The 72,089-nt window shown below is 41.4% G+C and overlaps 1 protein-coding gene across 1 annotated transcript; it reads left to right on the forward strand.

Moving 5' to 3' along the window:
* The first annotated feature begins 27,810 nt into the window (after positions 1–27,810).
* On the forward strand, positions 27,811–58,822 carry LOC310943664 (B-cadherin-like). Its single transcript, XM_083909300.1, has 18 exons — positions 27,811–27,990; positions 29,611–29,725; positions 35,242–35,330; positions 39,500–39,802; positions 42,235–42,375; positions 42,466–42,621; positions 44,968–45,112; positions 45,257–45,429; positions 47,121–47,249; positions 47,452–47,637; positions 47,740–47,984; positions 50,436–50,578; positions 50,938–51,029; positions 51,219–51,351; positions 51,903–52,121; positions 53,111–53,241; positions 55,569–55,712; positions 57,887–58,822. Exons 1-18 carry the CDS (start codon positions 27,940–27,942, stop codon positions 58,097–58,099), a joined length of 2,808 nt encoding a protein of 935 aa, XP_083765426.1. The 5' UTR covers positions 27,811–27,939; the 3' UTR covers positions 58,100–58,822.
* Positions 58,823–72,089: the final 13,267 nt, after the last annotated feature.

Consider the following 72,089-nt stretch of genomic DNA (forward strand, 5'->3'; position numbering starts at 1 on the left):
AAATTTGACAGTATGAAAAATGACAATATATTGCACTTAAAAAAAATGTACATTATGAAAAAATATATACAGTATATTACAGCAATGAAAAATGAACAGTGTATTGCACATGGAGAGTGGAGTGTGTGTGTGTGTGTGTGGGGTCTACTTAGAGCAGTACTTGTTGTACAGTCTAACAGCTGCAGGGAGGAACGACCTGCGATAACGCTCCTTCAGACATTTTGGATGTTTTAGTCTGTGACTGAAGGAGCTGCCCAGTGCTGCGATGGTGTTCTGCAGGGGGTGGGAGAGGTTGTCCATCAGAGATGATAGCTTGTTAGCCATTCTCCTCTCTCCCACCACCTCCACTGGTTCCAGGGGACATCCAAGGACAGAGCTGGCTTTTTTAATCAGCCTGTTTAATCAGCGGTTGTGATGCCACTGCCTCAGCAGACCACTGCGTAAAAAATGGCTGATGCCACTACCGAGTCGTAGAAGGTCTTCAGGAGTTCTCCCTGCACTCCAAAAGACCTTAGTCTCCTCAACAGGTAGAGTCTGCTCTGACCCTTCCTGTAGAGCGCAGCAGCATGATCAGACCAGTCCAGTTTATTGTTAAGGTGAACACCCAGGTATTTGTAAGATGTCACCATCTCTATGTCCTTTTCCTGGATGCTCAACGGTGATGGAGGAGAGTGTCGTCTTCTCCGGAAATCCACCACCAGCTCCTTAGTTTTACCCGCGTTGAGCTGGAGGCGGTTCCGCAGGGACCAGTCCACAAACTCCTGAACAAGTTCTCTGTACTCTCTGTCGTCATCGTCTGTGATGAGGCCGACAATGGCAGAGTCGTCAGAGAACTTCTGCAGGTGACAGGAGGGGGAGCTGTAGGAGAAGTCTGCAGTGTACAGGGTGAAGAGGAACGGAGCCAGAACTGTTCCCTGTGGGGCCCCTGTACTGCAGACAGCCATGTCCGACACACGGGTCGATCAGTCAAATAATCCACAATCCAGGATGTGAGGTGAGAATCAACTCCTGCATGCTCCAGCTTGTCCTTCAGAAATGCTGGCTGGATGGTGTTGAAAGCACTGGAGAAATCAAAAAACATGATCCTCACAGTGCTCCCCGACTTCTCCAGGTGAGAAAGAGCTCTGTCCTGCAGGTAGATGACAGCGTCATCCACCCCGATGCTGGGCTGGTAGGCGAACTGCAGTGGGGCCATCGCTGGTCTCACCACAGGGCGCAGATGAGACAGCACCAGACGCTCCAGAATCTTCATCAGGTGGGATGTTAGTGCCACCGGGCTGTAACTGTTAAAGTCTTTGGGGTGCGGTGTTTTTGGCACTGGTACCACACAGGACGTCTTCCATAGGTGTGGTACTCTCCCCAGTTTCAGGCTCATGTTGAAGATGTGCCCCATAATCCCACACAGCTGAACTGCACAGGATTTGAGAAGCCTGGAGCTGATGCCATCAGGACCTGCAGCCTTCTTCGCCTTGATCTTTTTGAGCTCTTTTCTCACCTGGTTAGGTGTGAAGGACAGATTGGAGCAGGGGGGTTGTGTGTTGTTGAAAGAGCTGGGAGATGAAGGGAGGGGTGTGGAGGTTGGGCAGTGTACTGGTGATCCAGATGAAAGAGGTTCCAGCAGGGCTGTCGGGGGAGACTGGGGGCCTGATCAAACCTATTGAAGAATAAGTTCAAGTCGTTAGCCCACCTCTGGTCCCTACAGTCTAGGAGTCCAGCTTCTTGTGGCCGGAGATGGTTTTCAGGCCTCTCCAGACTCCGCTGACATCTCTCTGCTGCAGCTGCTTCTCCATCTTCTTCCTGTAGCTGTCCTTCCCCTCCCTGATCTTTCTCCTCAGCTCCCTCTGAACAGTCTTCAGCTCCTCCTTGTTTCCTGACCTAAAAGCTCTCTTTTTCTCCTTAAGGAGAGCCTTTATGTCAGGGTTAATCCAGGGTTTGTTGTTAGAGAAACACCGTACTGTCCTGGTGGGTACAGTGCTCTCAACACAGATGTTTATGTAGTCCGTAATTGTGTTTGTGAGACTGTCAATGTCCTCCCCATGTCCCTCACAAAGTTCGTCCCACACAGTAGACTCAAAACAGTCCATCAGAGCCTCATCGGTCTCCTCAGACCATAAGTACTCTTCATCAGCTGTGTCGGTGTCCAAAGCTGATGGAACGCATTGTGCTCCATGCGCTTGTCTTCAATGAGCATGTTTAGCGCCTCCGTGGTGCCGCTGTGATGCTTCATTGTGTGTGGTTTGACATGCAAAGTCCAGCTATGCTCCTTAGCTCTGCACAGACACCTCATCACCTGTATACCTGTGATCATTGCAGTGCGGTGCACAGGTGCACAGATCGGGGTTTGTGTCTAATTTTTAATGTACATTTCATGTGCTGGGAAATCACCTGCGTTATGGATATTTCAAAAGCTGTGGGGAACCCACAATTTAGATGTCGGGGTGCTTTGGAGACTGTACTTTGAACTTTTGGTGCTTTGAAAGTTTGAAAAAAGATTTTTACATGAAAGGAGGGCATGGAAAAGGTGCCACCTGAAAGCGACCTGCGCTTTTACGCATTCTGTCACACTGTAAATGCACTGTGCACATTAAAGGCACATGCAAAATAGTGATTCGAATGGGTTTCAATGAGCACACTTTGGTGCAAATAATATTTGCACCAAAGTGTGCTCATTGAAACCCATTCAACTACGTTAACACATAATATGTGTTAACGTGAGTATTTTTGTCACAGTTGTTAAGAATGAACTAAAAAAATAAATCACATGAACATTTTTTAAAGCACCCAAAAATACACAACCTGGCAAATTTTGAACACTATGCATGAAAAAATTTAAAAGATATGCTAAAAAGAAAAAGTCAAAAACACAAAAACGTGTCTTGGTGTGTTAAAGGGTTAAATCACTTGCACAAAACTTTCGATCAGCACTCAGCATTTGTTTGTTGTTCATTTAAACCTGTGTGTGCAGAGAGCGCGAGGAGCGGGCGAGAGAGAGAGTGAGCAAGTGCGAGAGACATCTGCACTCTTGGTCATTAGTTGATTTACTTATATGTTGTGAAATATGTTTAAACTTAAATAAACTACATATACGGGTAGTTATGTCTACTTGTATTAGTTCGTCCTGTTATTGATGTCATGCTGTCATCACCTGACAGTCTGACTGATTGAAAGCCCCCAGCTGCAGCAGATGAAACGCACACCAGATGCGCTATGCAAATATTATGCAAATATATTTTAATATCTGTGTTTTTTTCTGTGTATTCATGACAATAAAATAGACCATAGTTAATTGACTGCAGTAATTCTGTTCTCAACCAGTAGAAAATGCTGTGAACACCTGATTATGCATGAAAAAAAAAAACAATGTCTAATTGTTCGAATGAATACGGAAAAAATCTTGAATATGATCTTGAAACGCCCTATAGACGCCCTATAGACGCCCTATTTTTCCTTCCCGTTTTCCCCCGGTAACCACCAAAACGATGTTGTGATGACGCACGCAAAAACTGCAGCCAGCAGCACCTATTAAATGCTGGAAAGTCTATTTGCGCAAAAGCGAAACTTGGCTGCAGCACAGAACAGATTATGAACTCCCTGCTACAGAACTCTCTTCTCTCTCTCTTTGAGCAGTTAACTAAAGAGATCAGCTCATCTGATGCATCCGTTATTCCTTAATTTCAGCGCTAAAGGTCTTCTAGATTGAGACCAGAGTGAAAACAATGAAAAGTGCGTTCTTGAGAATCTGTCAACATCCTCATCATAAAGATCATGTCATATATGGATGTGTGGATATAACTGTGCATAGAGAAATTATCCATTCTGCGTTGGATATGCAGAGCCCCCTTCTAGCTGCGCACAATGCAGGAGAGAGAGAAGAGCAGAGTCAGCAGGGGTGGTGTGGGAAAAAAAAAAGCCTGCACCAGATGAGGGGCACCTTCTATAATTGCAATGCCTTGACTTTGGTGATGTCAGTACACATAGTCCCAGCCATAACAACAAAATTAGATTAAAATACAATGTTACAGAATTGGCATAACAATTAATTTAGTTTTTTTCCATTTTGAGTTACTTTCCCTCACTTCATGAGTCATCACCATGATGGTCTTTCAAAAAGCCTCAGAATTCCTTTCCTCTCTCTTGCCTCATCGACTCAGGAGCAGGCGAGTGCTTCATCGACCAGCAAGTCGCAGAGAAAGCAGGAATCCCAACTACCCCTCTTCCCAAGGCCAAGACCATCTGTGACCTGGACGGCAACCCCCCTGGCAGAGGTTACTCACCGCACCATTCCTCTCACCATCATCCTGTCTAGCAACCACCAGGAGGAGCTACAACTGTTCCTGATCCCTTCCTCCTCGGCTCTGATCGTTCTGGGTCTCCCATGGTTGGCACGCCACAATCCCGTATTCGATTGGTCCAATGGTCAACTCGCCAGTTGGAGTACCAACTGCCACTCCCAGTGCCTTCGCTCTGCTCATCCTGCTCGCACAACTCCCTCTGAGACTGTTTCCGAGCCGCCAGACCTCTTGGCCGTTCCCGCTGCATACCATGACCTAGCCGAGGTTTTCTCTAAAGACTGGGATCTTTCCTGAACATCTCTTCGTCCCTACGATTGCTGCATAGACTTCCTTCCGGGGTCAACTCTACCTTCCCGTAGAATCTACAACTTCTCACGTACCGAACGCCAAAGCATGGAGGATTATGTTAACCAGTCCCTGGCCGCTGGTCTCATCCGCCCGTCTTCCTCCACCATCGTTGTTAGAGAAACACCGTACTGTCCTGGTGGGTACAGTGCTCTCAACACAGAAGTTTATGATGTCCAGATTGTCGATGAAAAACTAAAAAAACAAATGGCATTGGGTATGGCCAGTGGAAACTGGTGGTGAAGAAGCTACTGTAGCAAGAGAGAGGTTTCCTCTCTTGCTCTCTCTCTCTTACTTGGCTGAGGCACCTCCGCTTTCTGGTGGCCTTGCTTCAGGGCGATTGACTCGACCTGCTGCAGGTAAGTGAACGGTGGCTGCCTTGAAAAACAATAAGTGGCATGCGTTAAATATATTATTATTTATAGAAGATCGCTGCGCCGCTGGGTCCTCCTGGTTCTCAGATAATGGGATCGGTGAGACGAGCTCCGTGTTCCCCCCAGGTGTAACAAACACTGCCCGATGGTATGTAGGCTGCTGCCTCCTCTTTGCCACTCACTAACCATGAGTTTTTATTAATTTTGTTTTCTTTGTGACATAGGGGCTGTGATAAGTTGATCGCCCGCCCCTCTGCTGTTTTGCCTGGTGTTAAATTGTGCGTGTTCGCCTCCTTGGTGTGCGCCACGCCGTTCCTGCCGTTGTGCTGCGTAACGGCGCTGTTTCTGCCATGTTGTCCACCTGCACGCACGCTTGGGTTGGTTCGGGAGCGGGTCTGGGGCTTCATCGGCAGCCGACCAAGCTCGACTCATAACTCTGGGATTTGGACGGGGATTGATTCTGTTTAGTTTATTTGTTTATTCATCTGTTTATGGTGTATGAGTTATTTTCATTATTTGTTTTGATTGATTGATTTTGTTATTTTCTTTATTTTGTCTTGTGTAATGTATTTGTTGATTAATGCCAATGATATTATTTCTTTTGTTTAACTCCAAGCAAACAGTTTTCCTTTGTTTGAACCTTTTGATTATAGAAATGAGTTTCTTTCTTTATAATTTGTTTGTATATTTTGTTTCAGGCCACCTGCCTTATTAGTTTAGGGGATTATTATTATTTTGTGGCTGTTAATATTTGTTTGTTTATACATTTACATGGCTTAGTAATGTAAATGTTTATTTGAGTTTATTTAATATTACTTAGATTTTGTCGCTTACCTTTATTTTGGTTAATTTGTGTTTATTGTGGGTTTTGGGTGATTCGTGTTTAAAACCCAGCTAATTGTTTCTTTTGTTCCCATTCCTTTCAGTCGCTGAGAGTCGCAGTGGTGGTCCTGGTGTCCCCGGGTGGTGGTTTCCCTTCCCTTGTGTCCCCTCCTTTTTTTGATATTTCCCACATGTGATTGGGGTGGTTTTGTGTTGGACCGTTTCCACCCAAGTTTCAGCAGGTTCCTCCCACTGGTGAGGTCCAGCACCGGTTTAGGTCTTTTAATACTGTGTACTTTTTAAATCATATTCACAATCATGCATGTTATATTGTATAAAATAAATTGACTGACTCTGTTAAAAACTGGAACCACGCTCTTGTCTCTCTTAAATTAGAAGTGAAATTGAACCTATGTGCCAAGTAATAACTTCCTGGGGCGAAACTCCCCAGGTGGCGTTATCCGCTCTTTAACTGTTAGTGCCTCTCGCCACACTACTGTATATGTTAGCAGCGGAAAAAGTGCATCCTCGGTATGAGTCATCAATTACTGACCACTTGTGTGCGTTTATCGCACAGCATGATTAATCATGCAAATTTGGCTCAGCCGCTTGTCAGGCTTTGTCAACTTTAGGGGAAGATAAAAATGCCCTGACAAAAGTGTGCATTTCCAATCAGCATGCCAATTATTAGCATAGCATAGCAATTTAAGACATGTTTGGCTCAGAATTAAATCCTTACTATCCATTAAGGATATTAAAGATAGAAAAATACTTTTGTGTTCTCAGCTTTTTGATGATGTATTTGTTTTAACGTAAAAAGGAGAATTTTATCACAAGTACAATGGTTTTAGAAATCCATGGTTTTGACTAAACATGAACAGTATAATAAAATTCATAATTTACCTCTGATATATTGTGCAAATTTACACACATATACCTATACCTATAATTACAAGTACAACAGATGTGTCTGTATCATATAATAATATATATTGAGCATATATACTTTCCATAACTTCCCTTCAGAGAATGCAAGTCACTGTGTTAAACTTTCCCAGTGTAATAGTAATCAGTGACATCCGTGGAAACACTGTTTCCTTTGTCCTGCTGTAGAAGAGTGGGTGTTGATGATGCAGTCTGAGCAAGGAAATGGGAGAGTGGTGCCAGACACCAAATCCTAATCAATCTGAGTTCACAAAATGACTCTGGTTTCATGTAAAATGAGAGTAAATGTTGTTATGTTTTCTGACACATTTTGATTATAACTATTTCCTGAAGTCACTGTCTAGACTTCTGGAGTGTTTAAAATATTCAGCATCCTTTTCTAAGTATTAAGAATGCTGTTTTTGATAGAGATGAGACATTTCTCAGTCTGAGTTGAAGGGAAGGGAAATGAATGCCTTCAGGACAAAGCTCTTCCCCTGAAGTTTGCCAAAGAAGTGAGTAATTTGTTTTGTTTTATAATTGAAATAATCTCAGAATCCTATTGTCAAAGCACTCAGGGAGCTCAGACCTCTGCCTTAAACTCTTAAATCACCTGTGTTTAACATACCAGCACCTAACATCTTAACATTTTGATCCACTGCATCCAGCAGCCTATCTATAATTGAACCTGCTTATAGTGACTGATCTGTTAAGATGTCACTGATGTCGTATTCACACCAGCCCCTCTAATTCAAATCCTAGTTCAGTTTCTCAGATATCCGGTTTGTTTGGGTAGGTGTGATTGCACAACTCTGATCCACACCAAAGAAGTGAACTTAACTACGTCTTGGTTCGATTCAACTGAACCAAATGCAGGAAGCAGACAACGCAGGGCACTGTAAGTAAACACAACCAGAACATACACGCATGTAGAACGATATTGTCCATTGTTGCAGTGTAAACTTTTTAAATGTAAATTTCTTCCGGCTATGCATGCGCGTATGTTTTGGTTGTTTAACCACAATGGCCTACTTTGTACCAACAATGCTCTGCATTGTAGTCCACTTCCTGCATTTGGTTCGCTTGAAGCAAACCAAGACCTACTGTATGTTTTAAGAGGACCAGAGTTCGATTCTTTGGTGCGGATCAGAGTTTGGTTGCACACTGACAAAAACCTAAATTACTTTCCGAGCAAACGAACTAGGATTTGAATTAGAAGGGCTGGTGTGATTATGACTTGAGTCTGATGGTAAAGTGTCTGATAATGCATACACACACCACATTTTAAATCTGATGAGTTCTGACAGATTTTTTACAGTTTTGCTCATAAGATAAGGGGATTTTCTTGAATGTTTTTGTGATGTCATTAGTGGGTAGATTCTTACTAAAATGTAATAAGGACATACTTATACATATACACTCATACATATAGGTGATCACCTACCCATCACAAAAAAAGATTGATTGTAGACAAGAAGTTGCTCACAGAAGGACAAACTAACAGATAAACCCACGCAACTCTGGATGCATCAGACTGTCTGATGCTCCCTAACCCTAACCCATATTGTCTCATCAGCTGTGAATACACATGTATAGTAAGGGGGTATTTTACAGGAACTGCTGATAAATGTTTCTATGAATAAGGAACTGGTGTTTCCAAGAAATGGGGAAGGATTTAGAAAGAACAGTTCCCAAGGATTTTTGAGTTTGTTGAATTAGAAACAATGATTGTCTCACTACAATATTTTCAAAAATCACTGATTTCACACTTATACTGTTCAAACATTTTCCTGAGACTGTTTGGCTGGGCTGCATGTGAATATGTGAGAATGCAAAATTGCTGTGGACATTTTCTCCTGTCAACTCCCACATTCGTAGATAATGCGAGGTCATGTTAGAATACAGCAAGAAAAGCTCCAGAGCAAGTGCAGTGCCTCTGTCAGGTACATGGCAGGCACTGGGCAGGGCTCTCTGGACAGAAGCTCTTCTGGTGTTGAGACATCAAATGGGAGATGGTGACACACACAGAATCATACATGCCAAAATAATGTAACACACCTTTTCAGATGTATACAGTTCTTCCACTCACTTCACAGTCATATGCCCTTCAGTTGCCTAATGTGCTTGTCAGTATTTAAACACTGAATTATTATAAACTGATGCAGAGCCTTTTCTGCGTCAGTCCAGTGTGGATTTTTAAATACTGTAGCTGGTCGTTGTGTTATTTGCATGGTGATATAGCCCATTATACTTAAAGCACTATTATTGCATTTCAGTTTTACATAATTATCACATTTCCCTGTTCTAGTTGTTCTTTTTCAGAATTTTGTACAAATAACCGGGCCTGAAATGAGCTTCCCCTGTTTCAAAGGCCAGCAACTGCCAGTGGTCTGCTCTCAAAATGAAATAGAACTTAATCTTACAGCATAGGATACATATTGTCTATAGTCTGTGATTAGTTAAGTCCAAGAAATGTACACAGCTTGACACTACCTCCAGTTCTGAAGATCAGTTCTCAGATGACACATATCATCTGTCGACTGACCTTTAACATATTTCATTAGAATCAGGAAGAGAAAAATGCTCTCTGAGATAATATGCTCCCAGCTCCATCATTATCAAATGTTTTGGTTTTCACCAGGCTCTGATTGGTTTCTTACTGGCAAGGAATGGACACAGTAGCTTTCTCTGGAATTCATCCTTGAAACCAGAGCATGTTAGTGGTACATTTTTCCCTAGATTTGACAGCATACTTTTAGATTCTACATTCTAAATGACCCTTCACACAATTTCTTTTCTAAATATAATCTAATGGTCAATGGTCTTAGCCCCACTTAGCTATCAGATTTGCTTTGCTCAGGGCTTCAGGGACCAGACTTTTAAGTATTCCCAAATAAGAAATAAAACATTCTTTGGAACAGCCTTCCCCAGGAACTGAGGACAGCAGAGAATGTTTGTTCGTTCATTCATTCATTCATTCATTCATTCATTCATCATCTAACACTTTATTCTCCACCTAAGGGTCAGTGGTGCCAAAGGTGGGGTACATGTCAGACATGTTGCCAGTCTATCACAGGGCAGAGAATGTTAACATTTTTAAAAGCAAACTTATAACCTACCCTGTTATCCTGGCTTTTACTTTTTTTTTTGACTTTGACTTATTTGACTACTTTTATGTACTGATTTACTGATCTATTACTTTTTTCTGTTACTATTTACATTTTTGCCTTTTTACCTGGGTTTTTTGTAGTATTTTATTCTTCAGTGTTTTCCCTCACAGCTGTTTAGTTTCTGTGATAGCGTTTCCTCACTTCACTTCCTTTCCTCACTTCTTTCTCATCTCTTTACTTCTTAATTTCTTCACTTCTCCACATCCCCAATAATGTTTTTCTTTACTTTTGTTTAACCTGTCCTGCTCAGTACTTAGGACGTGTAATATGGTTGACTACCGAGTCATTGTCTGTACCCAGCGGCCGCACAGGCCAGGAGAAGCCCGTGGCCACCGCCCCTAGGATAGCCACGCAGAAGACCAGCCGGAGGGGGCAGATGACGGCAAAGCCATGGACAGAGGCTAAGCCACCCCACACCCAGTCAGATCGAAGAGGCCCAGGCCTCCCGCACCCAGAGCCTGCTAGCTCCCCAGGGTGGGTCCAGCCCACCGGGGAAGCAGGCCAGAGCCCGCCATAACCACCCCCACCGCACACCAGACGACCACACGCCCCCCCATCCCCAGGGGGACAGGCGGGGACCCACGTAGGAGCCCAAGCCACAGGGCCCACAGAGATGGCAGATAGGCAGACCCCCAAGCCAGTCCTGGACAGATCCCAAGCATAGGCGGGGCCAGAGTTCCAAGGACCTGCCACACCCGTCCCCTCGGTGGCCCAGTCAGAGGCCGTATTAGATGATATTTGTAGCCAGAAATTTTCATCTGGCATGATAGATAGGTCTGCCTCTCATTTTGTGGTTGGCAAAGAAATTGTGCTATCGTTTTCTGTTAATAGTGTATGTATTTTAGACACCATTTTGGGAGACATAGGTTTTCAAAATTGTATGATCATTTGAGGTAATTCTGGGTCCAATTTACAAGTTTTAAACCACATCTGGATTAAAGATTTAATGTGTATATATTCAAAAGACGTGTTGCTGTTGATGCCATATTGTTCCACTAAATTCTCAAATGTTAAGAATTTGTTATCTTGGATAATTTGTTCTTGGTATCTTATTCCTTTTTTATTGCCATGATTTTCGTTTTAATGTTGTTTTATTCCGCAGGATGTCTGGATTATTCCAGATTGGCGTAAATTTACATGGGACATGTGAGGACCCAGTGAGTTTAATAAATTCCCATGGAGTTAAAAAAAAATGTGTTTATGTCTGTACTAGATGAGTTATTGTTTGGTGAATTTAAGTTTTTATAGAAATCTCTAAAAATGTTATTTATTTCTTCCAGTGCATGAAATCGTCTGAGTCTTTTATGGAATGGATAGTTGTTTTTTCTTTATTTAATTTAAGTTGGTTTGCTAGGTATCTGCTGGATTTATTGCTATGTTCAACATTTTCCAAGCGTAATCTCTCCAGTTGGAACTGTGTTTTTCTTTCTATTATTTTGTTTAATTCAAGTTTTAATTTTCTTATTGTTCAGAAGGTGCTCATATTTGGATGTAGCATCAGCAGTCTCTCGTGTTTTTATATTATGTTCTAGTTCTGATTCCAGTAAATTTTCTTTCTTCATTAGTAGTATTATTAGTACAGCCTTAGTCATTCATCCACTCCTCATCAACTGGTTACCCATTACAATCATGGCCTCCATTCCCTGCTGAATTCACTTGCTCCTGTTAAAACTCAGACTGTGTCATTCACCAACCATGCTCCCTGGTTCACACCGCATCTACGACAACTCAAAGCCAAGGGACGTCAACTAGAGTGGCTCTTCAAGAAAACCAGTCTCTCTGTTCACAAACAAATGTATCATACCCACATCCTTCTCTATAAAGACCCCCTCTCCTCAGTTAAATTACAATACTATGCAGGTTTAATCAGTGCTGGTAATGGGAATACTCGAGCCCTGTTCTCAGTCCTCAACAACACTGCCAACTTAGGGTGGCAGTGCTCTAAGTGGGCCAGTATGCATTGGTACGGAGTACCGCCCCCCTTCAAAATAAACCACAATACGCAGATCATATAGCCTATCACAAGTTGTTATACTAAGTATGTGAAGATCTTATTCATCAATAATATCAATGTTGTGGGTCCTCCTAAGTCAGTGTATTTGCCCATTTAAGTTACACTGCAATCAAATATATATTTAGGTGTAAAATAATAAACAGTCATTGTCTACTGTTTTGTTATGATAGAAACAAACACAGGAGTATGTCGTTTTACTTCCTAATCAATTTACTTGTCAACCACATGGCTTCTCCAAATTTCTCCATGTCTGTTCTCCATATCTTCTCCATGTCTGTCTTTGATGTGTGAATGGTAGGTGCCAGTTCTCCCTTGGGCCACATGCAAGTGAACAAACATAATTTGTCTGGAAAGTTGAACGTTTTCTTTTTAAAATCAGCAGTGTTCTAGTATTTGAATATATCACTTAATGATCTGCTGGAATCAACCGCCCACAACAGTTATATGAGGGGAGTACCAACACTTATTTTTCCACCTAAAGCACTGGGAAGTGGTCACTAATGCTGAAGTCCGTTCCTCGTAGCTCCCTGCCTCGGCTCTTAACCAGCTCCTTTTGTTTAAAGTGCTTGAATTTGACAACAATCGGACACGGGCGCTGGCCTTCCTGCCGTTTCCCTCCTAGGCGGTCTATCTTTGAATCAGCTAAGATAACGTACATGTAGCCTAATGTTAACTTAGTGTTGGGCCCAGCATGAGTGCACTGTGAGGCCTTACTGCAGCCTGGAAGCCTAAATGGTCAGAAAAGTGGGCGTCGTAAAAGCCTGAACTCAGCCCTGGTAAAAAGTTTGTTGTCATAGAAGCCTAAACCCCACATGTTGAAGACAAAGGAAAATCCTGACCCACCAGTGGGTCTAGTCTGTGATGGACTCATTCCCCACAACCCCATTGTGGCGTATGACATCAACGGCAGACAGCCGTTCACCCATTGTGGGAATCCTTGGGGGGTCGTACCCCCCAGGGCAAGCTTCATCATCTCATCCCTTCCAAACTGACTTATCTGTGTCAGCGGACGTCTGTGTTTTTAGGAGGAGACCAACACCCCTGAAGATCTACAGTCTTGCTGGCCGAGTTTTGAAGATTCTTCCTCTGTCTATTCTGTCCTATTTTTGTTTTTTCCCCTTTTTGTTTTTTCATTTTTTGTACATTCACTGCATATGATTATTATTATTATTATTATTGATATCTATATATGGGTCAATGACAAATAAAGCTTCTAAAAAGGTATTTTTAAAAAGTATTTTCAAAATAGATAATGGTAAAGGTAATGCATATTTTTGCGAGTCCAGAACAATGTGTTTGAACATTTCTCATATACTGAATAACTATTCTAACTGAGACTTCTTCTCTCGAGTCTCTTATAGACCTCTCTATCCGCCTGGATAACAGGCTCCGTGAGAGGAAATGAACCACTGATAAACCACGTCTTCAGGCTCCACGGGTTCCCCTCCGCCATTGTGTCTGACCGAGGCCCTCAGTACGTTCCCAGGTCTGGAAGGCTTTCTTCTCCGCCTTGGAGCCTCCGCCAGCCTGTCTTCAGGATACCACCCTCAATCAGGCAAATCAAAGCCTGGAGAGTTCCCTGAGATGTGTCGCCGCCCGCCACCCCACCAATTGGAGTTCTTTCCTCCCGTGGGTGGAGTACGCCCATAACTCCCTGACGTCTGCTTCCACCGGAGTTTCACCATTCATGGCTTCCCTCGGCTATCAACCTCCCCTGTTCGAGTTTCAAGACGATGAAGTAGCCATCCCGTCCATCCAAGCTAATCTGCGCCGCTGTCAAGAGGTCTGGCTGCAGGTTCGAGCCTCCCTTCAGCGTGCCTCACTCTCCTCCCAGAAGCAAGCAAACCGATCGCATCTCTGCTCCTGACTACCAGCCTGGACAAAAAGTGTGGCTTTCCTCCAAAGACCTCCCTCTCCACGTGGAGTCTGGCAAACTGGCCCCCCGCTTCATCGGTCCCTTTGTCATCGACCGGATCATCAACCCCACCTCTGTCCGCCTCAAACTACCCAGGTCCCTGAAGAGCCATTCTAACTTCCACGTGTCACTCCTCAAATCTGTCATCGAGTCTGAGTCTCCAGCGGCGTCCCTCTTCTCCTGGGTTCCTCTGCTCGACTTCGCTGGCGTCTCCTCTTCACCACTCGACAAACGGCACTAACCTTCTCCAGCGCCATCATCCAATCCCTCCACGATACCAACTCAGAGTGAGTCCGTTCCCACGCGGAACCAACGAACGAACTCTGGTCCTCACTCAGCTGCAACTGTCCTCACCTGGCTCAGATGCGGTCGCCCAAATCATCCCTATACACCGTCCTCCCCTGATTTCTAGTACTGCGTGGTGATGTACAGCCTCTCTGGTTACAATGAGACTCTCTTGTGGAGGGGGAGAACATAACCAAGCAACAACATGCAGCGTAACACTCTCGCCGAGGCTTTCCAACATAACAACAACATGGTACACACACTTCTTGTTTCACTCACTGTTGTTATCAAAATAAAATCAAAATTATTCAAATGCAATGTTTTGAGTCTGAAATATTGTTTTGCATTCAAACTCTTTTTTTCTTTGATTGAAAAGGTTTTTTTTTATTGAAAATATATATTTTGATTGAAGAAAACATTTTTTAATTGAATATTAAAGACACAAATCCACCTCCATAGTTGGCGCAGAAATTCTTTATGCAGCACTTCTACCAAGGAAAGACGAGCATCAACACTGTCTAGTTTAGTATGGAGGTAAGGAGCTCCATAAATTCGCTGTCTGGGGGTGAAGTTGCACTACTCGCTGAAAATGCTCATCGATGTAATCCTCCAGATCCTCCAGTCTCCCTCGTTTGTCCTCTTCCCAAGTAGAAGGAAAATACGATTGAGAAGTGTTCTTTTCCCTTAATTATAGATTTGTTGGCGATGTTTAGTTGTTTGGGTTAGATGCGCGCCGCCTAACTGGTGGATGTTTAGTTTCCACAAGTGACTTTCAATTTTGTTTTCAGCCATGAATCAACAAGCTCGTCCATATTCAATCTACTGTTCTATGTCAACAGCTTTGTGTGGAGTTTGTTTAGTTTTGTTTAGTGGTTATAAAGAAACAAGAATGTTAAAGCAAGAATGCTAAAACAATTACTCAGGAGTAGGAAGAGGCTTCCACTCCGACCTCACCCCTTCACCCCCAACAACTCATCCATCCAACCACTGCATTAGTGTAGTATTTCAGGTGAAACCACAGCACAACCAAAGCACATTCCAAGAACAAACATGACTGGGCCTGTCCAATACAGATACACACACACAGATATCCTACATTGACTTTTGACACTTTTGACATTTGGACAGATTAACCAAAGTGTTATACCTAACCTTAACCATATTCAATTAAATTCAGTTTTAAAGCACTAGCCATCAGTGGAGAGAAAAATCTCAATTTTAACAGTTAGAAATATCCAACAGAATCACACTGTTAGCCCAGATAAGTTAACTTTACAACTGGAGCTCTTTGTCTTTGTGTTGAGTTCAATGACAGAAACACTCATCCCTTCTACATCAGTTTCTACTTACCATCACTTATTTGTAAACGTTATACATGTATTTATTAAATGTTTACACCATATTTAACACCAGTTCCTCAGAAATAGGTTCTGACTACTGTTCAGAAAAGGTCAGAAATATGAAATACAAGTACAAACACACACAGTCGGAATCTTGCCTTTGGTGCTTTATTTCAAAACACTGAACTTGTTTGTATCTGTTATTGTGATCATGTGATGTTTCTGTGAACATATGCTGAGAAGCTCTCATTGGAATGTAAAAAGGCTTTGCTGCCATAAAGATGTGAGTGGAACTAAAAGCTTATGTATGGCCTGATGATGGGCTTTTAGCAGGAAGTCCAGTGTTACGGGATGATGGAAGTGCTTTTGTGCTGTTCTCAGCTGCAGATGCTCTGATAAACAACATACACACCCACACACACACTGAGCTCATATACTTTACACAGTTGTTCCTATGGAGCATTTACTGGAAACTCTCAGTCTTAATAATCACTGAGCAGGAACTGATAGCTGAGGACATCGGCTGACACTGACTGCTTTACACTGTAGCACTATCACTGTTCCCAAATGCTTTTCGGGTTTATAAAATGCGGTTTTCATTTTCTTATGAGTGAAAGTTATGATTAATTTCATATCACATTTTTTAAAGAGAAAAAAAACCATAATTGTGCAAAAGCCACAAAGAGACCTTTCCTCTATTTTTGTTCATAAAAACTTCCAAATTTCACAAATTCAAAAAACTTTTTGCTCAGGTGTATTTATATAGTCATGATTATAAGTTATCATAATAATCATATGATAAATATGAGATTTTGCAGATTTTTTTTTTAAGGCACTCCATAATGCTCTTATCGCTTCTGTATACTATGTACTATGTTACGTTTTAACAAAGTAATGGAAAAAGGCAGCCCAAATGCACAATTTTGCTCTTGTTGTGATTCATATTGTGATTTGGGTCACAATAGTTTGCCATCTTTAATCATTCATACAGCAGTGATTTTACTTGCTATATGAATATTATATACATATGAAACTTTGGACAGTTATGTGACATATGACGGCTCATACCAAGCCACTTTGGTAGTAGATGCACTGAAGTTCAGTTTACCCAAAAGTAATTTAATTGTCTGAATAGGCTTAATCTCTGCGATGCTTATAAAACGTCATTTGAAAGTGATTTTAGAGGAGGCTGCTATGAAGCTGTTGGCAATGCATTTTTTTTTTACATTTTTATGAATTCCCACTCTGCTGTAATTATCTTGACCAAGATACCAAAAGCAAAATTCTCACAGTGTGTGTCATGCTACTTTTGATCCACTTTTGCTAATTTTTCCTTCACAACAGATCAGATGTCATGTCTGATCAAAGATTCAGAACTCTTAAACTATTCCAGCACAACATTGATTTTTTTTTACTTTAACCCTAACCCTACTTTTTTGTGAAATCATGATGCGCCCTCCAGAGACTTGGTGATTGGTGTCTTTGTAGTTAATGGTTGTTCGTCTAATGTGCTCTTAAAGGTACACTGTAGTATTTATGGGTTTATATAACCCAAATTCCACTTTTGTATACATATTGTGCTCCTGCATTGTCTAGTCGCTGTATAATATTCTTGGTTTCATTTTCGTAGTGTTTCAAAAAGTCATGTAAAATAACATGGTCGCGGGCCGCTACTGCATTGCCACGACGCCATGTTTCTACGGGAGCCTGGATAGACAAACGCGTGTGAACAAATCAAGCGTCGCTTTACTTGTAGCGGAAGTCCCGTCTCCACCATCTCCGCTTCGTCTGCTACGGCCGTGGTAGCTCGCCCTCTCCCACGCCTCACAAACCTCATCTGCTGACACGGAGAAAGACTACGAGGACGACATTTGAACCGCTGAGGATACCGTAACGCTCAGGGAAGGGAGGGGGTGAGCAGAGGAGCAGTTCTTTGTTGTAAATTTCAGCCTCTCCTCTAGATGGCACTATAAACTACTTACTTCACCTTTAAGAGAAACTTGGAATAATGAGCTGTCCTGTCTGAGAATATATATAATATATGTTTAGTCTGAATTTGAACTGGTCTGACTGTGTAAAGCCTCTTTTACACTTGTCACAAACCCATTGACACCTGCAAATACCTGCTTTTTATCTGCAGTGGGAATAAATACAAATTCACTGCTAAGTTAAACGATTTCACAAATGGCCTTTTTTTTATCTCCGACATTTGTGTACATCAATTTAATTTAGCTTCATCAGTTTTAAGTAACACAATGTGGTAAAATATACTGTATGTTGCAGTAACCTGCATTTGTTGACACGCCAACAATATGTACTTAAACATGCCCAGAGAATCCTCTGTGACCCCTCCTGTTAGAACAAAAAGCGTAGCACTATGGCTAGATAAGAAAGAAACAACAAAAAGCGTAACACTATGGCTATATCTAGCCATAGTGTTACGCTTTTTAGATTTTTAAGCGTAGACGATATTGACAGACTTGACTTTGACGGGCGTTCGGTTGGCATTATATAGGGGAGAGGAATCAAGGGCAGGTGTGAGTGATTACTTAAGGATCACCAGGTGAAGTTCATGAGGGAATTAGGGTAGATTTGTCAAGGACGACGAGGTGACAACGTAACAGTAAGACATGAACATTACCAAAATAAAAGGGGAAGTGAAAATCAAACTCAACACCAAAAAGGTGACATGAACTTACCGTGACTCTAAACCAACTAACAAACAGACTACACAAACAAAAAACACTAACATAACCGACGCCTCGTGACACCTCCCATGTTTTGTCAGTATGAGCTGTTACCGCCAGGCAGAGAATACAGAGTTCAGAACTAAAAATCTAATCAGTTTATCATTTATTTTCCCTCTTTTCCCATCCATCCATCCATATACCAGTGAAGCAGGACTTCTGATGTACAAACAACCATGTCTTCAGAACCAGTACCGTAGCCTATGTTACACCGTTTTATACAACAAAAGAACAATGGTGCTTAATATATAGCAAACTTATACTTGTCCAACAGTAACAGAACCAGGTCACCCTCGGTCAAATATAAGCCCTTGTTGAGCGTCTTATTGTCAGGATGCGCTTAGCGTGGACCCGGAAGCAGACGGAGACGGGAGTATATTTCAAAACAAAGATATTTATTATAAAATATAAACAAAAAGAGACTTCCAAAACGAGGGGAAGCGGTACGGGATAGATAGAGAGACAGGTGGAAAGAATGTCCTTGCAGCTACTGCGGGGGTGGCTCGGCAGGGTGGCAGAGTTCCAGCGTGGAACAAACTCACGGCTTTGGAACTGAAGATCCCAGGAGCGTAGGGAAACAGGAACAACCAGTGAGTTTGTGGAACGGCAGGAGACGTGGCAACCTGGAGCGAGGACAGGCAAGAATCTGGAGCAGGTAAGTTCAGCGAGCAAACGCGAAGCATGTCTTTACCCATGTACGTGAGAAAACGATCTGACGCCGGTGAAGAGGAATGGCTCCGCTTTTAAGCCCCGCTGATTACTCATCTGGAGCAGGTGAGGCGGAGCCGCGCAGGTGTAGTCAATCACCGGCGTCTTGGAGGAAGTGGGTCAGCCACGCCCCCTGCTGAGTCAGAGTGAGGGAGGAAAAGAGCAGCAGCAGCAAAACAAAAACACTAACAATAAAATTTAGAGGCAGGTGAGATCGTGACACTTATTCTCTCTTGGTTTCTTTCCTTTGTCTCCTCTGACAAAACCTTAAACTTCTCATTCCCAACACCTAATACAAAATTTCCCACTGTGAAAAACACCAAAAGATGCAGCTTTGTATTTACTCTGGCACTGATCAACAGAGATTTTGTCTTCTACTGTAATAATTTGTTTTTGAAGTCTGGTCCCTGAGCCCTGCACCTTGTCCATCATGACATTATGATGTGTGCCATTCAAACAATGATCTAAAGAGGGACTCTAGGGACAGAACATATTGTTACTTAAAAGTGTGTAAAATTGAGATGAAATAGCTTTCACCTGGAAGACATTGTAGGTAAATCAATTATACTCAATGTTAGAAGTGTTCAATCACTTGATTGAATCAATAGTTGTTTTTCATTAGCACAGAATGAGCTTTTTATATTTATATCAGCCAGGTCCACCATGTTTTTACAATAGCCCACAATGGACATAGTGAACATTGTTTGAGTTTTGATGCTAAATGAAGGCTACGTAGGTTCTCCAACGCACTTGGAAGAGAAGGGTGCGGTGAAGTATTTAGCCAAAACATGCAGCTTCATCAAAAGATGTTGCTAAATTTTACACTCTGTGCCTTTAAGTTGTAGATTTTATTAGGTGAGCCTTTTTCAGTGTTCAGTGTATTATGCAAACTCCGTTTTTCCCTGCTGGTTCCACACCATGAAGTGTGTACAGAGAAATTAGTGCTTCTTTGTCTTTACTTTACTAAACTCATCTTTAATATGTATTTAATGTTAAACAGGTACAACACTGAACATTGTAATTGTTGTTGGTTTCAGTCTGACTACCAACAGATACTAGGTTGTCTAAACATTGACCTGATAGTTAATAATCAACCCCATTGTACCTTTAGTGGCCAACAATATTGGCCTTGACTAAGGAGAACAATCTACTAGGCAGTGTAACTAAAGAGCTCAAGTGTTGACTTCTGACAAATGAAGAGTCTTGTGATTGGCCAATAACCAGAAGTGACAATTGTTAGGTTTTTCCGTAGGGAAAAACGACTAAGCATTAGATTGGAGGACTCGGAAGCAGACAGGACGAGACTGCTCTCAGATGAGTAGAGGCAGCTCCGCTGGGGACGAGGAGACGAGACGGCGGAAAGCGGAAGTGATCCCAAGAGCGGCGGAATCCACTGAAGCTTCCGTGCTTCTTGAGCAGCAGGAGACGTGGTGACCTGGAGGACAGAACGGTGAGTATTCTTCCAGGGAGTCAAGGTTTCTCGTAGCAAGGTACGTGAGTGTCTTTACCGGCTGAAGCAAAACAACAAACTGACGCTGGTGAGAGGGGCGACTCCGCCTTAAGAACCCTCCTGATCGCTGATCAGAAGCAGGTGGGGTGGAGCCGCGCAGGTGGAATCAATCACCAGCGTCATCTTGGAAAGTAGGTCAACTACGCCCCCTGCAGATAGAGAGAAGACACGGAGCAGCAGGGAAAACACAGGAATATTGTAGGAATGTGAATGCGAGTGTGGATCGTGACAATAATCAGCACACCCGCTCTCAGAAGTGCTGCTCCCCCCTCTGGAACGGAGGATGCACTGCTACTCATTATCAAAACATTGTTTTAACAATGTTTAAAAATAGCTTCGTCACGACTCCCCGCCGCAGTCCCTTTTATGACTTTGACCCGGAGTCAGACCCAGAGTCAGAAGACACTGTGGATCGTGAAACACCTCCACAACAGACGTTATTCTTCTTCTGCAGTTCAATGTACGCAACCGGGTGTGCCCGGACTAGTGCCCGGAGCAGGAGGATCTGGTTTTCCGGAGAAATGCTGTTTACGTAACTGGACTGGGTTTTTTCAGAGATCTCGCTGAGCCCGAGATTACAGTAAAAAACAGCGTTCACAGCAATGGCTGAACTGTTTGTTCAGAACCTTCAGCTTCAGGGCTTCAGGGCTTCATAAACAAGGTAAATAGCAGATACACACTAAAAAACGGCGTTAATTGGTCTAGGTCCTCTTTAAAGATGGGCTGGAGGTGGGGTACAAATTCTTGTAGCATTTGTACCGGAAAGTATAGAATAGTTAATACTATACTATACTAATAATAGTAACTAGTTACTTTGAACTAATTTGGTAATATGGTAACTAATTCGGGTTACTTTTTTGGAGAAGTAACTAGTAACCGTAATTACTTTTTTAAAGTAACATTTCCAACACTGTTCATTTGAAATATAGGGTGTACATGAATAATACATCAATTCTACATTGGTGAAGACTTGATGATGACATGACAGTCCCAACAGTCGAGATTGACATCGATGTGGACAATCTCTTCATGTAAACAAATGTCCAATGCTCATGACATGTTTAGTGTGAAAATAAAAAAAATATATATATATTTAGAGGAGTGATTACCTATAGCCACATATGAGGAACTTACTATGCATGTAATCTGACACTGATCACTGCCTCCTTCCAACTCGGCCTCCTCTGTCATAGCAACTGTAAACTGACCACTCTTTCCTCTGCTCCCACATCCCAACCCGCTGTCATTCTGTGGGATGGATGGACGATGAGTAATGGAGAGGCAACACAGAATATAACATCTTTCTATTGCTCTTAGAAAAGCCCCCATCTCTTTAATGGTTGTTTCCAAACTGTGAGACCTTAAAACTTTTAGAACACCCCTGTTTAAAGAGACACAGTCTGACAAAACCTGACTTGGAATCGTACTTGGTGTTCTGCATGCACCAAAGTTGCCAGAAATCATACGGCAGTGGCAGAGTCTTCCTTCTGACAACGCAGCAACCACAAGACCTATGCTCCATCTAATTTGTAACACGATTGGCATGTAGAGCAGGTATGAAAACATACAGAACCACAGCACGATCCATCTCTCCATTCGCTGTTTCAACCATCCTCTTACAAACTGATTCATTATGCACTAGTTTATAGAGCGATACAATGAGTCAGATGCACACAGCCAGTAAATGGATGTAAACATGCAGCGAGTGATTCGATTTTGCTGTGCAGGCAGGTCTGGCGAGGACGCCAATTTGGTCAACTTCAGAATCTCCTGAACAAAGGGAAACGATCACAAACCCCTGACATCGTAGAGGCGTGTTTAACGTGGTGAAGACAGGAGGCAAATGGCCAATATTATGATTGTCCTCTGGTCAACGGTCTCCTGAGAATGAAGTTCCCATACAACTACACTGCTTTTCTGAATTATGTTTCATTTGGTGGTAGCTTCATCTGGAACGGGGTCTCAAACTGGCGGCCCCCCAATCGATTACATGTGGCCCCCCACTTAATATCATGTTATAATGAAAACATGGCAACAATACTCTTGTTAGGGCCCTACCCACAAATGGCAGTGGCCGAAATGGCTCCTGGTGCAAATTTGAATTACAGTTGTCCACACAAATATTTATGTAATTTAAAATAAATATCAGTTTTTTTATATTAATACATTAATTTTGCATCATAAATAGTATTATTAAGTATTTGTGTGATAGTGTGATTGGTTGTTTTTCCCCCCACTTTTTGTTCTCTAGGCCGGCCCCCTCTTGACCACAATAGATGCGCTTTGGCCCCCAGGTCATTTGAGTTTGAAACCCCTGATCTGGAAGGTTGCTCCACTCGCCACATGCTTATGTGTCCTTGGGCAGTTGATCCTGATGGCTGTGCTGGCAGAGTGTGAATGGCAATGAAAGATGTGTGATCTTCAGATAGATGTGCATTGTGAATGTGTTAGTCAATGGATGTGAATGGAAGAAAAAAAAGCAGCTTTGAGTGGTCATATTGAGACTATAAAGTTCTATATATTTAAAGACCATTTGCTTTTTCTGATGTTAGCTAGATTGGTCATGCAAAACAGGGAAACACATTCTGTAGCCTTTGTTTTTGCCAACAGCAGCTCAAGGCTTAACAAAGAGCTTGTGCACTTATGTCAGTTGTCTGTAACGTACTTAGGGAAGCATGAAATCTCATTCTGTAAACTTATCTAAGTTGGTTACACACATTGTGTGTGTAATGTAACAGCGACCTTAACACTTTCAAGTGAGTGTCTGAATACACACTTAGGGCCTGATTTACAAAAGCTTTGCATGTGCAAAAACGTGTGCAAACTGGATTGCATGTGCACATTTTTGTTGATGCTGATCTACTAACACAGCACTATGAGGATTGCGTCGCTCAGACGGGCAAAATAGCACTCACAACCCATTTAGCGTTCTTGCCTTAATGTATATGCAATGTGGGGCGTTTACACGAAATTTTGCGTGTGCTGGGAGGAGAAAATGTAAATATGTTATTTTAGCATGCGAAAAGTGATTTATCAAACCTGAAACTGATTGTGGTGCTTATTTTTGCATCTATATTTAGCACGTTTGAAAGGCAGGTCTTAACTGGCACAGCAGTGCGCGCACATGTTCAACAACGTGTTCACAGATGACGCACATTCAATTCTTATTTGGTATATCTGAATAAATTAAACCTATGTTCCCCGGTTAAGACCGGAGGAACGGGGAACCCCGCTTTACCTTAACGGTCCAGCTCCAACCTGGTCTACTCTTGGTGCACGGCGAAGCGCAGGTGGCACAGGGGTAGTTTGGCTGAGCGGTGCGCAAACGTCACCAAAACCTCACAGACAGGTTTCCACAGTTCCAGGCACATTTAAATGCAATACATAATCACAACAATCACTATTTAATGTAACTATCTGAATCAGCTATAGATATATTATCTATATTGATTGTCCCGTCGCCTCTGACGTCAGATCAAAGGCTGTTGGCACGCGTAATGGAAACTCTGCCTTTAATGAACACAGATGAAACCAGGGACAGACTGGGACTAAAAAGCCGTTGTGATGATCCGCTTATTTTAATTTATTTACTTGTTGACAAAAAATTCACACATCTATTGAAAGAAGACCTATGTGTAATCTTGAGAGAAACAGCAGAGCGCCCCCTGGCAGCTGTCAGTGAGCTGCAGGTGAGTGAGGAGAGCGCAGCACCTTTTTTTTTTTTTACGGCAACATCCATAGTCCATAGTTTTCTTTGATTGATACGTCAGGAAATAATAATAATAATAATAATAAGGATAAACAAGGATGTCATATCCCTCGATCTCAGTTATCTGCTCAACGTCAGCTGTACTTTCTGTTCAGTGGCTTCAAATTTCATTCTGCGCTTCCGTTGAGTCTGCTCTTTCTCCATGTTGACAAGCCTTGACAAATACAAAATCCTCATTTAAATAGGGCGGTCTTAACCACTTCTGCGCCTGCAGTCAATTGCGGTCACAATCGTAGTAGTTCACCCGCAAAACGTAATCAAAAAGAGAAATTTCCCTGTATCATTAAAAAAAAAAACCTTGTTTCAGGAAACATCGTTATCCACATGAAACTCACCAAATGACTCTGAACACTGTACTACATATGCCTGCCCTGTATACGGCGCTGTCATGGTGCTACAGATGTATGCCAAAAGAGGTCGATCATGCAAATACAGCCAAAGTAAACAACAGTGAGTGCAAGAGCAAGAGAGAGGTGGGGTTATGGCATCATTGTGTTTCCAAAGTAGTTTTGATTTTTCCCCACTCTTGAAATCGTTTTTCAGTGCTGCCAATAGATAAAATCAGAGCCTTATTATGGACCAGCATGATGGGGTGGGGGCAGTACCATGGCATACCATGATGAAAACAGTATAAGGGACTGCTGCCTTATACTGTGTTTCATCATGGTATGGTTTGGTACAGTACATTATGTTTTGGAAGGGTAAACCCCTGAGTCAGGCTTGTGTTTTGACGAAGAACAGTACCTTTACTCTTTGGGCAGGGTATCTGCTCTGCCCGATGGCCACGTCAGAGAGATACATAGCGTGAAGTCATACTGGTGCAAGAACAATGAAAAACAACATGGAATGCGACATAACAGAAAACAGTGGAGCACATCCAGCAGCTCTCTTTTTTTATGAGGCTGTTTGTCTCAACAAGATGTCAGGCTTTATATGAGAATGGACTGTGGGTGTTTGCATTGACTTCCTTGGGATATTTACACTGATTGCAAAGTCGTGACTGTTTTCTGTCACCTACTCATCTCTGACTCTAGCATACCATTTTACTCTGGTACCCCAAGGGAAGGGTGCCAAAATAAATGGTTGGGTCTAGTTATTTTGATACTATTCCTACAGGTAACACAAAAAATACATACTGTACTAAACCATTTCACTTGGTAGAAACACAACTTTACTCACTCAGGCCATAGTCCAGGCTATTAACCCACTTTTCTTCCAGTCAGATGATATTCATAAAATGAAGGGATGAAAAATATGTAAGGATGAAGAAGTGCTTTGTACTTTGTGATTCATTATTGATACTTATCATCATAAATACTTCAATGCACTCTATGGAACTGGTTATGAAGTATTGATGTTGCCTGCCCAAAGGGTATAATGACAATTGAATAAAAAAAGAGAGTGTCATTGACACACCCTGACATCATTCACTATACTGACTCTGTAATAGTTGTTCTCTGTAAGAGCCTTCCTGGTAGTGCTGTGGTTTCCAGGACCTGATGTGTTCTGAGAAAATAATTCAGAATTAATTCTAACATCTATTTTGCCTTACAAAGGGCACCACACCGAGAGTTCCAGTAATTAGATATGGATCTCATTTAGATGTATGAAAATGCGGGACCTTCCGACTTACTTTTTCAGAATAATGCTGGTTTCACACTAATGACAGATTAATGATTTATGAAGCAGTCCAGACGTAATCTTAGATAAGATATATTTTTCATTATCTGTTCTCCAAGTCTTCAAGCTTGCAATGTTCCTGTCTTCTCCCACAGTCATAACAATTCTGATTTGCCACGGACATTGTGTAAATTAATAGTATCAGTGCTGGTTTCAAGCATTAACAGTTCACTGCTGACTTTAAATTTGCAGAGATCAAGCTAAAAAAAAGAAACCACAGAACAAAAACTGAATATATCTGATCCATTCAATACCCCCAAGTGCTTTTTTCTCAAGTATGGAAACAGCCAGAGTGGACATTACTCCAGACCTGCATTATTACATTTCCACCTTCTGATAAACATTCTACATTCTCTACTCCAGATAACACTCACACATCACAAGAAATGCATATAAAATGAACATAGAAGTCTGTAACTATGCTCTAGTTGAAAACGTCAAGGAAACAACACTTGTGCCTCTAACTTTGTCAAATAAAATAAAGGTTTTATTGATTCCACAGTGTGTTGGGTTAAAATTATATAATATTATATATATACAGTATATATGCACATATACACAGATGTACACACTCAAAGCTACATAGATTTTCACCCAACCAACACAATAACCTGCACACAAATATATTCTATTATTTTCCATTGGAAATAACAGATGTCCTCGTCTTTTATTTGTGAAAACACATTGATCGAGTATAAGTTCTGTCAAAGTAAGGTGTTGAGACATATTAACAGGCATTTGTATGTGGTTATACGGAAATCCTGGCCCTTTTGTAGTTTTATAATGGGTATACCTGCATATTACTTAGACTACACCAATGCTACTTCTCTTTCGTCACAAATTACCATCTTGTGCATCTCATTTGCGTTACCTGTTTGTTAGCGTACAGGAATATCTGGATGAGAGCCAATCAGAGGTGAAGTCACGAGCCTCTATCTGATGATGACCATTACATTTTTTTAACATTGTAACATTGGTAGCATGAACACTCCAGAGCCTCTGCATTTCACCTATCCATACACAAACTGGAGCATGGGTGCAGTGGGCAGCGCTTATCTGCACCAAGGGAACAATGGGTGATGGGTATCTTGCTCAGGAGCACCACAACCCTTGACCTGTATATAGTATTACATACATCTTAAGTTCTAGATGTAGTGTATTTGTTTGGTTTTATAATGAAGGATATTGATATAGTATGAAATTGACAATAACTATGGAAAAATCTAGTTGTAATAAAGTCATCCATGTATATATATATATATATTTTTTTTAATCAATATTTAATTATATATCATTCATATCATCATATTTGACTAAACTTCTCGGTATCAGTTGTGTTTTTTCTTTTTTTCTGTACAGTCTTTCCAAAATAATATGATTACAATCTGAAAATGCGAAAATCTGTTTTGTTTTTCTGGCAGTGTGTGAATAAAGACTAAAAGTGCTGTCAGTTTCGCGCGCATGCGTGTGTGTGTGTGTGTGTTTGTGTTTGTGTTTGTGTGTGTGTGTGTGTGAGAGAGAGAGAGAGAGAGAGAGAGAGAGAGAGAGAGAGAGAGAGAGAGAGAGAGAGAGAGAGAGAGAGAGAGTGTGTGTGTGTGTGTGTGTGTGAGAGAGAGAGAGAGAGACAGAAAGAGAGGTCTGTGATGAATGTCAGTAGAGAGGAAATGAAAGTCGTTGCTATGTGAATAACAGCACAGTGTTGACCACAACTACCTGGCCAAAACTCGTGTGTTGAGGCTGCTAGTGTACAGAAACTGCTGGTATCTGTCTCAATGGGCGTGTTTTGCCTCCATGACCATATCAGGAACACGGAGACCGCACCTGCGAGCTGACGTCATACGTTGGAAGTACCTGCAGCGACACGTTCAGCTGAAGTTATTCGGTTAGTGAAACTACTTCCAGGAAACAGGACAAAGGAGACACCACGAACACGACGACGACGACGACGACTGTTCGCTGAGGAAACCATTTCCATCTCTTTACACCGCACCTTTATTTTTGTACTTTATTTCGGTGGAATATTCAAACGAGGATTTAAAAACAGATGGGTACGACTCGGCTCGCCGCTGTCGCCATTTTATTCGTCATTTCCCAGGTGAGGTTTCCAGCTGTAGTTAAATTGCACCCGTTTCTGTCGTGTTCATTTAAAAAACAACAATTTCCCCCCTTACGTTTCACTTATTTACACATATTCTGACGCTATTTAATCGGCTTTTTATTTCTGTAACATTACTTTCAAATTAATTCATACCGGCCGCTGCTTTAAATTGAGGTAGATATCCGGCGATACAGTGATTCAACAAACGCAGTTTGTGTGTATATGTACAGATTTTTTTTTAAAGATAAGTCCCTGAACAACGATACGTTTTAAGTAAAGTGAGTTTTGATGTGTCACATCTGCGTGGGCCTCGCCCTTGTTCCGCGTGTGTCGTCATCTTACAGGTTAAACTACATTTAAACGGTTGACATTTTCAACTCCTCAATACACACACGTCTTTTAGCCTGGTAGAGTTTCTATATCACGTAACTTCCAGTGTGGAACATAAAAATCACCAAAACTGACATTTGAGAACATCATAATTCGGCGGACTAGAAAACACGATACACATTTCAAAGTTTTCTGGCGTTTTATAGACTTAACACTTAATTGAGAAAATAATCAACAGTCGATTATGAAAATAATCTCTAGTTGCAGCCCTCCATTTTATTTTGTCCATACAAATCAAATATATTCCGTTTAGTGTCTTAGAGGAGCAAGAGAACCAGAACATATTCACACTTAGGAAGCTGTGTGACTAGGCATCAATCAATCAGTAAAGTAGTCCAGTTTTACTTTGAGATTGTACATTTCCAGTTATGAGTCCTCTTTAATTTATATTCCTTATACTTAGTTTAAGTCACTTAGTGTGGTGTCACAGTGATGTATAACCATCGTGTTAGAAAAGCGAGAATAGAATAGAATGTTCTTTATCATCTTTGTCATCATACATATGTGCATGATGAAATCGCAGCACCCACTGGACAGTGCATAAAAAAAATAAGAATAATTAAAAATAGTACTTCCTAGGCTTTTTACTCTTTATTTTTTATAATCCTGAATTGTATGTTTGGGTAACATCTACTGCACGTCTGTCCGTCCAGGGAGTGGATCCCTCACCTGTGATTCTCCCTAAGATTTCTACCTATTTTTCCCTGGTAGTTTTTCCTTACCCTGGTCTAAGGACTGAGGATGTTACCAAACCTGTGAAGTTCTGTGAGAGAAACTGTGTTTCGTAAACTGTGGGCTATATAAATAAAATTTGATTGATCGATTGATTGGTGACATTCAATGTCTATTTTTACTTCACTTTTACTTCAGTGAAATATTGTTTTTGAAGCCTCTGTGTGTCTGTTTGTGCTTCCACACTTGCGCTTGCCAATATGACCAACAGATGCTTTTTTTTTTCTTTTTTTTTTTAAAGACCACACAGCCAGGCTGGTGGAAATTATTTCTCTGTATTTGACCTGTCCTCTAGGAACCCCAACTCCTAGGAACCTTCCTAGAATTAGGAGCAGTGGACAGCCACACTTAGCGGTGGCTGGGGAGCAATGGGGGTTGGGTACCTTGCCCAGCCCTGTTGACTTAGTGGGGACTCGAACTAACAACCCTCCTGTTACTAGCCCAGCAATATCTGGATTATGGTTAATTAAAATGTGTTTTTTTTTTGTCCTCCAGGTCTCAGCTTTAGTTACTGCTGAGAAGCCAGAATGTGTACCTGGATTAAAGTCCGACGAATTGATTTTCACTGTGACCAGTAATCACTTGAGGCCGGGCACAAAACTGGGCAGAGGTAAGTACAATCCAGTCCTGTCACTTATTGCTTAATAAGGCTGATGCAGATTGAAACTGAGAGGTGGTTTTTCATGGCTTTCCACAAGCGCCAGCTGCCGGCCATAGAGCTGGCTACACAATTAACTCCAGGCGGTTACTTTAATGACTATAAATATTGTTTTTGATTTTAATAAAATTAAACGTTTTTCTACAAGTTGTGATTCACTCTACTTGTACTGATAATAACCACACATAACTAGGGGTGCAACAGTACAGTTTTCCCACGGTTCAGTATGCATCACAGTTTTTGGGCCAGAGTAACGGTACGGTTCCGATATCTTAATATTTAACTGCTCAGACAAGCAAAGGCAATATTGCATTGTAAAAATAATTAAAAACACAGATATAATCATACTACAAACTTTATTTCAGATAACCTAAACCACACAAATTAAAAATAAATGAAGTTTAGTAATATCCAATAAAAATAAACAACCTACTCACAGAAACTACAACTACAAATACACCATGCTGCTCCAAGTGAAAGAGACGGGTGATGATGACGTAAATGAGAGGCTTGCTTGAAGTGGCGCTGTAGAGTGAGTGTCTTTCGAATATCCAACTTAAAATCAACTTCACTGCGCTGCATAACAGATGCTTGCACATCGTGGTTTGTTTGTTGACATTCATTAGGGTTCGAGCACGACTGTGTAAAATTTTTGAGGGCCTGAACATGCCTGAAGATTTTTGCAACTGCATCAGAACTGGTGAACATTTACATATATATATATATATATATATATATATATATATATATATATATGTATATGTATATGTATATGTATATGTATATATATATATATATATATATATATATATATATATATATATATATACATATACATATACATATACACACACACACACCTGCTCCTCTCTCACTGTGCACCGCTCGAGCCGCGGCGCACATGCAGTGCTTTGCGCCCGCACTGCATGTAAACATTTCATTAATGTTGACATGTTTGTTTCAATCACTGAAAGAAGCCCCGCCAGGCTTAGCGTTGCTTGTTTATTTATTTAAAATAGGTTTTTTTTATACACCACGGCTTTCTATACCTGGGAACAAGAGCGCATGCGCCCCCCATGTAATCCGCGCAGCGCACGCTTGTCCAGGTGCCGATTGAAACCCAAGTCACACTATCAAGTGCGTCATTATTACGGTAACATCGTTCTTGTCAATAAAGATGTTATATTTAGGGATGCACCGATAATTCGGCGGTCGAAACAGAGCGAGTTCACTGTGGAACAACACCTGTTAAATGCTGGAAAGTCTCTGCGCAAAAGCGAAACTTGGCTGCGTTTAATTTTTTTTTTTACAAAAACGCCGTGGGCCGCCGGTGGACCCGAGAGGTACCACCGGGCTTAGCAGGTTTTCTGGGGGAAACCCTGTAAATCAGTATGCTCAGAGAGAGAGAGCGAGAGTATGTGTATGTGTATGTATATGTATATGTATGTATGTGTATATATAAATAAAAAAAATATATATATATATATATATATATATATATATATATATATATATATATATATATATATATATATATATATGTATTATCTTCCGCACTCATGTCACCTTTCTTTTTGTTTTTGATTTATCCCACTGTATATTTTCCCACCCGCCCTCCTATGTTAGTCATTGGTTTGCTTCAGGTGTCGATCCACAGCAAGCATCAAATAAGGTTTGTGGTTGGCTGTCCGTAGTGGTGCGTTCAAGGGCAATCGTAAAAAAGATGTGTATTGTCACTGCCAGAGCTGTACATGCAGGGCGAGCGCGGGAGAAAATCTCTATCGTTTATATCGTTGCTTTTTCGATATTAATATCTTGAATGTTCATATTTCGATATCGATACGATAACGATATATCGTTCAGCCCTAATATACACACACGTGTGTATATATACACACATATACATACAGTATGTATATGTGTGTATATATACGTGTGTGTCTTAGCAGAAAGCCCTGGTTTTTCAGTATCCTTATACTTTATATCTTTTATCACTCCCACCTAGGATGAGCAATATAGCAAAGGAGACATTCCGACCTGATTTAGGCTTTAGTAGTTTTGTGAGGGAGCTTCTCTGGATCAGGCCGGTGACATTGTTTTCTCCTACTGCAAACAACCTCCCTTCTCAGCTTGCCTCAGACTGCATTTCTCTGTAATGCTCTTATCTGCAGCCAAAACAATGTCCCTGAGCCTGTTCTGCAGCCTTTGCTCTTAAGCTGGTGTCATGTATTCAGAGACGAGGAGCACTTGAAGCTGTTTATCCACATTTATGCCTCCATTTTCTGTAGCTTTCGTAACTGTTTGATTGTCAGATCATTAGGTTTGTCACTGTTCTCAACTTCTCTAAGCAGAACATTTTTCTACTTGATAAAACGATACATTTTTGTTATGCTTGTCTCACTGTCATGTCTATGCTTGCCTAGTTCACGAGGTAAAGCTCTTTTCCAGTTCAACCCGTTTTCCAGTCTGCTTTTAAGTTGTTTTTTGTTGTTGCAATTATTACTGATTAGGGCTCGAGCAAGGAAAACAAACCCCTCGTCTGAGGCGAACTCCAACCAATGCCTAATTTTGAAAATCTACAAAAAGTGGACAGAGTTCTCAGTGAGTGGGGGGGACAGCAGGGGGCATGACGATCGAGTGACGGCAAGGGATGAGGAGGAGGAGGAGGATGGTTGGTTATGAAGCACTGGGAAATAGGGATGTGATTCTTTGGGTGGCTCACGATTCGATGCCAATTCGTAGGTCCCAAAAATACCAAGACAGATTCCCTTAGTAACCCAAATCACATACTTGGGCATACAGATACACTCTTCGCTCCAGAAAATAGTGAAGAGCAATTATGAATTTTTTTTAAGAAAATTGAACGTGATCTTGCAATCTGCACCAGGCTGCCTGCCTCGCTGTGGACGTGTATATCTGTAATCAAAATTAATGCTTTGCCTCGCATTAACTTCCTAAGTATGATGATTCCGCTCTCTCCCCCTCAAGACTACTGGGTTAAAATTGATAAACTATTACGTAGGTATGTTTGGAATAAAGGCCATCCAAAACTTAAGTTCTTAATGCTTCGGAGATCTAAAGACCAGGGCGGGCTTGCTCTTCCAAATTTCAAAGTGTATCATCAGCCCTTCCAGCTACGCCCTGTTATGGCTTGGCTCGACGGCTGCTCATCTGTCTCATGGAAATCTTTAGAGAAGAATCTAGTTCATCCCATCTTATATTCTGGCATAAAAGACAATTATTGTTTGTTGCACTATGGCCCTATTATTGCCAGCACAATCAGGAATTTCAGGGTCATTGAGAAGAGCTGGAAGGGGAGCTTAAAGTGGCACAATGATAACCCCTTGTGGCACAATATGAACGTACGGATTATAAACGAGCCACTGGTCTTTAAACCATAGTCTTCGAAAGGTATTAATGTTATTGGGGACCTGTATGATGGCAAGGGCATGCTTAGTTATCAGGATTTGAAGGACCGCTTTGACTTACAGGACTCTTCCCTTTTTTTTTATTTGCAAATAAGATCAGCACTTCGTGTCCCAGTCGGGGATAAGCTTCCCATACACCCTCTAATAGACTGGATAAACTCCATTCCCTGCAGGGGCTTTGTATCGAAAGTCTACTCTAAACTATCCGCACAGCGAGAGACTCTATCGATGCTCAGAGCATGGCAGAGTGACTTTGAGCTGAAAGATAACACTTCCTGGAGTAATGTATGGGAGAACACCTTTCTTGCCTCCAAGAATCCAAATCACCATCTTATTCACTTTAAAGTGCGTCACAGACTTTATTATACACCTGTCACTAGATTTTGCATGAAACTGATACCAAACCCAAACTGGACTATGTGCCAACTTAACGCAATAGGAGGTTACAGACATGATGTGGGAGTGTCCCTCTGTTCAGGCCTTTTGGGGCCAGGTATCCTAAGTCTTGTCTGAATTACTAGGTACCACCATAACATGCAATACAATCTTACTTCTTCTTAATGATGATTCTCAACTGCATATAAATGAGAAACAGCGCAAACTGTTACTGAGTGGCCTCACAGCTGCCAAAAAACTCCTAGTGCAAAGATGGCTACCGCCTCATGACCTTAGTACTAGGAAGTGGCTGATTTACTTTCATGATATTGTGTTACTTGAGTAGTCAACTGCACGGATTAATAATGCCAAAGCCTCCACTCTGGAGGCGTGGTAGGGTGCGGCTGAGCAGATAAAGGATAGACTTCTTGGATTATGAACAGAGGTACACCACTCACTACAGTATACTGCCGACACCTGATGATGTTTGACTGGTCCAGGGGAGGGGAGGGAGGGATGCTGCCGGGAGGGGGGCTGGGGGGTGGGATTATGTTTATAAAAGGTTGTATGGCTGTTACTGTCACTTGCAGTGGTTCAATAAAAAGTTACATTTTGTTGATGTGTTTTTTCACACCCATACCACACGCTTTTAAGCGTTTCGTGACTAATGTTTCTTTAAAACTCTGTAATGAGCGTAATGAGTTTCAGTGCCTATCTATTAACATATTGTATGTTTTGTCCCAGCTACTTTTAAAACACTGTGTCAACAAAAGCGGTTGATACCAAGTTAAGTGCTGACCACTGATTCAAGGGTTCATGCCGACTCATTCACCATGTTGCCTCAAGTCATCCATTCATTTCAAGGTGTATGCTAATATTGGATAACAAAGTGAATGGGTATGAAATATGTGTTGTAGGGAGCACTGCACATAGATGTACTGTATAGATGTGAGTGAATGGGTGTGAATGACAAAACTGTAGTGTAAAGCAGCTTTGAGTGGTCATCAAGAATAGATAAGTGCTGAATAGACCATTTACCATAGGGGTAGGCGATACAGCAAAAATATTATACCACAATTTTATTTTTTTTATTTTATTTTTTACAATAAAATCAAAAATATTCCCATTTCTACCGTTTTATCCACATGAGGGTCGTGGGGTGTGCTGTGCCTATCTCAGCTGACAGGCAGGGTACACCCTGGAAAGATTTTCAGTGCATCTCAGGGCCACATGGAGACAAACAACCATCCTCACTCTTCCACACTAGAAGTAAATTTACTGAATGAGCTGATGATGTGCTAACTCTCAGCTAGTTGCTAAATCATTAGAATCACAGTCGATACTTCTACACAAAGCTGTGTCATTTACACATTATTCAATCGCATCAGGTTGGTTTGTTATTCATATTAATAATGCTCACATGCTCCTGTTGCATACATAATTTGCTCTTAGTTATCACAATAAAGACGTTTTACATTTGGTGATACAAAATCAGTTAATAAAATAATAATAAATGGTATTGTGGTGTTTTTTTTCTCGTTTCATATAATAAGTTATTTTTTTAATCAAGTGTACTGTACTTTGTCATATGCTATGGATTTATAAATAATTTCAGTTTTCTATGCAAGCACTAATGGACTCGTTTCTTCTTCTATCCCATTACAGTGAGCTTCACCAACTGCACAAGCATCATGGAATTTGTATACTTTACCACTGATGAGCGTTTCAATCTGCACAAAGATGGAGTGTTGTCTGTGAGTAAACTTTAACACACTTCCTCTCGTATAGTTCAATGTCCGTAAAAGTTAAAATAATTGGTATATTGGGGTGTTTCTTTTATCCATAGCTTATTATTAGATGTATTTTCTTTCTTGGTAAATATTGGGACATCAACACGATTATCTTCTTTTTGACTCTATACACTAGGGTACAGTTTCCCCACAGTTCTGTATGTATCGCGGTTTTTGGCCCACAGTATCGGTGCGGTTACGATATCTTAATATTAAACTGCTCAGACTAGCAAAGGCAATATTGCATTGTAAAAATAATTAAAAGCAAAGATCACAACACAAACTTTATTTAAACAATAGTGCACTATCAGATCAAATGAAACGGCAAACATGAAACCACACAAATTAAAAATAAATAAAGTTTAGTGCTATCGAATAAAGATAAACACAATTTTAAGCCACTCACAGAAACTACAAATACACCATGCTGCGCCAAGTGAAAGAGACGGGTGATGACGATGTAAATGAGAGGCTTGCTCTGGGTGGCGCTGTAGAGCGAGTGTCTGTCAAATATCCAACTTCAAACCAACTTCACTGCGCTGCATAACAGATGCTTGCACACCTTGGTTTGTTTGTTGACATAAATTTTCTCATCGTAGTCGCCACTGAATCCTAAATGATCTCACACAGTGGACTTATACCTAGGCGGTGCCGCTTCAAACTTCCTTTTTTCAGAGTCTTGTTCACTCGTGCTGATTGACACTGAAAGGCTGAGTGCGCAGCTGCGCTCATGTCTCTGCTCCTGAGTGGATCTAATCAGGCAGCGTTGTGTATTTTAAAGCTCACATAGAGTGGTCCTGTTGCACATATATGTTAGTTATGGAGGTCTACTTACATACATTAACTTGTTTTTATGGTCAAAAACCTCCAAGTTGCTGTAAACGAGCCGATAGAAATCCTCTTTTCTGACGGTGTTTCCCAGCCATGAGATTTGAGACTCAACTCTCTCACCCAGAAGACAGTCTTGTGATTGGCCAGTACCCAGAAGTACACCCGCTCTCAGAAGCGCAGCTCCCCCTCTGGAACGGTGGATGCACTGCTACTCATTATCAAAACATTGTTTTAACAATGTTTAAAAATAGCTTCTTGACTCCCAGCCACAGTCCCTTTTATGACTTTGACCCGGTGTCTGACCGAGTCAGAAGACAGTCGCTCGTGAAACACCTCCACAACGGACATTATTCTTCTTCTGCGGTTCAATGTACGCAAGCGGATGTGCCCAGACTAGTGCCCGGAGCAGGACGATCTGCTGTTCAGGAAATCCGTTGTTTACATAACCGGACCGGGGTTTTTTTGAGATCTCGCTGAGCCCGAGATTACAATAAAACACATCGTTCTCAGAAGTGGCTGAACTGTTTGTTTAGAACCTTCAGGGCTTCTTAAACAAGGTAAGGACGCAGATACACACTAAAAAACAGCGTTAATTGGAACTTCCGGTCTAGGTCCGCTTTAATACATTTTGATATACCGAAACATACCGAAATACCGTTGTTTGCCGTTGTGTATTGAACTCAACAGGGTGTACCGAACGGTTCGGTAAAATGCCGAATACCGTTGCATCCCTACTATTAGGGTTGCCACCCGTCCCGTAAAATACGGAATCGTCCTTTATTTGGCAATTAAATGTTGTCCCGTATTGGTTCAATACAGGACACGGTTTGTTCCGTATTTCCTTAAATATCAAATCCACATGTCTGTCACACACGCACATCAACACTAAAGATAAAGATGAAAATAAAACACAGGGAATAATAAGGCCAGCAAACTTGTCGTGACGGGATCTATGCAGGATCTCGGCCGCCCCGGCTCCGGTCCTCTGTGCGCGTGCTGCTGTCACGGTTGCCTAGCGACAGACACCACACATTTGTGCTGCTCACAGTTAACTAAAGACATCAGATCATCTGATTAATCTGTTATTCCCTTAATTACAACAAAACTAAAGCTCTTCTACAAGAAGATTGAGACCACGGAGTGAAAACAATGAAAAGTGCGCTGTTAAGAGTTGTAAACACTAAGATCTACTCGGATCCCCTGCACGTAATCGCGACTGTACTCGATCCTCGTCATAAAGATTATTATTGGATGTAAAGACAAAACTGCGTGTAGAGAAATAATCCAGGCTGTGCTGATACGGAAATATCTCTTGGAGGAAAAGCGTAGAGCGCAGCAGCGACGCACAAAGCAGCAGAGAGAGAGAGAAACCACAGTGCAGGTGCAGTGCACAGAAAAAAAGGCCCGTCTGCACCAGATGAGGGGGCGCGCTCTTTAATATAATATACTATAATTATAATGCCTTGACTTTAGTGAGATAAGCACACACAGTCCCTGCCATAACAAAATTAGAAAAGAAAAAAACAATGGTACAGAATTGGCACAATAACTTATTTCGGTTTTTCCGTTTCGGCCAACTGTTTCCTGATTTTCGGTGCATCCCTAGTTATAATGCTCTTGCCAATAAAGACATTTCATGTTCATGTGTTCCCCCGGCTGCTTCCCAAAGTAGATGTTTTCTGTAATACAGAGTTCTGTAATTTTTTGAGTTACTTGGCCTTACTCCATGAGTCATCATAATGGTCCTTCAAAAAGCCTCAGAATGCCCCATTTTTACCTCAAATTTTCAAATGCTTCACACCAACCCGCCTCCGCTCGGTCGCTCCGCTCCCTCACCATGTACTCTCCATAGTGAAATTTTAATAGAAAAACCCCCGACACCCTTGCAACACACGCGCCTAGATGTCCTACATTAGTCGGCTCCGTGGTGGTCATGGCCCAGAGGAACTGCGGTGGGGTGTCCCTTATTTTCATTTCTGAAAGGTGGCAACCCTACCTACTATACACTACAATGGATTTGAAATTAAACAAGATGTGCTTTAACTGCACACTTTCACCTTTAATTTGAAGGTATTTATGTCCAAATCAGATGAACGGTGGCGGAATTATGTGCCTCCCACTTTTTAGGGGACCAAAAGTAATGGCACAATTGACTGAAAATCTATTTCATGGACAGGTGTGGGCTATTCCCTCACACTGTCATCTCCAATTAAGTAGGTAAAAGTTCTGGAGTTGATTCCAGGAGTGACATTTGCATTTGTAATCTGTTGCGGTTGACTCTCAATGTGAGATCCAAGGAGCTGTCACTGTCAGTGACGCAAGCCATCATTAGGCTGAAAAATCAAAACAAACCATCAGAGAAATAGCAAAAACATTAGGTGAGGCCAAATCCATGTTCATTCAATTCAGAACTGAACATTCTTAAAGAAAGAAAGACCATGGAAAACCACTATGGGGGACGACAGAATAATTATTTTCCCCTTCAAAAACCCCATCACAACAGTTGGCCAGATCAAAAACTCTCCAGGAGGTAGGTGTATGTGTTTCAAAGCAGGATATTATCAGGGTCATCTAACAACAACTTTATATATGCACCTATTGAATGGGTCACCTTAATCATTACAGAACCCCCCCCCACACAGAAGAGTGTGGAGAAGGAAAGCAACTGCTCATGATCCAAAACATACCACCTCATCAGTGAAGCAGGGTGGTGGTAGTGTCATGGTGTGGGCATGGATGGCTACCAATGGAACTGGTTCCCTTGTATTAATTGATGATACAACTGCTGACAAAAGCAGCAATTCTGAAGTGTTTTGAGCAATATTATCTACTTATATTTGTTTCATTTCATATCCATTGTAGTGGTGCAGAGCCAAAAAGAGAATTCTGTTGATGTCCCAATAATGATGAACCTGACTGTGTGAAGTGTGAATTTAACTTTTCTTTTATGATTTTTTTCCCTTGACCTAATCTGTTTTGACCTCAGCACATCTGAAATATAGAAAAACATAATATGTAGAAAAGAGATTTAGTAAGACACCGGTGTTTGTAGGGCTGGGCAATAAACCCATTCATACCAAAAACCGGTATTTTTTTTATTGTATGGATTTTTCTTTAACTGCAAGACTGGGAATATGAAATACATACAACTGCACTGCTCAATAAAATGTATCGGTAGCTGTTATGGCTGTCAACCTACCCAAGACGGGAGATTAGGATATGCTGGAGATTAATATTGATTGAGACACATTTTTCTCATGTACAATGTTTTCAGCTTTTATTGATGAGCTTTTTCTTTCCAGGTAAATAAGCGGGTTAATCTTCATGAAGGACGCCATGAGTTTGTCATCCGTTCTTCCAGTGGTCACAAAATGACTCTCGTAAAGTTGGTACACGATGGGCATCATCACAAAGGGCACCGTGAGGAAAACCGCGGGCATCACCATGGGCATCACCATGGGCATAACGACGAAAGACCCCATGATAACAACCATGGGGAAATGCATGGCAGCAACCACAGGTCCCACAGTGGCAGTCACCATCAAATTGTTAAGCATCACTCTGGACAACCCCTGGCTCAAGTGGTTTTTACCAACAATACAGAGGTATGATTAGAAACATTGTTGGAAGAATGTGAAACTCAAACTTGTAAATAATACATGTAACAAGATTATGGTTTTTAGGTCTTGCATAAATGTGCTCTGAACAGAACAGGAATGTCCCTTTCAATTGCAGTGATACAGGGAGAATTATGTGCTTGTTTAGACCTTACCAAATGTTGCCCCTTTATGACTGTGTACAAGCAGGAACAACTTGGTCTTTGTCAGAGCCAAGTTATTTGCGTCGTCTTTCTGTGACCATAGCAGGCTTCACAAGCACTATTTTGAAGCTTGATTTACACACACTGTCCCACTGGAGCTCCATTGCACCCCCTCCACACACTTTGTAATTGTTTTGCAGTTTAAAAACTTGGTTGTGTCAAACAAAAGATGAACATTTCAGCTTTTACTTCTAGGTATTTACATCTGGATATGATACACAACATAGAAGATGGCACCTTTTGTTTGAACCCACCCATTTTTCATATGAGCGAAAGTATTGTAACGTGACTGACTTAAAATTGGTGCAAATGAATGAAGGATATTTATGGGTTAGGAAAAATTCAATTGCATATTAAAAACAGTCAAATTCTGCTATAATACAAATAATTAGGTGCCTGCGCCGCAAGGCGTTCTAGCCAGAACTCCAGTAACCTAGATTTCTCACTAGAATGCATTGCGGAGCATGCATCGCTTATAATGCAACATGTTTATTCCGCTTGATTGTTTTCCTCTTCCAAAATTTGCCACGTAACTCGTCCCGCAGCTTTGAGAAAACCCCCACACGAGTTATACCGATGCGGTTTGATTGGGAGTGGTGTGCAATGACTTTTCTAAGTGTTTCATGTAACCATGGCGACAAAAAACGCAAAAAACCTCTTAGCAAGTTTCACATAGACATGAATTAGACTTTAAACGAGTCACAAAACTTGGGACTTCAAGTCAAGGTTTTGACTTAAAGTACGGTATTTCCGCAATCGCAGTTTAAAGGGATAGTTCGGAATTTTGGACATAAGACCCATTTTCCAACTCAGCCATTGTGATGGAGACGTTTTCAAGAAATTTCATTCAGTTCTTCTAGTTGCAGAGTTTGCTGGTGCTATGGCTAGCACAAGTCAATAGTACCTGCTAGCATGGCATTAGAAACACTCATACCGACCCACAGTGCACCCGAGGCAAATCAATTGAAACGACAGACTATCGATGTACATATCTGTGTTGATAGAATTATATTTGAAACAAAACTAACCTCGCATCGCATGAATTTTTGAGGGACTACTTTCCGCTGCTGCCGGAAGTATGACCCACTGCTGCTGCTCTGTATGAGTGTTTCTAATGCCATGCTAGCAGGTACCATTGACTTGCGCTAGCCATAGCACCAGCGAACTTGGCAGCTAGAAGAACTGAATGAAATTTCTTGAAAACGTCTCCAGACATCCCCATCACACTGGCTGAGTTGGAAAATAGGTCTTATGACCAAAATTCCGAACTATCCCTTTAAGTTTTATACTTTTTGCAGTTTGTAAAATTTATAATAGGTGTGTATTGCGTGCGTGGGCGGTCGTTCTCCAAATTTCCAAACAAACTCCTCCTGCCAACAATTTTTTGCTGTTTTTCTTAAAATCACCTGAAAGTGCATAGAGTTCAGTCACAGCTTCCATTGACTCCCATGTTAAAATGATGATGATTTGGAGTTTTGGAAAAATCAAGATGAGGGTGATTTTAAGAATTTCACAGTCAATTAACACCTGTTCCTCAAAAAAGATGTTGACAGAGCTGAAAGCTTGTGGCACTCGCAAACAAAATGTTTAGCTCAATCATCTACCGTTCGTCAAATAAGACCCAACCCAATATTTTGCCGCGTAACTCCTCCCACAGTTTTGAGAAAACCCCCACATATCATAGATCAAAAACAAGCCCACTTCGGAGCCTCACTGTATCGTCATACTTTAACGTAGAGACCTGAAACTTGATATGTGGCATCAGAGACATGCCCTGAACATGTCTGCAAAAGATGACCGCCCAACAGGAAGTGCAACGCACGAAACAGGAAGTTAAATGTAACTTTGCTGTGTGTTGACCAATGTGCACGAAACCGGATCTAATATTTGGTCTATTTCACACAAGTATTCAGTATTATAATAATTATGATGATTATCAATGCAGCAGCCTTTAAGTTGTCATCCCAGATGTCTTATGACAATATCCAACATCTAAGATCATATCTTTCATGTCACAAAATGGTTAAATTATTGATATATTGCCCAACCCTAGCTCTGAGGGTTACTATCCCAACTCCAACTGGTAAAGAGACGAGCACAGGCTGATCATATCTTAAAGAGTCAAACTTGTGTTAATACCTATTGTATGGTTTCTTCGCAGCACATCCGTTTTTACTGTTCACTTGTTTACTGAGAGACGTGTGCTCGTTTTTCTAGAGTTCAACGACATCAGAGGTGCCTCTTCTAATTTTCCCAAAGTCAAGTGCTGGAATGAAGAGGAGGAAGAGAGACTGGGTCATTCCTGATCTCAGTGTTTCAGAGAATCACAGAGGAGAATATCCCCTTAAAGTGTCACAGGTAAAATGAGGAGGAAAATGAATTAAATGACTTAATTTCTACTGCGGTCTCTATGGAAACATCACACAAACACACTTTTTGTTCTTCCAGATCCGTTCAAATGAGGATAAAATTAAGAAGATTTTCTACAGTATCACTGGTCCAGGAGCTGACCATCCTCCTGTCGGCCTTTTCACTATGGACAGGCTGACGGGTATTTTGTATGTGACGCAGCCACTGGACAGAGAAAAGCAGGCAAAGTATGGGGTAAGCACCGTCTCCGATATTATTTTTTCCCTGTTCCCTCAAAACGTGTTATTGGACTGATGAAAATGTAAAAGTCTGTTTCTTTCATAAATGTATATTGTATACATTTGTCCCTTAAAACCTTTTGGTTTCAACAGGTAGATGTTGTCACCTGCTGGGCTCTAGGCCTGCCACACCTCCACCAGTGCCCATTATGCTAGCTGCAGGGTCATCAACTGGGGACCATCATACACAAATGTTTCGTTCCTTAACCCGTAACATCTCCTGGTGGCAGGGCAGTGAACAGGGATGTCTCCCAGTCAACACCCGCAGCTAGACTTTCTCAGGAGTTGCTCATTCTCCACGCCTTGTCCCGCCTCCTTAGCCAAAGCCAGAAACTTATTTTCTCTGCCTCCTCACCAGCTCCTTGGTGGCTTTGTGTAGCTCCTTACCCCTCAGCCCTAGCTCTTTAAGTAGGCGAGTTGTTGAGCTTCCCACAAATCCCCTGGTGCCCACTTCCACTCGGAAGAGCCGTGTGCTCCAACCATTCTCCCTGCGTTCTGCTACTAGGTTGGTGTACTTCGCCCTCTTCCTCTCATGGGCTCTCTCAATCCCCTCCTCCCAACGGCACAGTTCGCTCCACCAGTAGCGCAGACCTCTCCGCCTTGCTCCACAGCACCATATCGGGCCTTGGTGTGGTGCTGTAGATTTCTCCTGGGAAATGGAGCTGCCTGCCCAAGTTTTCCCCACTTCCCCTTCGCTAAGAAACTGGGTCCACTGAGTGTACCCGGATGGCTGCCATTGCTCGCCTCTTGTCTTCTCCTCTCCACCACCTCTGCCATTTTCCTCAACACCTGATCATGCCGTCATCTGTACCTGCCCTGAGAGAGTGCGGTCTTGCATCCTAACAGGATGCAAGACCGGGTGTGTTGTAGGGAAGCACTGATGGTCCCACAGAGGTCGCATGCCTGTTCAGTGCCCAGCCACTGCTGGAGGTTTAGGGGGAGGGCAGAGTATCACAGGTTACCCCTTAGGAGGAAACTGAGTCGGGCCTGTGGCAGTTTGCAAAAGTCCGCCCAGCTGTTTTCAAGAAACGACAAAAGCAGATTTGGGCACCCCTGTAAATGTTGATGCATGATTTTCCTTTATAAATCATTGGTTATTTGGATAAGAAATTTCATTGAAATATAACATGTAGGAGACATACACAGTGATATTTAAGAAGTGAAATAAAGTTTATATGATTTACAGAAAGTCTGCAATATCAGCAGATTCTGGAGAACAATGTCCAGGAATCAGTGACAAAGTTGATGTTGTGCCGGGGTAAACCATCAAACCTGACTGAACTGGAGATGTTTTGTAAAGAAGAATGGCCCAAAATACCTTCTGCCAGACTAATTGGAAGCTATAGTAAGCGTTTAGAGGCTGTTATGTCTGCAAAAGAAGGATGCACAAATGTTTTCTTTTGTCGTGCCTAAATATGCACATGCCTAATTCTGTTTAAATAATTCTTGCACACTTTCTATCTCTCAAGTATCACTGTTTGTCTCCTATATGATATATTTAACTGAAACGTCTTTTTCAAAAAAACAATAATTTATAAAAGAAAATCATGAAGATGTACAGGGGTGCCCAAACTTTTGCATACCACTGTATGACTACACAGGTGTAAGGAAAATAAATGATACCAGAATACGCCGCCCCTCTTCCTTTATTTTATTCATAATTCCCAAGTTATTTCATTTCAAATCTTAAGAGGATATTATGTCTATTTTTAATGTATTGTATATGTATTGTTCTCTATAGCAGTGTAGCTCACAACAATAGTATCTCTGCTCAGACGTGTGGGTGAGAGGTGTATCTGAGATGTGATTTCACTGACGGCTTAGACCAGGAGGCGGTTGTGCTATGTAAATGTGATGATTCTGTCTCTTGGCTCAGTGGTGTAAATCTTTGAGGCTAAAATTCTCCCTAAAGCAGTTTGAGGAGTGCCTACATTCAAATGGCCATATCTTCTTCAAATATTATCCAATTTGCATGTGTTGGACATTGTTGGAAAGCTTGGAAATCCACAATGGTAACCACATTTGTTGAGACAAAATCAATATTGTTTCCTTACTTGGAGTAGGGCATTGAATAGAATCGAATTGCTAATCCAAAAAAGATCTGATGCATGTCATTATGCTCCCCATTACGCTCCTATGCACCAACAATTTAATTCTATTTTTATATGTTTATTCTATTTTATTCTATGTATATTGTGTCTCTGCCTATGTTTGTAATTGTCTAATCAGTGATTTGGTGTAAAACTGCACTTCTCATGTTCTTTTGGAATGTCAATCTTTTTTATTATTTCTTTGTGCACAGTTCCAAGCACATGCTGTGGCAGATGGGGCAGGAAATGCTGAAGCACCCATGGATATTGTAGTTAATGTAATTGACCAGAATGACAACAACCCCTACTTCAATCAAACTACCCTCCTGGGACAGGTTCCCGAGGCCTCGCCAAAAGGTAGTGCCAGTGACAATTGGTTAAACCTGAAAAGTGGTGAACTGATTTCAAAGATTTCTGTAAAATTCAGGATCTGCTCTGCACAATGGATTTTTTGGCACACTTGTGTGCTTAAATATATACAATTGAAATTTCTCTCTGCAGGTTTTGAGATTATTAAAGCTACTGCCATAGACATTGATGAGCCAGGTAATGACAACTCGGATATCAGATACCGTATTTTGAGCCAGGAGCCACAGTTGCCCAGTACCCCACTGTTTGACATCAACCCAGTCACAGGAGCCATTCGAGTCAGTGCTGGTGGACTGGACAGAGAGGTGAGAATGTTGCATCATAGTGCCAGTATGTTTTCTGCCTTTTACTTATAACTTGAGATCATCCTGTCCTGGCCACGATACAATTGTCCTGAATTATAACTAGCAAACCACTATGGTCTTTATTTTTTTACTTGAATCATTCCAACCCACAATTTTTAATTTCCTTTAACTGTAATAAATGCTGGACAGTAAGACCCAAAATTAACATCATGGTCATCATAACATCATTTGTCAGTTTGTTCAAAAATCTACTTGAGGTCGAGCGAGAGAGAGTGAGCGAACGGTGCAATTTTGAGGGTGAGTGTATATTACTGGTACTCTTAATACACGCTTTCCAAATTGGTGGCGTTAATTGCTCATTGCTGCAGTTACTACCACAGTTACGAATTTCGCTAAGCCCTTGCCATGTATTTACTAATAATTTCCACATTGACATTTATTTAGACTCGCCTCACAAAAGTGGAGTCGATCTGGTATTGTCTGGGTTAGTTTGTCCTCTCTCAGGTCTGAACTGTGCTCTAGTTGAGCAGGCCATTGGATGTGTCTACAGGTACCAAAATTTGACACAGATTGATTAAACATGAATCCTTTTTCTACTTCTGATGTAATTCAGTCGATACCATTAACAGTACAGAGCACTGATATCAGGCCGAGTATATATTCGAGAATTTTTTATGCTCGGAGAAAATTTTAGCTTTCAGGGTTTCCCCCAGTGCAATATAAGCCTGGCAGGCCGCCAGTTTACTTACCCCACCGCCAGGCTAAGTGTTGCTTGTTTATTCATTTTAAAAGCTTTTTTTTTTTATACACCACAGGATTTTCTAAACCTTGCTGCCCCCTATGTAGTCGGCGAGCACCCCTTATCAAATGCTTCATTATTATGGTTATATTGTTCTTGTCAATAAGGGTTAGTTAGATGTTATATTTAGGGATGCACTGAGAATTTGGTGGCCGAGTGTACACTGTGGAATAGCACCTATTAAATGCTGGAAAGTCTCTTTGACCAAAAGCGAAACTTGCCTGCATACAGCGCAGATTATGAACTGCCTGCGACATTCACTTCACACCAGAGAACATTCTCTCTCTTTGAGCAGTGAACTGAAGAGATCAGCTCATCTGATGTATCTGTTATTCCTTTAATTGCAGCACTAAAGCGTCTTCTACACAAAGATTGAAACCACGGAGTTAAAACAATAAAAGTGCCCCCTGCTCTTAAGGGTCTGTCAACACACTTAAGATCATCGTCGTGATACAGATCATTATTTTGATGTGGGGATAAAGCTGCGTGTAGGGAAATGATCCAGTCTGCGTTGGTTACAGAGAGCCTGCTTGGAGACAGAGAAGTGCACGGCACAGGAGAGGGAGAAGAGAACAGTGCAGGGGCGGTGCACAGAAAAAAAGGGCCGTATGTGCACCATATGAGGGGTTACTGCCACTTGTTTATTTATGTTGATTTATTTTACTTTACATTGTGACCAGCATTGCATGGCTTGTTTTTAAGATTTACTGGCCGATTACTTAATTAGGATTTAACTTAAGTGAAAACAATTGATATTATTTATAAAGACTCTATAGTTGGTCTTATTGTTTTATAAGTATTGTTAATACATGTCTTACAATAACACATAATAGTCATAATTTCACATTTCCTGGCTTTCCATTTGATGAGATGCACTCATTGTCTTCAACAGAAATACCCAAAGTACACTCTGGAGATTGAAGCAGCAGACATGGTGGGACGAGGTTTGAGTGGAACGGCAAAAGTAATCCTCACTGTAACCGACAGCAACGACAATGCTCCAGCCTTTACAAAGTCCTCTGTAAGTACTACAGGATCCATTTTGTGGAAAATCTGTTCATATTAAATTATTGAAGAAAGGTCATCATATATCAAACACCAGCTCCACTGATTCCCATTAGCTCCACCACCATCAGTACTTAAGTTGATTTACTGGATTGCTGGTTTGTTTACCAGATTCTATTTTGCCCTCACACTTCTGAACAATATTTTAATTTTTTCAGTATGAGGCAACGGTAGCAGAGAATGAAGTGGACACTGTGGTCATTACAATGTCAGTAACTGATGGTGATGAGCCTCATTCCCCAGCCTGGAATGCCAAGTTCAAGATTGTTGATGGTGATCTTGGAGGTCTCTTCACTGTGTCGACAGGAAGTAGCAAACAGGACGGAATCCTTAAAACTGCCAAGGTAGGAGGTAGCAGGGAGAGACAACATTTTTGGATTTAGTTCTACAGCAAAAGTGTAAGACATTTGTGTAATGAATGGAAGTGTTTTCTTTGATCCAACCAGGGTCTTGACTTTGAAAAGGTGCGAAAGCACACTCTGCTGGTTACAGTGGAGAATGATGCTCCATTTGCCACTCCAATGCCCACTGCCACTGCCACGGTGGTGGTGAACGTGCAGGATGTCAACGAACCACCAGTCTTCAATCCAGTTGAGAAGTTGATATCAAAACCAGAGAATCTTGCTATTGACGCTGACATCGTGCAATTCACAGCATCTGACCCAGACACTGCACGCAAACAGACGGTTATGTAAGATGCAACTCTGATACTTCTAATTTTTAAACATGAGATTGTAGCAGATAATTAGATAAACAAAACTAACTGGACTGTGTTTGTAGAGAGAGATTGTAGAGAAATATGATCAAATTAGTCCCGGTCGAGGAACAGATTTGTCTTAAATGGTGGTTCCTAAACATTTTGGGCAAGGGACCCCTTATTGGATGGAAGATTTTCCTCCTAACAAATATTACAGTTAAAGAAAATTAGATAATCTATCACCTGAGTAATTTAAGTATGACGACTCAATAAATAATACATTAAATTATAAATAGATTAAATTGGCTCCAAGCAAAACACAAAACATTGTTGGTGGTTATCATGCTTTGGGTTTTTCATAACAAGATGAAACAAGATAATCAGAGATGGCAGACTTTGAACTTGGGGAACCCATTTGTGACTAATCTCGGAAGGCTGCCTTGAGCAGAGTTCATCAGTCTGTGCAAGACATGGGCTGCTACAATTTAAGACATTGCATCGCATCCATTGGACTAAACTCAAGACTCTCTAAATGGTTTTCTGAAGCAGACCGTTATGTAATCGATGTAAATGCAATCCAGCATCTCATACACATATGTTCTGGTCTTGCCCAAAGCTAGATCATTACTGGGCATCCATCTTTGACACATTGTCAGGTTTATTGGGACATCCAATTTCACCAGGCCCTTTAGTTGGGTTATTTGGGGTTGCACCTGTTCATTTGGGCCATAACTAGGGCATAATCAAATATTGTGGCATTCCTCACGCTCCTGGCCCGACTGTTGATTGTGATCAAATGTTACGGACTGTAAGCCCTTAACATTTACACACTGGGTCCAGGAAGTACTTTACTTTCTCAAACTTGAAAATATAAGATACTCTCTGAAAGGACCAACAAAAAACTGCAATAAGATATGGGGACCTTTTCGAGATTACGTGAAGGCAACAAGCCCCTGCTGCTCTCTACTGGCCATAGTAGCAAGTGCGTAAGCACAATGGCCGTTTGTCAATATCCATACTTGTGCGTACTTGTCCGTACTTGTGAAAACGTCATCAGCCTCAGTCCAAGTTCTGTTCCAATTCTCAAGAACGCGAGCAGCGAGTATGGTTCTCATACCCGAAAGTGTTCTTGCGCCGCCCATTTTTCCAAGTATGCATCGGGTGGTGACTTGAGCGTACTTGGGAAAGCCATATATCCCAGAATGCATTTCAGCGGGACTGAGCAGGATAAAATACAAATATAAACCTGAAATAAATATTTTTCTGTCTCCCGGAACGCAGTTTTAAAATCTTTTGAGGTAAGAAATTAGTAATTTAGAATCCAAACGTGGTTTGTAAGATACAACGTATTTATAGTATGACATCAGCTCCGCCTCTGCGGACGGTCGGTGCTCACAGTGCACAGAGCAGCGTTACCTCTGCCTGTCCTGATGAAATGATCCGCTGGCTCAGACGGCTCCGTCATTACATACTTGGTGTGATCGATAGATTTGTTGTTGACACATTTTGTTTTTAATGCAAACATTTTGACCTGACAGTGTGAACGTTTGTATATTATTGTTTTATTTATTTTAACTATGAATTTTAGATGTATATTAAAGTCGCACTGTCATTGGATATGTATTTTAATATAATGGACATGGACATTTATTAATAGTATTTTATATGTTCATTCATCAACACTGTAGGTGGCGGTAATGAGGCTTAAGTGCTTAGCGCCACCCGCCATTCAAACAGTAGAACAAGGAAGTACACCACTGTTCCAATTGAAGAGATCGTACTCGTGTACTCCTGTACTTGGCAAGTATGTGCTCCAGCCGTACTTCTCAAGTATGTACTTCCCAAGTATGCAAGTACGTACTGGCATACTTGGGTATTGAGAAAGGGCCAGGTACTCGATACTTGGCAAGTATGTACTCCAGTCGTACTTAAGTATGTACTTCCCAAGTATGCAAGTACGTACTGGAATACTTCAAAAATAATTCTTCACTCCCACTCTGTGGGAAGTAACAAATATACAAAATACCCCAGGTACTCGCTACCGCTGCCATTTGACCCACAGGGCAAAGTAGCAGATGTAAAAGACGAGGGTACAAAAAAGACAACCATGCAAATTTAAAACTGTAGAAAAAAGGAAAAGGATGTGTAATTGTCAGGTAGTATACAGGGTAATGGGATGTTTACTCAAGATTATAATAAGAAACACTTGACATGAGACAATGAACTGTCATGAAGACAAAAATGGCTTTTACATTGTCTTGAAATAGCAGTGTGAGTTATCTTTGTTATACTGAGTGTTCCAGGGTACAGTTTTTTGAGGAGGAGCATCATTATACATTTCTACTCCATGCCTTTGCTCCTAAGTGCTGCCCTCCAGTGTTTAGACACAACATTTGAACTTTATGTGATTAGCCTGTATCTAATTTATTTGTCTGATTTATCCAGGTACAAAGTCGTAAGTGACCCTGCTGGCTGGCTGAATGTGGGCAAAGAGACGGGCCTGATTAAAGTGAAAAACACCATGGACAGAGAGTCCCACTTTGTCAAAGACAACAGATATATAGCACTAATTGGTGCCTATGACAACGGTAGGTGTGAGGCCAGACTTGCACATTATTTTCTCTTTAGATGAGAACGGGAACAAGAGACATTGCTGTGTTCATGCTGAACAATGTGTTGGAACTTGTTCAACTGAACAATGGAACTTCTTTGCATGCTAATAATTTGATGTAGGGCTGGCGATACAGGAAAAAAATCTCACTATGATATACTTTTTTATATCATTCGGTATCGATACATTCCTATATAAATCAGATCAGTATTTCTGTAAGGCTGCGCAATATGGCTTGTAAATTATGTAATTTTTAAGCTCTATATGATATAAGGGGAATAAAGCTGCACACAGGTTGTTTCTCTGGGCTCATACAGCTCTTTTAAAATTCACCAGATGAAGTCCCAGCCACAGGAACTGGCACTCTGATCATTAAGCTGGAAGATGTCAATGACAACGCACCCATCATTGAAGAACGTACAATCACGGTGTGTCCCATTTATCATGTTTGATCCACTTCAAGTTTCATCTCTGTTTTTAGAAAAAGTGTAGCCAAATTTCTATTCTGTGACTTTTATATTTGTATATTTGTAATATAGTCTTCTTATGTAAGTAGACCACAGTAATATAATCAGCATGTTCAAATGACTGACTGTGACATTCTATTTTTATTTCAGGTTTGCAACAAAGACCCAGCTCCTCATCTTCTTTCTGTGATGGATAAAGACGGACCAGGTTTTGCTGCTCCGTACAGTGTCTCTTTACATGGCACATCAAAGACCAACTGGACCGCTCGGATGAATGAGTCCAGTGTGTACACTATTACTTACAGTAAAATGTCCTCCAATCATATCCAGTACTGGGGGTGGTGGGGGGAAATCAGCAGAAAAACCTACAATATGGGCCAATGTTTAAACCAATGTCGATCGGAATGGACATTATTCCGATTTAGTTTAAGTGATTAGAAAATTGGCATTGGGCGAAGTCTGTTAAGTTTTTTTTGTTTTTTTTTTAAATTGCAGCATAGTGACTGCAAAGTGTTCAAGATAAACATCATTTGTCATTGTTGAAGCTTCCACTACCCAATACGTAGGCTTTATACTGCACAAAGTAAGGTCCATCCAAAAATCAGTTTAGTGTTAGTTGCCATATATTGTTAGAAATAACGAATAGAGAGAGGATATGTTTAGGTCAGTATGCACTTGAAGGCAGATCATTTATATAGATGGACAATTGCGGAATTAAGTTAAAATCTCTCAGTAACTTTGAGTGTTACTGTGAAAATGATGCTGACAAATTCATACAGTGGCAAAAGTAGAGGATCTAAATGGCATAATCTTCTATTTCCCTTTTTGTTGAAGGAACCGGCATCATCCTACAACTAGCCATGGAGCTGGATAGTGGCGATTATAACGTGATCCTGAAGGTTGCAGACAACCAGGCCCTGGAGCAGGACAACACCATTCAGGCCAAAGTCTGTGACTGCACTGGAGAAGACGTGGTCTGCAACGAGAGAATTGCAGGCTCCCAAAGCCTGCCAATGATTCTGGGAATACTGGGAGGCATCCTGCTGTTGCTCAGTGAGTCTTATATTTTAGTAAACATGAATTGTGATTTGTTATTAGTGCATTCAATTTAGTGTCTATAACACAGGTAGCTGAATCTCCGAGTTCGTCTGTGATCTGGACGTTTCAGTCTGACCTCATCTGGTTAAGTTATCTGATAAAATCTGTTCTGACACTCATTTATGCCTGACAGCTCACAGATACGGGTTGTGTGACTGTTAATTTGAACATGCCCCATATCCACACAGTTTTCTTCTCTTTTCCGTGATTTGCGAACTTTGCCACACGTGAATAGAGATCTATATAGAGATTGAATACAGCCAAGTAGGGGATGTATTTTTTGTGAAATGTCAAAGGTAACAACAATGAGCTGCTGCTCAGTCATTTAATGACTTGATATCTCAGACTTCTTCAGTGTGGGCTGTACCCATGTACTTTTCTCTTTATTTCCAGATTTGATTGGATGAATTCATAAAAAATTGATAGCTGCAAAATTGCTCAGCAAAATTGTGTTGCTGACTGTATATCGATTGGAAATACATTAACATGCTTTAATGAATGAATCACTCCATAATGAATCATGTGCAAATGCCTCCAGAGTTGATAATGGATGGAGGTAAGATGTATGCAGTATGCCATAATGAACTCTCCCAGATGTCTGCTGTATGTAATAATGAACTCTCACAATTTCAATTTCTGTCTCCTGCGTGTTGAACATCAGCATTGGATTTCGGACAAAGTTCAGAGTTTTAGCAACTCATCACAGAATCCAGATTGTCATACGGATGAATACACTTTCAACAGACTGGCATACATAGTTATATGAGGAAATGAGGCATTTATCCACCTCTAAGGATTCTGTATTTATGTAGTGTATACGTTGATTATAATAGGTTTATTGAAAACTAACTAAACTTTTTGTAGGATTCAGGCAGTCTTTTCCAACTTTTTCATCTCAAATGCTAGTTACCCCTTTTGGATAAATGTCAGTTTTCTGTGTTTAGTGCTAGTGCTGCTGCTGCTGCTGTTTGCCAGACAGAGAGGAGGAGAAAAGAAGGAGCCTCTACTGCAGGACGACGATATCCGCGACAACATCTATTACTATGACGAGGAAGGAGGTGGAGAGGACGATCAGGTAAATAAATATGCAGGCGATGACTAAATTCTTCAGGATGAATCTGTCTTGACTAATCTGACTTGAATTAAATCAGTGACTATAAAAGTGTGACGCAGCCTCCTGGTGTGCTGTGAAGGTACAGCAGGTGGTAACTACATATGTAATTAGGGTTCGAACACAAGGTGTGTAGAACCCTATTGAAACTGAAGGAATACTTATTATTATTATTTAAGATGTTTTTGTTGAGGTTTGTTTTCTAATAAAAATATTTAAAGCGGACCTAGACCGGAAGTTTCAATTACCACTGTTTTTTTTGGTGTGTATCTGCAACATTACCTTGGTTATGAAGCCCTGAAGGTTCGAAACAAGCAGTTCCGCCACTGCTGAGAACGCTGTGGTGTTTTGTAATCTCGGGCTCAGCGAGATCTCTGAAAAAACCTGGTCCGGTTATGTAAACAGCATTTCTCCTGAACAGAGGATCCTCCTGATCCGGCCACTAGTCCGGGCAAATCTGGTTATGTACATTGTACCGCAGAAGAAGAAGAACGTCCGTTGTGGAGGTGTCTTACTTTTGACAGTGTTCTCCTGACTCTGGGTCAAAGGCGTAAAGGGACTGCGGCGAGGAGTCATGACAAAGCCATTTTTAAACATTGTTAAAACAATGTTTTGATAATGAGTAGCAGTGCATCCACCGTTCCAGAAGGGGGAGCTGCGCTTCTGAGAGCTTTTGTGCTGATTACTCAGTTCCAGGTATTGGCCGATCACAAGACAGTTGGGAAAGCTGTCGTTAGTTGGCCAATCACAACACAGTCTGTCTTCTCAGTCTGAAACACCGTGGCTGAGGAGAGCTACAGTGATGAGAGATATCTTTCAGCCGTTTCCAGCGACTAGGAGGTTTTTGACCATAAAAACAAGTTAATGTATGCAAGTAGACCTCCATAACTCGCATATATGTGCGATAGGACCACGCTAGGTCCGCTTTAACCCTAGAACACTATTGCTCAAATTCAAAACGCCATCACTAACGCTGGGTGATTTTTACCCGAGATAATAAATACACCCAATAATAAGTACTTGACAATACATGACAAATTTGAGTAGTGTTGAGTTTATTTTAAACTGTGTCATGTCTAACAAAATGAAAGAAAAGCATCATGAGGGGACCATATAAAAATGCTCCAAAATTACTGGAAAATTAGAAATTTTTGAGAGAATCACTTTTGCGCAAAGACTTTCAAGCATTTAATAGACAATGTTCCACAGTTTACTTGCCTTTTTTCGGCCACCGAATTATCGGTGCATTCCCAAATACAACATCTTTATTGATGATAACAATATAACCGTAATAATGCGTATTTGATAGTGTGACTTGAGTTTCAATCGGCACCTGGACAAGTGGACGCTCGCCGGTTACATGCGGGCGCAGCGCACTTGTTCCCAGTTTAGAAAAATCCGTGGTGTATAAAAAAAGTGGATATAAAGTAAATAAACAAGAACTGAGGGAAACCCTGGCCGGGTGAGTGTTTGTGAGGAGATGCACAGGTGGTGCCACGAATGAGCGGCCCCCGGAACATACCGTGGAAACGGTATTGGGTTCGATCTGCCCAAAATCCAAAGCTCTCGATCTACTGTTCAATCTTCATTGACCATTGCCTCACCAATGGTTTTGATCAAAAGAACAAGATTGTGGGTACAAGTAACTGAAATTTGTTTTCTCAGAAGAGATGTGGCGAAATTAAACTCTCACTAAAGTGATAACTAGTGCATGTTTGTAGCATCAGACATGCAACCGTATTTGGTGGTGGAGAACCCTTTATTTAAACATTTTGTGGTTATTGTGACATTCATATTGTTAAAATATTTACAATAAGGCCTTAGTGTGGTACATTGTAAACAAATGGACATTATATCAGTCATGACACCAAGTAGAAAGAAAAAGATTGACAATCAAACCATGACCTTGAAATCAAAAATCACATCAAATAAATGATTTGGAGAATCGTGGTGACACCCAGGAGTAGAACCACTGCTCCTTTGCATGGAAAGGAGTGAGTTGAGGTGGTTCCAGCAGATAACTTTTACGATTTAGAGAGGAGGTAAAGACCCGGTCGAGACATTTCTCCAAAGATGAACTAGACCAAGTGTCTTGTTGTTTGCAGTACTTGTTTTTTCCCTCTTATTACAAAAAGTTAATTAAAAACTCAAAATGTTGCAATGTTTTTCAAAGGACCAAATGTGTTGGATGATGAAATTATGAAGTATTAAAAAGTGTTCTCTTTACACCAGCAACATTACATGGGTCATTTTCAGTATTTTTGACCCCACTGTCTCCCTCCCTGTGTCAGGACTATGACCTGAGTGTTCTCCACCGTGGTCTGGACAACCGTCCCGATGTGTTCAGGAATGATGTGATGCCAAACTTTGCACCCGCACCGCAGTACCGACCCCGCCCTGCCAACCCAGAGGAAATCGGCAACTTCATTGATGACGTGAGTCAAACATTCATGAGATGTTCGAATTGAAGCTATGGGTCAGTGCATGTCATTCGTGCAGTATTTTGTGGTGAGCACAATATTGTTTTGTTATGTGTTTTTCAAGGGTTAGTTCATGTCTCTCTGCCTCATACATCCACACTTCAAAAACCTGATTAGGGCTGAATGTGCCCCCTGTGGTAAGAACCAGCATGTAACCTGCATCGACACCCCTGGCATGTGTTCTCTGTCATGTTTATTGTGGTCGAAGCAAACTCGTTTGGTTTGGATCGCTGTGAACATGGTATGACTAAAGCCCAATTTATACTCCTGCGTAAAGTGCTCTGCGTAGGTAACGCAGAGTCCTCTGTGTCGATGCAGAGCCTGTCGCAGAGCCTGTCGCAGAGCCTGTCGCAGAGCCTGTCGCAGAGCCTGTCGCAGAGCCTGTCGCAGAGCCTCTGCGTCGTCTCCGACTGCACAAATTATTTTTTAAGTGTCCGTCACTCCGTCAAGGGACAACGGAGACGGCAAGAGCTGCGATTGGTCCTCAGGACAGGCTGAGCTAACGCCGCTCTGCCACAGTGCGCACCGAGCGTCCACAGAGGCGGAGCTGATCACCGCCGACAATGTCGCTGCCAAACTATAAATATGTCGTATCTTAATACACAAACCACATGTTTAGACTCTAAATGGCCAATTTCTTGCCTCAAATTATCTTAAAACTGCGTTCCGTGACACAGAAAAGTGAGAAACGGCCACTGTTTCAACAACAGTCTTTCTCTCTCTTTCTCTCTCGGACGCCATTGCTCACTGGGTGTTCTCCGAAGCCACGCTGTTACCTGTGAAACACGGTGCTCTAAAACACCCCTATTTTCACTTGGTACTTATTTATCCTCCTAATGAAATTCAACAAAAAAAACAATAATAATAAAAAAAAATAGTCTACCAATTACAATTTTGGTCGAGCCAGAGCACGTCGACTAGTCGACTTTGACTTTACAGCCCTAGCATCAGCACAAATGTGTTAACAGCTTTGTGGTTTTAAATGTGTAAAGTGAATGATATCAGTATTGGTAGATACTCGAGGTTGGGATATCGGTATCGGTTTCATGAAGATATGTGGATATTAAAAAGTGATATGGAGTAATATATCTCTAGCCTTTAAAGCTACAGGCTCTGTTATCTACCACATGCCAGAGCGAACACACTTTTTAGTTAGCAAAACAAAAACATGGCATCATATGATGATAAAGGAGATGTAAGGACTTTTCCTGCTTTTAAAGCTGTTGCATTGATAATTGTCATATGTATTATATTGAATAAAGATATTATAATATAAATATTTAATATATTAATTAAAAAAACATGTAATCATAACAACACTTTCATTGTAAGCATAATTATAGGATATAATAATAATAATAAATAAATAATAATTATACGAAACGATGTAAAATTATTTTGTGATAAGCCCTACTTATAGCCCCACTGTCAGCAAGGAAACTTAACAAAAGGCTCACCTAAAGAAATCTGTAAACCACTCACTCAACTGCCCCAAGAGCTAAATAAACAAAGGGTTTTTTTAGCATAGACAAGAGAATAGCTGATCTACTGCTGCCTTATTTGGTATGTTTGTGTCATTTAGGTACTTGGTAATGAATGATTTCACATATAATAAAATAACATATTTGAACTTGCTGATGGAGGCAGCAGTGTAATATTATTATTATTATTATTATTATTATTATTATTATTATTATTGTTGTTTTTTTACTAAACTCCTGTGTGCTGAAATCCCAGATTTTCTCTATGAACTTTAGTGAGAGTGAGTGAGTGGAGTGCCACAGACGGTAAGATTAAGTACTGTGCATGTTTGTTGTGATGGATTTTAATGTTCCTACTGGCAGCCATGATTTCTCTGAGCAAGTGTCTGCCTGTGTTGGACTAGTTTTAGGCACAGGGACCATAGCATAGTCATGTGCATGTAAGACACTCACTCTGTGTCCATATTACATATAACCACATTGAACTATCTCTTTAACAATGTGTATATAACGTCATTTATCGTTTTTTGTTCCCTCGCCTTACCTGCTCTGATTTTGTACTTGGATGTGAACAGTAGCTGTCTTTACATAAGCTGATTACTTGTGTCCATGTAAACGTAGTTAATGGCAGTCTGGTTTTTTTCACAGAACCTGAAGGCAGCTGACAATGATCCGACAGCGCCCCCCTACGACTCTCTGCTGGTGTTTGATTATGAGGGTGGTGGCTCTGATGCAGGAAGCCTCTCCTCTCTGAACTCTTCGAGCAGTGGGGATCAGGACTACGATTGCCTCGGCGAGTGGGGACCGCGATTTAAGAAACTGGCTGACATGTACGGTGGAGGAGAGGATGACATGCTGTAAATGTAACCAAGGAACAAAGATGGGTACAGGTGGCGCAACATGTGAATGTTAGATTGTTGTAAGCATGGAGTCGCAAATGGAATCATGCCAGGGGGAAAAGTCTCTCAGAAAAACATCAGTGGCCTTTAATACAGTTATAATATACTTTGTTTATGTGTGGATTGTGGTTTAACCCGTCAGTGCAGTCCCATTAGCAGTAAATAGCCACTGCTCAAAAGCCACAGGATGTTATTATTTTTTTGTACAGGAGTTCCCATTTTGAATGGTCAAGCTCTCTCTGTGTTTTTCACCCATGTTTGTTTTTGAGGCTAATGATGAAAATCTGCTTTGTTTATTCTGTGTTCATTTTGAGTCTACATTTATGGATATATGGATTTTAGCCTGCCGTTATGCTGGGTGACACTGGGCACGCACACACGCTTGCAGTTGCATTGACATGTGTAGGTTTGGCGATGTATGGTACTTTTTCTTTCTTTTTTTCTACAGCTCCAGTTCCATGTCATTGTTTGGTACTTCTGTTTGAGAAGTGAAAAGACAAATCATCAAAGTGAAATGGAGGAAGCCAACCAACATGACATCAGTCTGAGGGCTTGCTCAATGACTTAACCAAAAAAAGTTTTGTTTTTTTTGTTTTTGTTTTTTTAAACGATTGCTTGATACATGGTCGGTACCCATCTGAATTACATTGCAGTGTCAAAACATATTTTGTAATTACTCCAAATGTACACCAATTTTGAATTTTTATAAAACATTAATACAACAATACCATTTTGAATGGTCTTTTATTTTGACAGAAATTTGTCTTTCACTGCAATAGTGACTAAAGTCTCAACTTACTGTGGTGGAGATGATTGTAGAGACGATGCTGCCAAATAGTCCTGTTTCTTGAAATGTTCGTGGTTCTCTAAGGAGAGTGACGATACAAATAAATGATCTAGTGTTTATGATCTGTATTACGATCCTCGCTAAAGAGATTAATAAAGCTCTGGATTGTGACATTGCAATTACCACTGACTTGTGGACTGACGATTACAACCAACTGGCATACACCGCATTTACCGGTCACTTCATCAGTGAAGACTGGAAATTGAAGATTCGCGTCATAACGACAGCTGAATGTGACTACTCTTTAGTAGTTACAACCTTCATGAGCAGGTGATCAAGGAGCTGCATGACTTTGGTATTGAACCTGATCGTTTACAAAAAGTCATGTTCGTGAGTGACCAGGCAGCCACAAGTGGATGCCATGCGCAGCCCATGTCATCATCATCGTCCTCAAACACATTTGATGCCAAAGAAAACACACCAGCATACATGTGATGTGAGTCATGTAATTCACAAACTGCGAGTGAAGAACTGGAAGGTGGCAAGTATCAAACTATTCAACTAGTGGTGCTTTGGTTTTATAAACTTAAGAAACACTGCGAGCCACAATATGGTGACCCGGTGTACATGGTTTATATCCAAGCACGGGCAATGCAGCTCTTAAACGAGAAACTGTCCATCGGCGTCGCCCACAAGCAGTGGGCGACCAGACCAGTCCAGACAACGTCAGGGAATTTGACATAGCACCAACACCTACTGGAGCAACCTACTTCGAACAGTGGCATCTGGCTCCCGCTGGGGGGCATAATAATAAATACTCTGTAGGCCCAATCTTATAACGGTTTATTTATCAACAATTTCCTACGGCGGAATAATGTAAATCAAAATAGTAAAACTCTTTTTCCATTTTAATTTTTTTGTTGAGGAACCTGAGAGAGCCAAAGAAAAAGGGATGAGTTCAGCGAGTGGGAGGATTATGGTAAAGAAGATGGCGAGAAAGACAAGGTTCAGCGCTACATTGACAGCCAGTTCTTGTGGGATGGGGATGATCTAAGTTTCTGGGAGTCGCAGTCAAAGGCCCTCCCTCTGCTTGTGAAAATAGATGCGGTTGTGCGTGCGGGATGGAGTGGGTCAAATGATTAAATAAATACGGGTCGGAAAGAACCCCAGCCCGTGCATCACTAGTGTACGCTGCTCTGCGCTCGCATCGCTTTTGTGTGTGTTAAATTTTTGTAGCACTCTATATAGGAACCCCAAGTTTGAATGCCTTTTCTGCGTTGAGACTCAGTAATACTGCTTTGGAGGTGTTGTTTGGCAAATTCTAATCTCATCTTCTTGTTTTTGAGGCTCACCAATGGTTTCCATCTTGTGGTGAACCCTCCGTATTTACTCTGGTGAAGTCTTTTGCTTGTTGACTTTAAAACACATACACCGACCTCCTGGAGAGTGTTTCTGATCTGGACAACTGTTGTGAAGAGCTTTTTCTTCACCAGGGAAATAATTCTTCTGTCGTCCACCACAGTGGTTTTCTGTGGTCTTCCAGGTCCTTTGGTGTTGCTGAGCTCACCAGCACATTCTTTCTTTTTAAGAATGTTCCAAACAGTTGATTTGGCCACACCTAATGTTTTTGCTATTTCTCTGATGTTTTTTATTTTATTTTTCAGCCTAATGATGGCTTGCTTCACTGACAGTGACAGCTCCTTGGATCTCATATAGAAAGTTAACAGCAATAGATTCCAAATGCAAATGTCACTCCTGGAATCAACTCCAGAACTTTTACCTGTGTCATTGAAGATGAAATAATGAGGGAATAGCCCACAATTGTCCATGAAATAGCTTTTCAGTCAATTGTCCTTCTCCTTGTACTTTTGGTCCCCTAAAAAGTGGGAGGCACATATAGAAAGTGTTCTAATTCCTACACCGTTCACTTGATTTTGATGTAAATACCCTCAAATTAAAGATGAAAGTGTACAATTAGAGCGTATCTTGTTCGTTTCATTTCAAACCCATTGTAGTGGTGTATACAGCCAACATAAAGAGAACTGTGACGATGTCCAAATACTTATGGACCTAACTGTTCAGTCGTGAAGCGTTTGATGGATGTTGTCCTGTTTGCCCCTGTTTGATAAAACCTGTCTGGTCTAGGCTTATTATCTGGGGTAGGATGTTTTCAAGTCTTTTCGACAAAATATTGGTAAAAATGTTATAGTCTTTGTTTATGTCTACTCACCTCTTGCTCCATAAGTAACACTGATCTTCTTCAGCGACTTCTCTCGTCTCCATGGTTCTCCAGCACTCAACTCCATCGTCGTCTCCTCACCTTCCTCTCCACAAGGCACGAGTCTTCGCCAGCGTCTCCCTCGATTCAGAACGTCTGCTACGAACTTTGACTCTCGCTTTGAGCAGCTGTCCTCACCCAGTGCAGCTGCATCTACATATTCACACTCACTACCACCAGTACTACTACTAGTACTACTAGTCACTACTACTAGAACTTGAAACTTATTATTGTTAAATAAACATTATTTTGAATTTTCACTCCTCATTGTCTGTCTGCATTACGGGTCCAAAAACCTTCTGTTGATTCTCTTTGGAGAATCATAACAATCGGCCTCTAATTTTTTTAATTAAATTTCCTTTTTAAATTGACGTTCAAACTCACGCTCCTCCTCCTCCACCTGGAGACGAGCCGAACGTAGCTTTAGCCGTGCATTTAGACGAAAACTGGGATTCGACTCAATGGAAAATGGCTCAAACTGTCACAGTGTGACCGGCTTTACCTCTGCTCTCCCCTGCTCAACAGGTGTACCACTTACTTGCCAGAGCTCATGCACCTCTTTTTCCGAAGGGTTCGGCAGACTACCCACTGAAGTCCCTGCCCCTTAGCCAGGCTCAACCACAGATGCCAGTAAGCTCAAAACCCCTTGTGTTAACAGGCTGTCCAAAATGACAGCTTTCAGTTGAGCCTTGGAAAGAGGACTCTGTACAGGTCCATAAATATTGGGACATCGACACAATTCTCTTCTTTTCTGAACTATGGACAGGTGTAGGCTATTCCCTCGTTATTTCATCTTCAATTAAAAAGGTAAAAGTTCTGGAGTTGATTCCAGGAGTGACATTTGTATTTGGAATCTGTTAAGCTGTTAACTTTCTATATGAGATCCAAGGAGCTGTCACTGTCTGGGAAGCAAGCCATCATTAGGCTGAAAAATCAAAACAAACCCATCAGAAAAATAGCAAAAACATTAGGTGTGGCCAAATCAACTGTTTGGAACATTCTTAAAAAGAAAGAACGTGCTGGTGAGCTCAGCAACACCAAAGGACCTGGAAGACCACAGAAAACCACTGTGGTGGACGACAGAATAATTCTTTCCCTGGTGAAGAAAAAGCCCTTCACAACAGTTGGCCAGATCAGAAACACTCTCCAGGAGGTAGGTGTATGTGTTTCAAAGTCAACAATCAAAAGAAGACTTCACCAGAGTGAATAAAGAGGGTTCACCACAATATGTAAACCATTGGTGAGCCTCAAAAACAGGAAGACAAGATTAGAATTTGCCAAACAACACCTAAAAAAGCCTTTACAATTCTGGAAGAACATCCGATTGACTTATGAGACCAAGATCAACTTGTACCACAGTGATGGGAAGAGAAGAGTGTGGAGAAGAAAAGGAACTGCTCATGATCCAAAACATACCACCTCATCAGTGAAGCATGGTGGTGCTAGTGTCATGGCGTGGGCATGTATGGCTGCCAATGGAACTGGTTCCCTTGTGTTTATTGATGATGTAACTGCTGACAAAAGCAGCAGGATGAATTCTGAAGTGTTTGGAGCAATATTATCTGCTCATATTCAGCCAAATGCTTCAGAACTCATTGGACGGCGCTTCACAGTGCAGATGGACAATGACCCAAAGCATACTGCAAAAGCAACCAAAGAGTTTTTTTAAGGCCAATAATCAATCAATCAATCAATCAATCTTTATTTGTATAGCCCACAGTTTACAAAACATAGTTTGTCTCACGAGACTTCACAGGGTTGGCAACATCCTCTGTCCTTAGACCTTCGACCAGGGTAAGGAAAAACTACCAGGGAAAAAACCCTTGTAACAGGGAAAAGGGTAGAAACCTTAGGGAGAACCACAGGTGAGGGATCCACTCCCTGGACAGACAGACGTGCAGTAGATGTTACCCAAAACATACAATACACAATGACAAGAATAAAAAGTAAAAAGTCTTTAAATGCCAGGATCATCTGGATCACTGGGTTTGTCACAGCCTGTAGTGAAGACTGTTGTGGTCAGAGACTTGAAGATGACGGAGGCCTCTTTCCTGTCCTGACCTCATGTCGTTCACTGGTGTCAGCAGAACTGTAAGAGATTAAAATCAGTTAGAGATGTGCTACATGTGGATTTATGTGCTACATCTCATGGGGGGACATAGGGTAAGTGGTGAGGGATGAAAAATCGAGGACGGGGTAGAGAAAGTGCGGCTCGTGCAAAGTCTGTGCTCATTCTAAGTGCATGATGGGAAATTCCCCCAGCAGTCTAAGCCTATGGCAGCATAAGATAGACTATTCTAATCAGGACATACCTGATCTAGCTTCGACTATAGGCTATGTTATAAAGGTAGGTTTTTCAGTCTCACCTTTAAGGTCCCCTATTGTGCAAATCAACTTTTTAATCTTTTAGTACTTATATTTGGGACTCAGTGGGCCATACCAGTCCCCAAAATGTGAAAAAACAAGACTCAGTTATGTTTTAGTGGTTCCACTTTGTGTAAGTATAGGCGATAAAACACGCAATGTTTACACCTCCCGACCAAGTGACGACAGTGCCGACATTTCACCGTGAATGTTGGCACCCCGCCAGGCAGAGTACTTCACAGCTCCACCGTAGCTCCCCCTTGTCCCTGTGAAATACGAGAGTGCAGGCGAGTGAGGAAGAGTGGCTGCACAGTGGAGCAAAGTGTTTTACACAAACTTCCAGCCTCAGAGGACTTGTGTGTCCAGTGGATATATTTTATTTATGAAAAAGATGTTCACAAGCTTCACACATCGTGTGTGTAAATTCCTATGCTGGAGGGACACCTTGAACGCACCAGTTACGTGCCTGCAGTTAGCGAGTGACGTGTGGATCGGTGATATGAGGAGCACGCGTTTGAAAGCACTGCAGAAAGATGTAGATGTTGTCCTACATTTCTTCTCGACCAAAGGCTTCTTTTCTGTCGTGTTTCCACGTTCTCTCCTCGTGTTGTTGATCCACACACGTCACTTTCAGCCGCAGTAACACTGGTGCGTTCAGGGTCTGTTTCTAGTATGGGAATTTACATACACGCCGCGTGGCGCATTAATCGTTTTTCTTCGATTTTAATGTTTTTGTGATCGCGAGAAGCCAAAATCGTGGTCACTCTATGCATTACGGTGAAACTCAGTAACAACGGGTAAGCGGACATTACTATGGGGTATACAGAGCGGGGGTTGTGACGACGGTGCATGACAATAGGTGATAAGTGGCGACAGTATGGCTGTGGATAGTAAGTTAGATCGACACTCCCCTGGAAGAAGTGGATGTGTGTTTATCTGGGTCCCATTCACATGTTAATGACCAGGCACAAAACCGAGCGTTATGAAAAAGGCTGTTTTGGCAGAGTTATTGAACTGCTATTGTGCTTCATCCTTATGATATTTTAACTAAAGCATGACACATACATGTTCATTAGGGCACCAGGACCTAGTTTAACTTGGGTTAATTGGGTATAATATGGGACCTTTAAAGGCGAAGACAGAGTCAGACTGTCTGACTGAAAGCGGAAGTTGGTTCCACAGAAGAGGAGCCTGGTAGCTAAATGTTCTAACACCGATTCTACTTCTAGTTATTTTAGGAATAACCAGTAGACCTGAGTTCAGGGAGCGCAGTGGTCTATTCGGTTGATATAAAGTGATTTAGTCACACATAAGAAGATGCCTGATTATTCAGGGCCTTGTATGTAAGTAGAAGTATTTTAAAATCTATTCTACTTTTCACTGGGAGCCAGTGAAGAGAAGCCAAGACAGGAGTTATATGATCACGTTGTCTGGTTCCAGTCAGTATCCGTGCTGCTGCATTCTGGACCAGTTGAAGACTTCTCAAGGACTTACTAGGACATCCAGACAGTAAGGAGTTACAGTAATCCAGCCTAGAGGTTACAAAGGCGTGGATAAGTTTCTCAGAGTCTTGTCGCGATATAATATTTCTAATTGTCCAGTGATAAATCCTGGTCAAACAGGACTCCTAGGTTCCTTACTGTAGTGCAAGGGACTGAAGTGTTACTGCCTAGGTTTAGAGCTCCACTTGAAAGTGCTGCTCTTATATCTTTTGGCCCAAGGACCATGACCTCAGTTTTTTCTGTGTTAAGCATCAGAAAGTTCCGAGTCATCCACGTCTGTATGTCTATGAGACAATCCTGGAGTTTAATAGATGTTTTTGGGTCGTCCGGCCGTACAGATACATATAGCTGGGTGTCGTCTGCATAACGATGAAAATCTATGTTGTGTTTCCTGACAATGTTGCCTAATGGCAGCATGTACATGGTAAAAAGAAAAGGTCCGAGCAGGGTCCGAGAACCCTGAGGAACTCCGTAGTTGACCTAGTCTATGTAGCAGGATCTCATGATCTATCGTATCAAATGCTGCACTGAGATCCAACAGGACCAGTATAGAAGCCAGTCCTTTTTCAGAGGCCATAAGAATATCATCCTTTACTCGAAGTAGTGCAGTCTCTGTACTATGGTGGGTTCTAAACCCAGACTGGAACTTTTCAAATACATTATTGCTACACAGGTAATCGCACAACTGGGTGGCTACAGCTTTTTCTAAAATCTTTGAAATAAAGGGGAGGTTTGAGATCGGTCTATAGTTACTCAGAATGCTGCTGTCGAGAGAAGGCTTTTTAAGTAATGGCTTAATTACTTCATCTACATCTTAAAGGCCTTTGGGACGCAGCCGCTCAGTAAAGACATATTTACTTGATCTAGTAAGATATTACCAACTTGTGGTAGAGCTTCTCTAAGGAGTCTAGCTGGTATAGGGTCCAACTGACATGTAGTTAGTTTAGAGGAGGAGACCAGTGAGGTCAGCTCCGGGAGGCTTATAGGAATAAAATTATTTATTACATGTAAAGCTGGAGCCGCGATTAAGTCTAGGCTCGCTGTACTAAACTGGTTGTTAATTCTATCTCTGATCGTTTCTATTTTAATGTTAAAAAATGTTATAAAGTCATTACTACTCAGCGATCGAGGGTTCGATGGATTTGTTGCATCGTGGTTCTCCGTCAGCCTGGCTACAGTGCTGAAGAGGAACCTGGGGCTGCTCTTATTTTTCTCTATTAACTCTGAGTAATAAGAGGTTCTTGCACGTCTGTGTGGAATGTTATACAATGGCCAAGTCAATCACCTGACCTGAATCCGATTGAGCATGCATTTCACTTGCTGAAGACAAAACTAAAGGGAAAATGCCCCAAGAACAGACAGGAACTGAAGACGGTTGCAGTAGAGGGTCAAAGCATCACCAGGTATGAAACACAGCATCTGTTGATGTCTCTGCCTTCCAGACTTCACGCTGTTATTCACTGGAAAGGATTTGCAACCAAGTATTAAACAAATTTATGATTGTTTAGTTTGTCCCATTACTTTTGGTCCCCTAAAAAGTGGGAGTCACATATAGAAAGTGTAATGCCTACACCGTTCACTTGATTTGGATGTAAATAGCCTCAAATTAAAGCTCAAAGTGTGCAGTTAAAGCACATCTGTTTGTTTCATTTTGTTGTGATTTAAGGTGATAATTAGTGAGAAAATATGAGTATGAATAATTAATTAATGTTATTAATTAATTATATTACTAATTTTCTTAAGAATATCAAAACGGGACACTACTCTCAAAGCGAGGAGAGTGACAGAAGAACTGTCACTTAACGACCTTTAAGTGTCTCTCGACTATCAGTTATCGCTAATTAACAATAAGCATATTAATATTAATTAGGATTAAATTTAAGAAGGAAGGTGTGAGGTTGTACACTGGCTTCTTTCAATTACCCTTGGCACAAACAAGCAAACACAAAAGACAGAAACAGTACTTTAAGATAAAGGTTAAAATGCATGAAAGCATTAACATTGAATAATAATAACAAAAACAGACATCAATCATCTAATCTAAGATAACTACTGATAAACTGTTTGAATATGCATAAAAAGGGACATGGATATGAGTACAGAAGTGTGTGTGTGTGTGTGTTTGTGTGAACCAGGAAGTAAACAAAAAAAGCCAAAAGGTAAACAAGAAGGAAAGGGAGAGAGAGGAAGTAGTGGAGGGGTCTCTGACATGATGGTTGTCACGGCGACCCTCCTCCCACTTCCGGGTTACTAAAATGACCGATATGTCACGTAAAATGGCGTCACTAGCTATTACCAAGAGGCAACGCGAGATGGCGCTTGTGCTCAGATTTCGTCACTCAGATCTTCGTCTCACCAGCAGGGGCACTGGGTAAAATTAAATTTGAATTGAATTGAATTGAATGACTCTATTCCTGCAGCTCAGTTAAGGCGACAAGAGGTGCAGAAAGGACATAATAATAAGTAAAAAGAAAGACAACGTAAAGATAAGAGTAAAAATAGGATCAAAATAAAATACAATATGGTAAAAAATCACACTCTAAATATAAGTAAGAACCTAATAATATAAAATACAATAAGGTTAAAGTAAAAGAGTAAGTAATGAAGTAGAGATAAGAATAACTATCCATGTGCGCCCACCTCCACACTTGCGCTTGTCTCTCGTTCATTCACTGTTGCTGTTGTAGTTATTATCAGCGGCGTCCATGCGGATGTTGGGCTGTGGAGGAAAAGTCATGTTTTACTTCCTGTTAAGTGCGTTACACTTTCTGTTGGGAGGACATTGTTTGCATGTTCAGGATAGGTCCCTGGCCTCACATGTGAAGTTCCGTGCAGAACGGTCAATGTACGGTAAAGTTAGAGGGCACTTCCTGTTTAAAATGGCTGACTTCCTGTTGGGTCAGAGCGTGTCCATTAACATGTTCAGGAAAGTTCCTTTGACTCACATATCATGTTGCGTGGAGATCTGGCAATGTATGGCAAAGTTACATTCTACTTCCTGTTTTGGCAGTTCTACTTCCTGTCAGGGGGTCGTCTTTTGCTGACATGGTCAGAGCGGTTTTGTGGTCCCACATATCACGTATTAGGAGGATACAACAATCCCTGTTATAGCAGCATAAAGAAGTGTGAAATGTAATTTTATATCTAGCAACCAGGGGGCGCTGCTTTTTAAATTGAATATTTTCATATAGACTTCTTCAGGGTCGGACTGTGATCAGTCCAAGGAAGTTTGGTTCAGATTGGAACAGGATTTGCAAAGTTATAACAGTTTGTCTTTTGTTGCACAGTAAATGGCATAGTCTGTCATCACCAGGGGGCGCTGTCATATGGACTTCTCCAGGGCATCAGTCTAGGGAAGGACATTGGATCCTCCATCGCAAAGTTATAATCGTTTTGTTGTCTGTTTTTACAAATCAGAATGTTTGCCAAATTTGGTGCCCCCTACCTCGTACGCCATGCGACATTTTATAAAACCTTCAATAACTTTTGATCCTCAACTGGTCGACAATGAGTTTGAAGGTGATAGCACAAAAGCTCTACGACAAGTTCGTTCAAATACCAAATGTAGTTCTGTCTGCTGTCACCAGGGGGCGCTGTTTTCTAAATTTAATATTTACATATAGACCTTTTCAGTGTCGGACTATCATCAATCCAAGGACGTTTGGTTCAAATCGGAACAGGATTCACAAAGTTACCATCATAAATGTGCTTTGTTTTGTTTATAATTCTCTCATCACCAGGAGGCGCTGTTTTCGAACTTGAACGTTTTTTCATAGTCGTCTTTAGGAACTATCAATCATGAACCACGGCAAGAGATTTGTTCAAAATCAGAATGATCACCAACTTTGGTGCCCCCTATCTCGTACGCCAAGTGACATTTGAAAAAACCTTCAATAGCTTTTGATCCTCAACTCGTCCACATTGACCTGACCAAGTTTGAAGGTGATGGCACAAAAGCTCTAGGACAAGTTCGTTCAAATATCAAATAAAATTCTGTCTATTGTCACCAGGGGGCGCTGTTTTCGAAATTGAATATTTTCATATAGATGTCTTCAGGGCTGGAGGAACATCAATCCAAGGAAGTTTGGTTCAGATTGGACCAGGACTCGCAAAGTTATAACTGTTTGTTTTTTTGTCGCAAAAATCCGACTTTGCACCGCACACGTGGCTACACCGTTAAAACAATGCGCTATCACATTCAACACGCATCATCTACCATGTGTTTTTAGTGTTTTCCACTCATTTTGAGTTGGATACGACAATCTCTGTAAAAGTTATTACTGAAATTGTAAATAAACTTTTTTTTGTATATTTTCTACCACCACCAGGAGGCGATGGTTTCAAACTTGATCATTTTTGCATAGGTGTCTTCAGCAACTACCCATCATCAATCATTGCAAGTTTGGCTCCGACATGACCTTCCATCGCAAAGTTATAAGAGTTTCGTTGTGTGTTGGGAAAATTCAGAATTTTTGCCAACTTTGTCGCCCCCTATCTCGTGCGCCATGCAATATTTCAAAAAACCTTCTGTATTGAGATGTAATGATCACTGTTACCACTTGTTGGCACCAGTTGCTTAGCTGAAGTGTAGGAAGGAAGTGCAGTTGCAAGTAAACTTCGATGTTGAACTACACGGTGTGAGTACGTCTCGTCAATACATGGTACCAGGAGAAATATCTCAAATGGAAAATGAACTTTATACTTCAACCAGAGGAGTTGAAGTTGAGAGGAAACGTCAACGAAAACTGGAAAGCATTCAAACAGAGTTTTTAACTATATGTGCTTGCCATCGGACTGGAAGGCGACGCCAAGTGGAAGATAGCATTGTTGCTAACAGTAGCAGGCCGCTAAAAAGATAAGTTCAATGTGGTCATGGCAAAAACTAGAGCAGTACTGCACACAGAGAAAGAATGAGACATATGAGAGATATGTTTTCAGGAACCGTGTTCAAAAAGAGTCCGAGACGATAGAAAAGTATGTCATAATAATAATAATAATGCATTATATCTAAGGCGCCTTTCAAGACACTCAAGGTCGCCACTCAAGGTGGACAATCAAATGTCATAGACCTACGGCTGACAAGTCAGTCATGCAACTTCGGCACTTTATGTGATTCGATGATACGTGACCAGATAGTTATCTGTGTATTAGACAATAAGGTGAGAATGCACTTATTGAAAGAGACTGATCTCACGCTCGAAAAAGCTATTAAAATATGCCAAGCTTCAGAGAGCGCAAAGGCGCAGATAAAGACATTCAGCAACGCGGGGGGAAGCTGTGGAGGCGGTCCAGCGCGGGAGAGCGAGGACGTCGGCAAGGAAAAGAGAGCCGAGGCAACAGCCGCAGCAGGAGAGGGGAAACTGCGAGAGGTGCGGACTGAGACATGCGACGAAACAGTGCCCAGCATTCGGGAAAGACTGCAGGAAATGCGGTGGGAAAAATCACTTCGCTAAATGCTGTTTCACCAAGAAGAAAGTGCAACTCGTGGAAAAGCAGAGCGACACAGAGGACGACGAGGAGATGGCGTTCTTTGTGGGTGTAATAGAGGAGGCACAGACGGCTTCAAAGGATGAGTGGATAGCTCACCTGGATGTGAATGGCACCGACATCCCGCTGAAACTGGACACGGGAGCGCAGGTGAACATACTGCCAATAACAAACTTTAAAAAACTGAAAAACAAGCCCAAGGTGAGAGACAAAAAGATAAATCTAAGGACATATGATGACACTCCTATACCCACTAAAGGGGTGTGTAGAGTTAGTTTGACGAGAAATGATCAGAAAGTGAATGCTCTATTTGTGCTTGTTGAGGGGTAATAGACAAGCTATTCTGGGGTTAAAAACCTGTGAGCAGCTAGGGCTAATAAAGAGAATAAATGTCATTGATGCTGACAAAATGACAGAAAAAAACAAACTAAGAAAACAGTGACTACTGCAACAAGAGCTACACATGCTGACTGGGTGAAAGAATATGCAGATGTGTTTAAAGGCATAGGACGTCTGCCAGGCAAACACAAAATCGGGTTAAAAGATAATGCAGAACCAGTCATACACCCAGCACGAAAAGTGCCTGTCACACTTAAGAAGAGACTCAGGGAAAAGCTAGACTCTTTGATAACTGAAGGGGTCATCAGGAAAATTGAAGAGCCCACTGAATGGGTTAACTCCCTAGTCATTGTTGAGAAACCTAATGGAGATCTGAGATTATGCATAGATCCCAAAGATTTAAATAAGGCAATCCAACGTGAACACTACAGGCTTCCAACTAAATCAGACATAACTAGTGCAATGAGTGGAGCATGCTACTTCTCTAAACTAGACGCTTCATCTGGGTTTTACCAGATTGTGCTTGATGAGGAAAGTTCTAGATTGTGCACATTTAACACGACATTGCTTCTTGAGACCTCCATTTGGAATAAGCTTCGCCCCTGAAGTATTTCATAGGACAGTGCAGCAGCTCTTTGATGGAATAGAAGGGGTGGGTGTTTTTATTGATGATGTCGTAGTCTGGGGCAAAACAATAGAGGAGCATGATGCGAGGCTGCGCATAGTTCTCACTTAGGCGCAAAAGTCAGGACTAAAGCTAAACAAAAGCAAATGCCAATTTGTGATTAGAGAAATAACCTACCTGGGAGAGAAACTTTCAGAGGCAGGGGTCCAACCGGATCCAGAGAAGGTCAGGGCGATTGCTGAAATGCCTGTACCACAGGACAAAAATGACCTACAGAGAGCTTTAGGCTTAGTTAACTACTTGGAAAAATTTGTCCCGAACCTTTCAGCTAACACTAAAGCACTGAGAAGCTTGCTAGAGAATAAAACAATGTGGCAGTGGATGCCAGAGCACGCAAAAGAATGGGAGTGGCTAAAGAATAGTCTGATCAGAGAGCCCGTCTTAACATTCTACGATCAGGACAAACCGTTAAAGGTGTCAACTGATGCATCCAAAGCCGGCCTAGGAGCTGTGCTTCTTCAAAAGCATGACACAGAGTGGTATCCTGTCACGTACGCATCTCGCACTATG

The sequence above is a fragment of the Microchirus variegatus genome, assembly GCF_963457635.1.
Source record: "Microchirus variegatus genome assembly, chromosome: 23".
NCBI lineage: Eukaryota > Metazoa > Chordata > Actinopteri > Pleuronectiformes > Soleidae > Microchirus > Microchirus variegatus.

Coding starts and splice junctions, on each gene's coding strand:
- LOC310943664 (XM_083909300.1), top strand. CDS start 27,940: ATGGGTACGACTCGGCTCGCCGCTGTCGCCATTTTATTCGTCATTTCC. Junction 27,991..29,610: donor TTTTATTCGTCATTTCCCAG/GTGAGGTTTCCA, acceptor TTTGTCCTCCAG/GTCTCAGCTTTAGTTACTGC. Junction 47,985..50,435: donor GCACGCAAACAGACGGTTAT/GTAAGATGCAAC, acceptor TGATTTATCCAG/GTACAAAGTCGTAAGTGACC.